Source organism: Microcaecilia unicolor, chromosome 11 (genome assembly GCF_901765095.1).
Source record: "Microcaecilia unicolor chromosome 11, aMicUni1.1, whole genome shotgun sequence".
Lineage (NCBI taxonomy): Eukaryota > Metazoa > Chordata > Amphibia > Gymnophiona > Siphonopidae > Microcaecilia > Microcaecilia unicolor.
This window is the reverse complement of record NC_044041.1, coordinates 122,958,877-123,021,967: the sequence shown is the minus strand read 5'-3', so window position 1 is coordinate 123,021,967 and position 63,091 is coordinate 122,958,877. Positions and strand designations below refer to the sequence as shown.

The 63,091-nt window shown below is 46.9% G+C and overlaps 1 protein-coding gene across 1 annotated transcript; it reads left to right on the top strand.

The window, feature by feature from the left end:
• The first annotated feature begins 2,366 nt into the window (after positions 1-2,366).
• LOC115480671 (atypical kinase COQ8A, mitochondrial-like) lies at positions 2,367-28,318 on the top strand. Its single transcript, XM_030219501.1, has 15 exons — positions 2,367-2,520; positions 4,019-4,149; positions 4,250-4,582; positions 4,870-4,936; positions 11,429-11,506; positions 14,965-15,084; positions 15,441-15,526; positions 15,846-15,986; positions 16,082-16,163; positions 18,709-18,802; positions 22,469-22,610; positions 22,713-22,820; positions 26,205-26,270; positions 26,745-26,831; positions 26,989-28,318. Exons 2-15 carry the CDS (start codon positions 4,021-4,023, stop codon positions 27,292-27,294), a joined length of 1,839 nt encoding a protein of 612 aa, XP_030075361.1. The 5' UTR covers positions 2,367-2,520; positions 4,019-4,020; the 3' UTR covers positions 27,295-28,318.
• Positions 28,319-63,091: the final 34,773 nt, after the last annotated feature.

Sequence of the window (63,091 nt, the reverse complement as noted above, 5' to 3'; positions counted from 1 at the left end):
GGGGGGGGGAAGAGGCTGGACACGGGCGTGATGTGGGGGGGGGGGGGGAAAGGAGCTCCAATTTCAGGTGGCCTCTACCTTTGGGTGCCCATGGGCATTTTGCTGGGCTCATTCAGTGGTAGCTACGACCCTTATGTAGAGTGTGTCCTGCAATGCTAAATGCAACATGTACACAGAATGCGTACATGCTCTTACAGTGCTTGCACATAAGATGCATGCAAAATGTGTGTGTGCTTTTGCCATGCTGGACATAATGAGGCAATTGTATAAGGTGGCGCCACCTACACGCATCAAAAGCACTATCAAATTGACAGGTGACTATCAGGCTCATTTTCAAAAGAGAAAACCTAAGACTTAGAAGTTTTTCAGCCATAATGGAGCAAAAGAAAAACTTTCAGGAGTAAAACTTAGACTTTTGAGCTAGACCTGACTAAAACTTAGACGTTTTCAGCTAGACCTGTTTTTATAACAAATAGCTATGGTGGGATTTGAACCCACTACCCGGATCAAAGCCTGTTGCCCTAACCACTAGGCTACTCCTCCACTCCACGCAGATAAAGGTGCCCTTACTTCCCCAGTGGTCACTAACCCCCTTCCACCTCAAAAAAGTGTGATTAAAAATATTACTTGCCAGCCTCTGATGTTCTACTCATGTCCATCAGAATAGCACGCGGTCCTTGGAGTAGTCTAGTAGTGGATGCAGTGCACTGCAGACAGGAGTACCCAGCCTCCTATCTCTCCCTACCTATTACAATTGTGGAGGAAATGTGAGCCCTTCAAAACTCACCTGAAACCCACTGTACCCACATATAGGTGCCCCTTTCACCAGTAAGGGCTATGGTAGTGGTGTACAGTTGGGTGTAGTGGGTTTTGGGTGGGTTTGGGGGGCTCAGCGCCAGCGGTCAAAGTAAGGGAGCAATGGTCAGATGTGTACCTTAGAGCATTTTTATGAAGTCCACTGCAGTGTCCTCTAGGGTGCCCTATTGCTGTGCTGAGATGTCAGGGGGACCAGTCTACTAAAAATGCTGGCTCCTCCTACATCCCAATGGCTTGATTTTGTACATTTTGCACTTGGACTATTTTTTTCAAAAATGGACCAAAAAACCCCATCCAAATCACAAAACATCCAAAATACAAAATGTCCGGTAAAACGTCCAAATTCAGATTTAGATGTCATATCGAAAAAGCCCCACCATGCAGGGCCGCAGGGGGGGGGGGGGCAGGGGGGACAAAATTCCCCGGACCCTGGCCTCCAAGGGGGCCCAATGCTGCAGTCCCCTCCGTCCACCACCAGGCCGGGCCCCCCTGAATTCAAATCATAGCGTCTCATCTCGACCTCGCTCCGTATGAAAGAAGCGCAGCGGCGGCAGTCTGCAGATCGCCTCCCTTTGGGCCTTCCCTCCCTGTGTCCCACCCTCGCGCAAGTTACGTCAGACGAGGGCGGGACACAGGGAGGGAAGGCCCAAAGGGAGGCGATCTGCAGACTGCCGCTGCTGCGCTTCTTTCACATGGAGCGAGGTTGAGGTGAGGCGCTATGATTTGAATTCAGGGGGGCCCGGCCCGGTGGTGGACAGAGGGGGCTGGTGACGACAACGACCTCAGGGGGGGGCAGCGGTGGCGGGGCCTCGGGGGCGGCCCAGTCTCTCAGCGGCCCTGCCTCCATGTGCACTAGACACTATTCTATAAGGTACATTACTTTATATACTTATATTCTGCGCATGCCTTGTGAATTCAACGTGGATTACAAAATCAAGGTAGTGCCTGATGCCTAACTGCAAGAGGAATGAACGTGTAAGTGAAGTATGGGTGGGCCATAAGAGTATATCCCAGTTAGGTATACAGTTTATAGAATACTATAAACTGCGCATCATTTGGCACAACTAGGTACGGAACTTATGTCTGCCGTTGATATGGCATAACAGGGCATACCTACACATTGGCGCACCAATGCCAATATTCTATAACACAATCTTGTCACCAAGATTCCATTACAGAATTGGCGAAGTACACAGCATTGGGGCATCTAGACTGATGAAGCACCAATTTATAGACTTGCCCTTATGCAGAAACGTCACATCTAACACACAAATAGAAATAGAAATGTGTGTATGCTCTTACAGTGCTGCACGTACCATGATTGCACAGTACTACTGGACATAACAAGCACGTAGAACGTGTGCACGCTTTTACGGTGCATCAGGCAATGCTCGTGCACAATATGCGCGATATCGCGTGCTACGTGCATTCTCCTGCTTTCCCCGTTCCTTCCCCCTTTTGCGCTTGCCTGCTGCATCCTGCATGCTGTACGTGCAAGGAGGTTAGTATACGTATACGTGCACCAAGAGCAAAGCGCTCTTCACCAAGATTGGCCGGTCCTTTGTATGACGTTACTCTATGGGCGAGTCTGGGGAAATGGTAAACAGACTGCGGCTGGGAAGAACAAAAAGGGGCGGATCCCCGACCATAGAAGACGAGACCCGGGGGACTGAGCCCGAGCTAACAGTGTTTTGGTGCAGCAAGGTGAGGGGCAGCGGGAGATGCGGGAGGATGGGTATGTCTCCAGTGCACAGGGATCTGGAGGCTATAGGGAGATTATGTCCCCATTCACAGAGATTGGGGATTATAGGGCGAAGATCTGGGGGCTATAGGGAGACTGAAATTATGTACCAGAATTGAGGATTAATAGGACGGTAATCTGTGGTAGGGAGTTTCTGCATCTCTGTACACAATGCACAGGGATTGGGATTTAGAGCACAAATTGTTACATGGGGGGGGAGAGGGGTTGCTATCCAATGGAGAGGGATGGGGGGGCAGCGGATGAGCCTTCATGAACAGACATCGGGATTATCGGGGAGGCTTACCTTCTTCCCTTTTGCACAACTATTAGGCATATTTTCAAAGCACTTTGGGAGGCTAAGTTCCATAGGTTTCTATGGAACTTTGGGAGGCTAAGTGCTTTGAAAATGAGCCTGCTTGGGGGTTACAGGGAGGCTCTGCCCCTGTACACAGAAATGTGTAGTTACAGGGTGACGATCAGGGGGTTAGGAGAAGGGAGATTATTCCATTCACAGGGATCAAGGATTGGAGGAAAGGGGGGAGGTGAGTGTGGGGGTTTACAGGGCAGTCCCGCTGTATCCGTTTTTTACCTTCTGCCCAGATTATATGAGCATGAGCAAAGGTATATCAAGCTCTGCATTCTGTCTCCAGTCACTAGAAGTTCCTGGAAGATCCCAAAGAATAGATCTATTTCATGGAGCTGCCTTTCAGGGATGAGCAGTGGCATCCCAGGATCTACTTGGCTAGAAATTGTTTATGAACATCTCCCCTAGGAATTTGTGCAAACCTCTTTTAAACCCATCTGCATTAGATACCAGGACTACATCATCTGACCCATGCATAGGGATCAGAGGGAAAAGGAGAGGAGCTGACCTCAGTGCATAAGTACTGGGGACCATAGGGGGAATGTTTCCCCTGGAAAACATCTTTAGAAATCTCCTCCCCCAAAAGCATCTTTAGAAATCTTAATATAAGAATAGGTTTTCGAAAATTTAGGGCCTGATGTTTTTTTCCTAATCTCTTTAGTACATCTATCTGGGTGATAATTGCCTGTTAGGCAATTAACAGAGAGCTGACCTGCATCAGTCAGCAAAATGCAACATAACTTGCTTACTTTTCATAGTGCACAGAGTGGTCCATGTATAAGAGAACATTCCAGGGGGCAGATGTACAAGGTGTGCACATAGACACCTGCCACTAATGCCTAATTTTACAGCCCCATTTTATTTTACCCAAAAGAGCACAGATATTTTAGCTTTCATAAAAATGTATGCGAGTAGCTTGTGTTTGAAAATCAGCATGCTTTGTGCAGGCTTTCAAGGCAGTGTTAAACTTTGTCATTGGTCACTTTACTAAAAACTTATCCTCATAAATCAGAACACCAACACTGCTTCACTGTCATACAGCAGGGTGAAGGTCAGTGATGGCCTTTTCTAACCTTCCTGACTTTGGTTTCCTGTAGACATGGCTTCCGTCTTGAAGAGGGGATTTCCATTGGTGGGCAGGACCCTGGCTGATCCTCCACCCTCTCTGTTGAGGTGTGCTATTCCATGCTCTGGCATGCAAAGGTGGAGGACTAATGGCCAAGCGGAGGTAAGAGGGAAGGGTTTTCCAGTCACCAGTGGTCTTCCTGCATGTTGTATGACTTCTAGGAACTTTTAGGTTTCCTTTTTTTCTCTGTCTTGGACTTCAGGACATCGGCAACACACAAGTTCAGCTTCTAGAAGGCTGTTTCTGGAATGCATCCTCTCCCTTTGCCAGTCTGGACAGCTCCCTGAGTGCTTTCATGTCTGCTGGACTGAAACGAGAGACACCTGCCTTGGTTTCCCCCTCTAGACTGTGGTGTACTGGGACACAAGGAGCTACAGGAGTGCAGTTTATAAAAGGACCCACTCGAGTGCCATGTTCATTGCCCACAGCAAGGTTTTTCCATCAGAACACAGCGGCCACTGAAGGGCTGACTGCAGAGGATTTACGGAAAGCCAGGGAATCCAAACTGGGGCCTATCCGGCCATACCGGCAAATGGTATGATTGTAATTATGATAGAAGTGCAGCTACTCTCTTCTTATACAGGGATGGCACTGGAAGAACCACCCTTCCAGCAATGTAATGCTTCCCCTATCATTGCCCTGCAGTGCCATCCCTAGGACGGAAAGCACCACCAGCTGTGGTAGCTTCTGTAGTGCTTCCTCGCAGCAGAAATTCTGACAAGATAGCACCTGCTCTCCTACTACACTGCAGTGGCAGTGCTGTCCCTCCACCTAGTGCCCTTCTGTCATAATCCTAACAACTTCATTTTGTGTCTTTATCAGCTGAGTGATAAAGCTCGGGAGCAGAAGGTGCCAGCAACACGCCTAGGGAGGCTGGCTAACTTTGGAGGTAAGAGGAAAGGGGATGGCAAGGGGGAACATTTTATGACTGGAGGTATCCACCCGCCCCACCTCACACCTAAATGTGCTTTATCCTGCTTGTCATTTACCTCTTCCACTTTCAACCACAGTGAGAAAAAGTGGCACCTATCATGTAAGGGAGGGGGCTGAAACCTGCTGCTCCCCATCACCTTATTTTTCTTTTGTTCTGTTCCTGGCTTACTGTGCTTCACCTTCTCTCCTGCTTCATCCTTTCCATATATATAACCCAATATTCTCCGAGGACAAGCAGGCTGCTTGTTCTCACTGATGGGTGACGTCCACGGCAGCCCCTCCAATCGGAAACTTCACTAGCAAAGTCCTTTGCTAGCCCTCGCGCGCCCGCGCGCACCGCGCATGCGCGGCCGTCTTCCCGCCCGAAACCGGCTCGAGCCGGCCAGTCTTCTTTTGTCCGCACTCGGTACGGTCGTGTTTTCACCGTGTCGAGCCCCGGAAAGTCGACCTCGCGCGTCCAATTTATTTTGAGCGTGTTTTTTTCCTTCGGGAAAGTTTCTCTTAGTCGGGAAGTGCTCCGGAAACCCCCCGCCGGGTTTCGTGTAAATCCTCCCCGTACTTCCAGCTTTTTGCCCCGGTAAGTTTTCTTTCGTCGTCGGGGTAGGCCTCTTTTTGGCCTCGGTCGAGATTTTTCTCCCTCTAAATTTTGGTGCTTCAAATTTCGCCATTTCGGCTTTTGATTTCGCCGGCGTGATTTTTCCGCCCATGACATCGAAGCCTTCCAGCGGCTTCAAGAAGTGCACCCAGTGCGCCCGGGTTATCTCGCTCACTGATCGACACTCTTCGTGTCTTCAGTGTCTGGGGGCCGAGCACCGCCCTCAGAACTGCAGTCTGTGTTCCCTGCTTCAAAGGCGGACTCAGGTAGCGAGACTAGCCCAGTGGAACGTGTTGTTCTCGGGCTCTTCGTCGGCATCGGCACCGGGATCTTCGAGTGCATCGACGTCGTCAGCGTCCAGACCATCTTCCTCGGCCGCCCCTGCATCGAGTGCATCGAGGCATCGGGCCTCTGCATCGGCGCCGAGACATCGGATAGCTGCATCGACGTCGGTGGTACCAGGACCTCGTCTGCTGATGTCGTCGGATGGTGGTGCATCGGGTGGAGTGCAGGTGAGGGCTGTCCATTCCCCTGCTGGTGGCGGTGAGCCCTCGGGTGGGTCTCCGCCTACCCTGAGGGCTCCTGCGGTACAGCCCCCCCGAGATCGACCTTCTTTAGTCTCGGCCCCGAGGAAGCGACGGATGGATTCGACGTCCTCCTCGTCGGTGCCGGGGAGCTCCGGTGACATGCTTCGGAAGAAATCGAAGAAGCATCGACACCGGTCTCCTCCCCGTGTCGACACCGAGAGCTCTGGGTCGCCGAGGGATTCGGCACCCAGCAGGCATCGGCACCGAGAGGACCGCTCACCCTCTGTTCAAGAGGTGTCGATGCGCTCCGCTCTGGACAGCCCGGAACAGCCTCCACGCCCGGAACAGGTACTGATGTCGACGCCTGCATCGACCTCTCAGCCTTTCTCTGCAGCCACTCTAAACGAGAGCCTCCGGGCCGTTCTCCCAGAGATTCTGGGAGAGCTGTTGCGCCCTACCCCTCCGGTACCGGCGGTGCTTGCGCCTCCGGTACCGTCGAGCGTGGCGCCGGCTGGCCCATCGCCCAGGTTGAGGTCCCCGACGTCGGTACCGCGTGCGGTGCCGACCGCGGCCACCTCCCAGGAAGGCTCCCCGACCACGTCGGCGGAGGGAGCTTCGCCGATGCGGGCAAGGGAGTCTACCTCTCGACGCCCCCATCGTGGACGGGGTTCCACGGAGTCGAGCAGGGCGAGGTTGCAGACACAGGTCCGGGAACTCGTGTCTGACACCGAGGGTGAGGCCTCGTGGGAGGAAGAGGAAGATCCCAGATATTTCTCTGACGAGGAGTCTGAGGGTCTTCCGTCTGATCCCACTCCCTCTCCTGAGAGACAGCTTTCTCCTCCCGAGAGTCTGTCTTTCGCTTCCTTTGTCCGGGAGATGTCTACGGCCATCCCCTTCCCGGTGGTTGTGGAGGACGAGCCCAGGGCTGAAATGTTTGAGCTCCTGGACTATCCTTCTCCACCTAAGGAAGCGTCCACTGTTCCCTTGCACCATGTCCTGAAGAAGACATTGCTTGCGAACTGGACCAAGCCATTAACTAATCCCCACATTCCCAAGAAGATCGAGTCCCAGTACCGGATCCATGGGGACCCAGAGCTGATGCGCACTCAGTTGCCTCATGACTCTGGAGTTGTGGATTTGGCCCTAAAGAAGGCTAAGAGTTCTAGGGAACATGCTTCGGCGCCCCCGGGCAAGGACGCTAGAACCTTAGACTCCTTTGGGAGGAAGGCCTACCATTCCTCTATGCTCGTGTCCAAGATCCAGTCCTACCAGCTCTACACGAGCATACACATGCGGAACAATGTGCGGCAGTTGGCGGGCTTGGTTGATGCTCTTCCCCCTGAGCAAGCCAAGCCTTTTCAGGAGGTGGTCAGGCAGCTGAAGGCGTGCAGAAAATTCCTGGCCAGAGGAGTTTATGACACTTTTGATGTTGCGTCCAGGGCCGCTGCTCAAGGTGTGGTGATGCGCAGGCTCTCATGGCTGCGTGCCGCCGACCTGGAGAATAGAATCCAGCAGCGGATTGCGGACTCGCCTTGCCGTGCGGATAACATTTTTGGCGAAAAAGTCGAACAGGTGGTAGAGTCTCTCCACCAGCGGGACACCGCATTCGACAAGTTCGCCCGCCGGCAGCCTTCAGCTTCTACCTCTACAGGTAGACGATTTTTCGGGGGAAGGAAGACTGTTCCCTATACTTCTGGCAAGCGTAGGTACAATCCTCCTTCCCGACAGCCTGCGGCCCAGGCTAAGCCCCAGCGCGCTCGCTCTCGTCAGCAGCGTGCGACTCAGCAAGGCCCCGCGGCTCCCCAGCAAAAGCAAGGGGCGAGCTTTTGACTGGCTCCAGCAGAGCATAGCCGACATCCAAGTGTCAGTGCCGGGCGACCTGCCTGTCGGAGGGAGGTTGAAAGCTTTTCACCAAAGGTGGCCTCTCATAACCTCCGATCAGTGGGTTCTCCAAATAGTCCGGCAAGGATACACCCTCAATTTGGCCTCAAAACCTCCAAATTGTCCTCCGGGAGCTCAGTCCTACAGCTTCCAGCACAAGCAGGTACTTGCAGAGGAACTCTCCGCCCTTCTCAGCGCCAATGCGGTCGAGCCTGTGCCATCCGGGCAAGAAGGGCTGGGATTCTATTCCAGGTAGTTCCTTGTGGAAAAGAAAACAGGGGGGATGCGTCCCATCCTAGACCTAAGGGCCCTGAACAAATATCTCGTAAAAGAAAAGTTCAGGATGCTTTCCCTGGGCACCCTTCTCCCCATGATTCAGCAAAACGATTGGCTATGCTCTCTGGACTTGAAGGATGCCTACACACACATCCCGATACTGCCAGCTCACAGACAGTATCTGCGATTTCAGCTGGGCACACGCCACTTCCAGTACTGTGTGCTACCCTTTGGGCTCGCCTCCGCGCCCAGGATGTTCACAAAGTGCCTAGCTGTGGTAGCAGCGGCGCTTCGCAGGCTGGGGGTGCACGTGTTCCCATATCTCGACGATTGGCTGGTGAAGAACACATCCGAGGCAGGAGCCCTGCAGTCCATGCAGATGACTATTCGCCTCCTGGAGCTACTGGGGTTTGTGATAAATTACCCAAAGTCCCATCTTCTCCCAGTGCAGAAACTCGAATTCATCGGAGCCCTGCTGGATTCTCGGACGGCTCACGCCTATCTCCCAGAGACGAGAGCCAACAACTTGTTGTCCCTCGTCTCGCGGGTGCGAGCGTCCCAGCAGATCACAGCTCGGCAGATGTTGAGATTGCTGGGCCACATGGCCTCCACAGTTCATGTGACTCCCATGGCCCGCCTTCACATGAGATCTGCTCAATGGACCCTAGCCTCCCAGTGGTATCAGGCCGCTGGGGGTCTAGAGGACGTGATCCACCTGTCCACGAGTTTTCTCGAATCCCTGTTTTGGTGGACGATTTGCTCCAATTTGACTCTGGGACGTCCCTTCCAAATTCCTCAGCCACAAAAAGTGCTGACCACGGATGCGTCTCTCCTGGGATGGGGAGCTCATGTCGATGGGCTTCACACCCAAGGAAGTTGGTCCCTCCAAGAACGCGATCTACAGATCAATCTTCTGGAGTTGCGAGCGATCTGGAACGCTCTGAAGGCTTTCAGAGATCGGCTGTCCCATCAAATTATCCAAATTCAGACAGACAATCAGGTTGCCATGTACTATGTCAACAAGCAGGGGGGCACCGGATCTCGCCCCCTGTGTCAGGAAGCCGTCAGCATGTGGCTCTGGGCTCGCCGTCAGGGCATGGTGCTCCAAGCCACATATCTGGCAGGCGTAAACAACAGTCTGGCCGACAGGTTGAGCAGGATTATGCAACCTCACGAGTGGTCGCTCAATTCCCGTGTGGTGCGACAGATCTTCCAGGCGTGGGGCACCCCCCTGGTGGATCTCTTCGCATCTCAAGTGAACCACAAGGTCCCTCAGTTCTGTTCCAGGCTTCAGGCCCACGGCAGACTGGCGTCGGATGCCTTCCTCCTGGATTGGGGGGAAGGTCTGCTGTATGCTTATCCTCCCATACCTCTGGTGGGGAAGACTTTGTTGAAACTCAAGCAAGACCGAGGCACCATGATTCTGATTGCTCCCTTTTGGCCGCGTCAGATCTGGTTCCCTCTTCTTCTGGAGTTATCCTCCGAAGAACCGTGGAGATTGGAGTGTTTTCTGACCCTCATCACGCAGGACGACGGGGCTCTTCTGCATCCCAACCTCCAGTCCCTGGCTCTCACGGCCTGGATGTTGAGGGCGTAGACTTTGCCTCTTTGGGTCTGCCAGAGGGTGTCTCCCGCATCTTGCTTGCTTCCAGGAAAGACTCCACTAAGAGAAGTTACTTCTTTCATTGGAGGAGGTTTGCCGTCTGGTGTGACAGCAAGGCCCTAGATCCTCGCTCTTGTCCTACACAGACCCTGCTTGAATACCTTCTGCACTTGTCTGAGTCTGGTCTCAAGACCAACTCCGTAAGGGTTCACCTTAGTGCAATCAGTGCATACCATTACCAAGTGGAAGGTAAGCCGATCTCAGGACAGCCTTTAGTTGTTCGCTTCATGAGAGGTTTGCTTTTGTCAAAGCCCCCTGTCAAGCCTCCTACAGTGTCATGGGATCTCAATGTCGTTCTCACCCAGCTGATGAAACCTCCTTTTGAGCCACTGAATTCCTGCCATCCGAAGTACTTGACCTGGAAGGTCATTTTCTTGGTGGCAGTTACTTCGGCTCGTAGAGTCAGCGAGCTTCAGGCCCTGGTAGCCCAGGCCCCTTACACCAAATTTCATCACAACAGAGTAGTCCTCCGCACTCACCCTAAGTTTCTGCCAAAGGTCGTGTCGGAGTTCCATCTGAACCAGTCAATTGTCTTGCCAACATTCTTTCCCCGTCCTCATTCCTGCCCTGCTGAACGTCAGCTGCACACATTGGACTGCAAGAGAGCATTGGCCTTCTACCTGGAGCGGACACAGCCCACCAGACAGTCCGCCCAATTGTTTGTTTCTTTTGACCCCAATAGGAGGGGAGTGGCTGTAGGGAAACGCACCATATCCAATTGGCTAGCAGATTGCATTTCCTTCACTTACGCCCAGGCGGGGCTGGCTCTTGAGGGTCATGTCACGGCTCATAATGTCAGAGCCATGGCTGCGTCGGTAGCCCACTTGAAGTCAGCCTCCATTGAAGAAATTTGCAAAGCTGCGACGTGGTCATCTGTCCACACATTCACATCTCATTACTGCCTGCAGCAGGATACCCGACGCGACAGTCGGTTCGGGCAGTCAGTTCTTCAGAACCTGTTTGGGCTTTAGGATCCAACTCCACCCCCCGAGGGCCCTGTTTGTTCTGTTCCAGGCTGCACTCTCAGTTAGTTGGTAAATTTTTTAGGTCAATCTCAGTATGTCCTCGCCGTTGCGAGGTCCAATTGACCATGGTTGTTGTTTTGAGTGAGCCTGGGGGCTAGGGATACCCCATCAGTGAGAACAAGCAGCCTGCTTGTCCTCGGAGAAAGCGAATGCTACATACCTGTAGAAGGTATTCTCCGAGGACAGCAGGCTGATTGTTCTCACAAACCCGCCCGCCTCCCCTTTGGAGTTGTGTCTTCCCTTGAAGTGTATTGTCTTGCTACATACTGGACTGGCCGGCTCGAGCCGCGCATGCGTGCGGGCGCGCGAGGGCTAGCAAAGGACTTTGCTAGTGAAGTTTCCGATTGGAGGGGCTGCCGTGGACGTCACCCATCAGTGAGAACAATCAGCCTGCTGTCCTCGGAGAATACCTTCTACAGGTATGTAGCATTCGCTTTATGTCATATTTGAGCGATTGACCATGCTGGTTCCTGTTCTGCAGGACTGGCGGTGGGCATTGGGATTGGAGCGCTGGTGGAAGCTGCAAAGAAGTCATTACGACCCGATGGGAATACAGAAGGTAGGTGGCATACCCTGGTGGTGGATGGGTAGAGTTAGGGAGTATAAACACACGCAGGGTGGCAGACAGATGATCAGTTCTGCTGCCAGTTCTCTTTGTTATTTGGGTAATTATAATTGGTTTCTGGAAATGAGCATTAGTGAAGATAAATTAGTAAGTGTACTGTCTGAAAACAGCAGTTGGGAGTTTCTCTTTAAAGATACTTTGGGTTGAACAGCTATCTTGACTTTGGAAGGCTAAACCCTAATTTCTCTTTAAATGAAAAAGGAGGAATTAACAAATATGGCTAGCATTTTCACCATCTTGCAAAAGAGAGACAATAAATTATAACAACTTGATGCATTTCAGTAAGGGACTTTAGAGGCTTGTCTTATCTGTGTCCTCATTGCACTCACATTTCCCAGAAATGCTTCTTTTAAAAAACAAACAAACCTTTTTTGTTTAGAGTTGGCTGTCCTAATTTTGGTTGCGTTGCTTTTCTTTCTATGGTCTAGGGCAGTTTCAGAGTCAGCAGAATCTCTGCCCGTTGTGACTAGGCCCGGTTGCCATGGTTACACTGCCAGGGCAAAGAATGCTCAGCCTGTTAGTGAAATAAGGCTTGTTTTTCTTCCTCCGCCTCCCTCTCAGTAAAAATGTGCTGGAGCGGCTCGCAGGCCAGCCTGTTTACCTGTGTGACCAGCATTCTTAAAAAACTTTGTACTCTGCTTTATGGGCAAGGAAGGTTCCTGTTATTGCATCAGCCAGAGCAACGTTAAGATCCACTGACAGTTTGGTTGCCATATTGTGTCCAGTGGTTCATGCTTCCGTGTCATAAGTTCTTTTTATTTTATTTATTAGGTATACTGGCATTTGTCATAAACACCAAAGTAGTTTACAACAGTAGCACCCAAGGGGGTGAAAATCACAAAATAAAAGAAAAGGCGGGGCGGGCAAACAAACGAGACCCAAGTGGTTTGATAGGACAAGACCATAATGAACAAACAAAAGGAAAGGCCATCATAAAAGGAACAAAGCACATATTGGAGGCAATTCTGAAACGTAGGTGCTAACACTTCACATGTTACATGCATAAATGTTTAGAATGCTCAGTATACGAGTATATGTGTGCACCTACACATATATATGCCAGCATGCCACGATATAGATGGGGCTCCCACGTATACATGTAACTTACACCAGCTTCTACCAGTGCCCTCCAGACACCTAATTCTAGATGCCCTATTATAGACTTCCCTTCAGTGTGGCTAATATGACATGTCCCCCCTCCCCCTCCCTCAAGTAAGCCAGAGCATCCCTGCTCCTTTCACAGTGTTTGGGGTGTCTTTTGAATATAGGATAAGCTTGTGACTCTTCACTTGAGGTGTAACAGGCACAGAGTAGAAAGCCTTACTCTCTTTCCTGCAACTCCACCCCTCTACTGGGTACTGGGCAATGGCTAATCCCACCTGGCCTCTGCGTATTAGGACAAAGAGTCTGGGATGGAAATGAGACAAATTCAACTTTATTTGCAATTTAAAAATGACAGATCAGCACTCACAAATAGGAGTTTACTGTATGCTGCTATCTTGCTAAAGTAGCACAGAAATGTTTTCGCACACAAGTAATAAACTCACAGATACCTTCTGAACCAATGAATCTGTCCAGTAATGCAGAGCTAGCTTTCAACTACAACTTTGAATTTCAGAACACTTTCCAAAGTTCTGATTCGTTTTCCAGAGATTCCTTCTTTCTGTGTCATTTCAGAGCTAATCCCAGATCTCTAGAATTTAAGACCAAAATAGAATAAGTTGTGTATCCCAAAGTGCAGCACATATGATTTGTGGGCCTAACGAATGCATCTATGGCTCCCTTACAGTAGCTCTTCACAAACTGCTTGACTGACGAAGGGTTCCAATCTCCGTGACTGGAGAAACTGAAAAGGAGAAAAATCTTAATTACTCTCAACTTCACAGAATCTCAAACTGGAACCTTAATAAACTAAGTGAAACTCTACGTAAGGAAAGTATGAAATGTAATGAAGAAGTGAAGTTAGAACTTGATCAGTCTTAATCACTCAAACAGAGGCAGTTCAGGGTTCTTACCTTGTTTTTCTGAAGCTGTTAAGTCTCTTCACAGCATTTTACAGGCGCTTTCTTCTGTAGCTGACTTTCTGGTTGTTCTCATAGTTTTGCAATGGCCTCTTCCACTGGTTCTGGTCTCTTGTTTTCTCACCACACCTGGCCTTGTCCTTAGATGCGGTTCTTCACAGTTCCTTGGTGACTGTCTTCAGGTTTCTTTGACTGGTTCAGCTTCTTGCTGCTTCTCAGTCCCTGTGTGACTCCAGCTCTGCTGATGCCTCTTCAGTCTATAGCTTCTCTGTGACTGACTTGGGTTCTGAGGCTACTTTTTATCTTCTCTTTCCCTGCTCCTCCCTCCTGTTCACCCTTTTTAATGCAGGTAGATACTATCCTCTTGCATAAGATGAATCAGCAAGTTTCTCCTCTTCCTTTTCTTTCCCCACATGTCTGGCATCAAAGTTCTTTTTCACCCCTTGTCTAGGAGAGCTAATCTTCAGCCAGCTGTAGAGGATGCTGAACAGGGTGCTTTCTTCTCTGCAGGTGGTTTATGAGGGGGCCTTTCTATCTGCCAGACCTCCCGCATTCTTCCTCCTGCATACTGGGTCTGGTGCAGTCTGGGAGTGATTCTGTCCACTTTCCCAACTAGAACCACTGTTTCTGCCACTTTGGGACCCATGGTTTTTGTCCTCTTGTGCCACAGGCCTCTTACTACCGATTCCCATGGCTCTACTCTTGCCCACCATGGCTCGGCTCCTCCGGTGACACTCCTCCAGTGCAACAGCACTGTCCCCTATGGCTCTTAGAAGTATCATGAAGTCCACAAAAAGCAGAACACACATCTTCAAATAAAGGAAAACTTTATTCCAATCAACAATAGAAATTGGAATGAATTTTGTCTCTATTTGAAGATGTGTGTTCTGCTTTTTGTGGACTCCTTGGCATCCATTTGTAGACTGCAGTTTCCTCTTCTTTGATCTCTCTCTTAGAAGCATAGGAGCCAACTCTGGGTGCTTGAGCACCCCCAATATTGAGAAAATTTCTTGTATGTGTCCAAAGAAGGGTTATTTCCACTGGGCTTAGCACCTCCAATAATTTTGGAAAGTTGGCTCCTATGCTTAGAAGTATCATGCCACAGGGCGAAGAGCAGCACTGCTTTCCACGGCTCCAGTAGCTGCTGCATCAGCACCACCCCTCTTTTGCCATTCCGTTTTTCTTACCATGACTGTGGTTAATCTGGTGCTTCCATAGCTGTCAGCACAACTGCCTTTCCTGTAGCCCCCTTGGTTTCCCTCCCTTATTCTGCTGTTATAATGCTCCATCTGTCTTGAAGGTTGCTTTTTTTTGTTATTAGGGTGAGTCTCCAAAGAAAACCCATCATTAACTCCCAGTGCTTTCCTACAGGGTCACATTTCCTGACCTCTGGTGCTCTCCTATCTGAAGCAAATGCAGAGAGGATCGTGAGGACGCTGTGCAAAGTTCGGGGAGCAGCCTTGAAACTGGGACAGATGCTGAGTATCCAAGGTGAGAACTGAAGGGGGATATGCAGGTAACTGTAAGGTGAGGGAAATAGGGGTCATTCCAAAGTGGAAGGCAGAAGGTTCAAGTAGGAGAATGAGGGAGGCTAATTTTGGGCTTCCAGTATCCTGAGTATCAGTAGAAAGAAATATTTTATGCCTAAAATTTATTGTACCACCATTTCACCAAATAGACCATCAAGGCGATTTACAAGCTAAGAGAACATTTTATAAACCCACACAATTCATCCGTATAGCGAAAGAAAGCTATCTAAATAAAAACCCATCTGACCAGCATTACAGTAAATAATTACAACAATGGGGTGACCAAATAAAGTTGTTGTTTTTTTTGCTGTCTTCCAGATGATGCCTTTGTGAACCCCACCCTGCAGAAAATATTTGAGCGTGTTCGGCAGGGGGCTGACTTCATGCCTACCAAGCAAATGATTGTAAGTACAACAAAAGGGTGCGAGAGGACTAAAATCCATCTCAGCAATCACCCCCTGCCCTCTTCTATATCAGAGCCTCCCGTCACAAGATATCTCTCAGTAGCAGCTTAAGAGCAGGCTCAACTGCTAGCTTTATGTAGTTTGTCAGGAGATAGTCATAACCCAACAGCAGGTGACTCCTCGCCCTTAAAAGTGATAGCCAGGGAGAGGGATCTCACTCTGGTCTGTGCTGTGGCTTACATTATAAGATTCCTCCAAAAACACCTTTCCTTTCTCAACCCCCCCCCCCCCCCCCCCCCCCCCCCCCCACAAAATGCAGAAAGTGCTGAACTCAGAGCTGGGCCCTGGCTGGCAGGAACAGCTGGAATTTTTTGAGGAGCGACCCTTTGCAGCAGCCTCCATTGGACAGGTGCACCTTGCGAGGCTGAAGGATGGTCGAGATGTAGCCATGAAGATCCAGGTAAGTCGTTCTGGGCCTTCATTGCCCTACCTGCTAGTGGAAGTGATTTGGAACTAGCCAACAATGCATGGGCTGTGTTTTATCTCTCTCTCTAGTACCCAGGTATAGCCCAGAGCATCGATAGTGATGTCAGGAATCTGATGGCAGTCTTGAACCTGAGCAATGCTTTACCAGAAGGTAGGTCGTCTGTGTGTTCTGCCTTTTTTCTCTTTTAGTATTTGTCAGGGCTGCATCATTTCCAGGCATCTCTGAGCTGACAAGGCTGAGGCAGAAGACTAAACAATAGAACTTTACAGCAAAAGAAAAAAAAAACCCAAAAAAGAGACCTGCAGAGACATTTCTCTTCCACGTAGAGGTAAGGAATTACAGTACTGGGATCAGGGAATTATAAATTTTCTGTCCTTGCAGTTTCATGTATACTGCTTCTGAGCTCTGATCATAAGCACAGCCCATAAGGCTTTTAGGTTGCATCTGTGTAGTGTAATACTTATTATTATTATTATTATTATTATTATTAGCATTTGTATAGCGCTACCAGACGCACTCAGCGCTGAACACCTGACACAAAGAGACAGTCCCTGTTCAAAAGAGCTTACAATCTAAATAATACAGACAGACAAGACAGTTACGGGTGAGGGATGTACTGGGTGAGAAGGAAGGAAGGAGCAAGGGGGGAGTGCAAATGAGTAGAGGCTAGGAGCCAAAAACAGCAGTGAAAAGGTGGGTTTTCAGCATGGATTTGAAAACAGGTAGAGATGGAGCTAGACGTATAGGTCCAGGAAGACGATTACAGGCATAAGGTGCCGCGACATACTGCAACATAACACATGGTCATTTTTTTCATGGATAAAGAATGCTCATTCATTCATCTTGAGTCGGTACATAAGAGAGAGAGGTGGCATTTCCAGATGCTTGTTTTTATTTTCAGTCGGTCATAGGGTTACAGAGGTTCTCTACAAGCTACTTTAATCACCACATTCTGAATTTTCTCACCTGCTTGATATGATTTACTTCAGTTTCTAGGTTATTTACATAGATACATACCATCTGTTTGGCTAAACATACTCCCCTTGTCCAGTTTTCTGATACATTCACTTTCCTCTGTACACTTAGAAAGTCTTCTATGTTGTGTTATCTCTGTCTCCAGTCTCTTATCAGACCAGATGCTCTATCCAGTCTGCCCATCTATCCAACCACTAAGGGGGGAATTCATGAAGCAGCGTTAGGGCCTTAAGTCACGTTAAGTTGCCCTTAACATGACTTAAACAGCCTAACACCACTTTTCTGAAAATAGCGCAGCGCTATTTAAGACGCCATACGGTAGGGAATAATGAGATGCAAAAATGCAAATGTATGTTTTGTATCTCATTAATATACAAATCCCCTAACATGACTTGCAGTGATATACCATGGTAGGGCCTCAGATCCATGGTAAAAAAGCTGGGGTTATTTTACCATCCAGAGCACCAGGCCACAAAACAGGGCCACTGAGCAGAGGGTTTCCCCTCCACACCCTGCTCAAAGACTCCCACCTGATAGTGGGCTGGTCCAGGGTGAGGCTGTTCGGGCAGGAATGAGGCCCAGTCACCCCTGCCCTGTTCTGCCCAGCACTGATCCAAAATGGTGCCTCAAGCGGTAGTATTGTGCTACTACCGCTAGGGATCAGATTCCATATGTTGGATCTCTGGGGGTGGGAGGGTGGAAGACTATCAGTCTTTTAGGGAAAGGAAGGAGGATGGGATTTGATATACTGCCTTTTCTCTGGTTACAATCAAAGCAGTTTACATATTATATTCAAGCACTTATTTTGTACCTGGGGCAGTGGAGGGTGAAGTGATTTGCCCAGACTCACAAGGAGCAGCAGTGGGAAATAAATAAATAAAGCACCTTTAATTGTGTGATTAAAATTTTTAATCAAAATACAGCCCTAAATATAATCAATGGGGTCACTATTCAACAGAGTTAGAGTGGTCAGGAGAAGCTCCTGCCTGTTTAAACCCCACTGAGCGGTCTGTCCCTGCACAGTGCCTCAGCACTATGGGGTTAGTGTTGGGTTAGTCCATGGTCGGAGTGAGGGAGGAACCACCAGTTATGTGGGCACTGGCCTTATTCAGTGCCAGTTCCCTCATAGCTGAGCGGGCAGTTAGGACAGCCCTTTGTGCAAACCTGTCTTTACCAGCTTATCTATGTAGATGCTGGAACTAAACTGACCCAGATGTTCAGTGCCGGTGCCTGGACATGACCCTGCATTTAATGTCCAGGTTTAATTTTGGCTCGTGAGTCTCAGCAGCTCAAAAGCATGACCTCCACGGGCTGACTGTTGGCCCTAATGTAGCTAACAAAACCCAACATGGTCAGGTTTCAACAATAGCCTGCATCAGGTGTATAGAAATAAGCCTTAGGACGATCCTATATATTTATGGAAAAACATCAACCACAAACCTGTTGAGCTTCTCAATGTATTAAAAATTAAAAATGGAAACACCGTTTTAATTCTCATTGAAAAAGCTGGTGATAATACATGTTAAGTTATTGTTACTATTTTCCACACCTCACTTGCCCCCTTCATGTTTTTGATGTGATTTGTTTTTACCTCTGTTGTTTGTCTACGTTGGAGATACTTTAAAGGCCTCAATTACATCTCCTGTATCCCAAGCCCTTTCCCCTGAGCGCTGTCTGGTGCTGGGCTTTTGGATTCTTATCCCCTCTTGTTTTCTGACAGGGCTTTTCCCAGAGCATGCAATCGACGTTCTGAGCCAAGAACTGACTCTGGAATGTGACTACCGGCGCGAGGCAATCTGTACCAAGAAGTTTCAGTAAGTCTTCAGCTGATGGGGAGGTGGGAGAGGGCAGGGGCTTGCCCAAATATTCCAGCATCTCATGACCTCCTGGTGTTAGGCTTTGAAACAAACTAGTAGGTGATATTTCAATCACTTTTTTTTAAATCAGATATCGAGTAGTCCATTTATATATTAACTACCTTTATGAAGAGATTCACCCAAGGGGGTATACAACAGGTATAGTTTGACATAAACAGCTTGTTTTGTAGTAACAGGATAACGATAGTAACATGACCAAATGTCAGCATAAAACAGTTATAATAGTGAGGTAAATTTAGAGATAGGCAATTAAATTATAGTAATAATAATGTACACATTAAAATAGCACAGTAGAACATTCATGCAACAGAAATATGATATTATGTCAGCCCAGTAAAAATGAAATAAGAGTAACTGGAAAACTGCTATAAATGATTATCAGGTGAATTTTCGAAAGAGAAGGGCGCCCATCTTCCGACACAAATCGGGAGATGGGCGTCCTTCTCGCAAAGTCGCCCAAATCGGCATAATCGAAAGCCGATTTTGGGCGCCCTCAACTGCTTTCCGTTGTGTGGACAACCAAAGTTCACGGGGGCGTGTCGGCAGTGTAGCGAAGGCGGGACTGGGACGTGCTTAGGAGATGGGCGTCCTCGGACGATAATGGAAAAAAGAAGGGCGTCCCTGACAAACACTTGGGCGACTTTACTTGGTCCATTTTTTTTCACGACCAAGCATCAAAAAGGTGCCCGAACTGGCTAGATGAATCAGGGATCACCTCCCCTTACTCCCCCAGTAGTCACTAACCCCCTCCCACCCTCAAAACAAATCTTTAAAAATACTTTTTTGCCAGCCTCTATGCCAGCCTCAAATGCCATACTCAGGTCCATCGCAGCAGTATGCAGGTACCTGGAGCAGTTGTAGTGGGTGCAGTGTACTTCAGGCAGGCGGACCCAGGCCCATCCCCCCGCTAACTGTTACACTTGTGGTGGTAAATGTGAGCCCTCCAAACCCACCACAAACCCACTGTACCCACATGTAGGTGCCCCCCTTCATCCCTAAGGGCTATGGTAGTGGTATACAGTTGTGGGTTTTGGGGGGGGGGGGTTGGGGGGCTCAGCACCCAAGGTAAGGGAGCTATGCACCTGGGACCTTTTTCTGAAGTCCACTGCAGTGCCCCCTAGGGTGCCCGGTTGGTGTCCTGGCATGTTAGGGGCAGGGCGTATCTGAGGTTCGGTGGTAGGGGGGGCAGGGGCTAGAGTGAGGGGGCACATTATAACCCCCCGGCCGCCGTCCCTCCCCCCCACCGCCGTTAACCCTCCCCCGCCTACCGCCAACCCTTTCCCCGCCTGCCGCGGTCACCTACCTCCGAGGTCCGCTCCTGCCGGTTTTTTAAAATATTACTTCAGCTGGCGGGGGACCCCAACCCCCGCCAGCCCAGCCGAGGTCTTTAACTTCTTCATCCTCGTGCTGTTAAACCTGCAATGCATCCTTCCAGTTAGACGGAGTTTGACATCGCAGCACTTTGACGTCCTGCACGTACAACGTGCTGCGACGTCAAACTCCGTCTAACTGGAAGGATGCATTGCAGGTTTAACAGCACGAGGATGAAGAAGTTAAAGACCTCGGCTGGGCTGGCGGGGGTTGGGGTCCCCCGCCAGCTGAAGTAATATTTTAAAAAAACGGCAGGAGCGGACCTCGGGGGTAGGTGACCGCGGTAGGCGGGGAAAGGGTTGGCGGTAGGCGGGGGAGGGTTAACGGCGGTAGGGGGGGTCCAGGGCGAAATCTGCGGGGGCCCAGGCCCCTGTGGCCCCACGCAGATACGCCCCTGGTTAGGGGGACCAGTGCACTACAAAAGCTGGCTCCTCCCACGACCAAATGGCTTGGATTTGGTCGTTTTTGAGATGGGCGTCCTCAGTTTCCATTATTGACCAAAAACCGGGGACGACCATCTCAAAAACGACTAAGGACGACCATCTCTAAGGTCGACCTAAATTTCATGATTTGGGCGTCCCCGACCGTATTATCGAAATGAAAGATGGACGCCCATCTTGTTGTGATAATACGGGTTGCCCCGCCCCTTTACGGGGCCGTCCTGCGAGGACGCCATCATGAAAACTTGGGCGCCCTGTTCGATTATGCCCCTCCACAGGACCCTTTTACTAAACTGTGGTAAAAGAGGCCCTGCGTTAGCGGCAGCACGTTTTTGTCATGCACAGAGTCCCCTTTTACCGCAGCGGGTAAAAAGGTGAAGAAAAGAAATGGCTGTGCGATAAGTGCTGATTACTGATGGGTAACTGTTGCGGTAAAAAATACGGAACAATTTTCCATAGTGTCGGAAATGGTGCACGGTGGGGGCGGAACTATCACCGGCACCTGCATTGGGCTGGTGGTAGTTCCAGTTTGCCATGTGGCAATCCTTTAATAAAAGAGCTCCTGTAAGCAGAAAATTAAGCGAGCTAAACTTAGTTATTATTCTTCATATAGGGAATGGCTATTTAGATATGAAAAAGCTTTCATAAAGGTTGTTAATAATTAAATGGAATACTTGATATCTGATTAAATAAAAATATTTTCTATGACTCACAATTGGACTTTAGATGGAGTTATAGCACAGAAACTGTAGTAACTTCCCTTATATCAGAGCTCAGGAAGGAGGGTAGTTTAGGCAGGAAGGTTTTTGTATTGCAGTTTGATATGTTGAGCGCTTTTGAAGTTGTGGACTATGAAGTATTATGGGAACTTCTTGATTTTGTTGGATATCACTGGGATAGTACTTAAGTGGTGTATTCCTCCCATTCCAGGGTTTTTTGGAAAAAGTTGATCTTAGGTGAAAATGGGGAGGGGGATATTTCTTCAGTCAGGATGGGTGTGGATAGGTGAGGGGTGGGGTGATCAACAGAGACATACAGCTTTATGGTATGTCTGTATGTCTCTGTTGATCACCCCACCCCTCACCTATCCACACCCATCCTGTTAGAATATCAATGATATGCTTTGATGTCCCTATGCATACCTCTGACCCACCCCCATCCTCCCACCCTGTCAGACTGTCATAGTAATGCTTGAATGTTTTCACTTATATACACTGTCAGCTAGCACATTTGCTTATTTCCGATCTGACGAAGAAGGGCAACCTTCGAAAGCTAATCAAGAAATGTATTAAGTTATGTCCAATAAAAAAGGTATCATCTTATTTTCTTTTTCATGTTTTATTTTGTTTGATTTCTATTGATAACCTTAAGAGTGGACTAACACGACTACCAACTCCTCTACTTCAGGGTGCGTTAGCTACCTTTTCAAGTTTTGACATTATCTATAGTTCCACACTGAACTTGTATTAGTTGTAATAATTGTAAACCGTATTAAATTCAAGAGGCTGAATGTGGGATACAAGTGTCATAGTAAAAGGCATCACAGTAGAACATTCATATAACAGAAATGTGATGAAGAAGGGATAAGTGCAGTTGGGACATACAGACAGACAAGATGGCTAAGACAAAAGCAGTGGCATAAATAAAAGTGGGTGGATAGATTGAAAGTAAATATGTGTAAAGTTGAATAAGGCGTGTTATAAATGTTAATGTTTGGGCACGTCATATACTTGATTCTCATGCGCTCTTGTACATTCATTAGTTCCTCCTTATCTTTAATCTCCCCCTCCAGACGACTGATGCAAGGTGACCCCTTTTTCTTTGTCCCATCTGTGATCGACGATCTAAGCAGCCAGCGGGTCCTCACTACTGAACTTGTGCCTGGCTTCCCTCTTGACAAAGCAGAGGGACTAGACCAAGAAACCAGAGATATGGTGAGCCAGGCCCTCGCACAGCTTGTGACAGCCATTCCCTGTCACTCTTATGTGTCAATGGTTATTCATTTCAGAAGTGTCACTATTTAATTTTTATTGTAGATCTGCTACAACATTCTGGACCTTTGCCTGCGGGAGCTCTTTGAATACCGCTACATGCAGACTGACCCTAACTGGTCTAACTTCTTCTATGACCCACAGAGTGGGAAGGTAGGTGAGAGGTGCGGAGCCAGGAGAAACTACCTGGGAGAGGGAAGTGGCAGCTAATTGAGTCTTCAGCTACAAGTAGAAAGACTGCAGCTTGGGCTGATGGTATTGAATGGAGGTGGGGCCATGGACCAAGAGGAGGGCTCCCTGGATTCAGGAAGTGATGTTAGTGCAGAGGAGAAGGAGAGGGATAAGCAACAAAAAAGTAGGGGCAATAAAACAGAGATACAGGAACTGCTCAGGGGAGAGAGAAGGGCAAGTGAGGGTAATAAATGTGAAGGCACTTTGTTGGGCACGTGGACTGGCCTCAGGCCTTTGAAGAGTTGCATCAAGGCAAAGTGGTTAGAAGACTGTCCCTTTGATTCTCAAATATCAAGCACATTCACACCAGTCCCCAACTCTCCACAGCATAGTTTGTACTTTCCTCTACTCTCAATCATATATTTCTACCCTCTCTAGCGACCACAAAAGCCAAACTCTGTGAGCAGCATGGCAGAGGTGTCAAGGGGAGAAGTAGAGAGTGACAGGGCACACAGGGGCCAAAGACAAAACCAGGACAAGATGACAGTTATAACTGTCCCTGACACCTTCAAGCATGCTGTAGTCACACCTCTCCTCAAAAAACCATCACTTGACCCTACCTGTCCCTCCAACTACCGCCCAATTTCCCTCCTACCCTTCCTCTCCAAGATACTTGAACCTCCTCGACCTATCCGCCATTTTTGACACTGTCAATCACAATTTACTTCTTGCCACACTGTCCTCATGTGGGTTCCAGGGCTCTGTCCTCTCCTGGATCTCCTCATATCTCTCCCACCGTACCTTCAGAGTGCATTCTCATGGTTCTTCCTGCACCCCCATCCCGCTCTCTGTTGGAGTTCCTCAGGGATCTGTCCTTGGTCCCCTTCTTTTTTTCAATCTACACCTCTTCCCTGGGCTCCCCGATCTCATCTCACGGTTTCCAATATCATCTTTATGCCGACGACACCCAGCTTTATCTCTCCACACCAGACATCACCACGGATACCCAGGCCAAGGTATCGGCCTGCTTATCTGACATTGCTGCCTGGATGTCCAACCGCCACCTGAAAGTGAACATGGCCAAGACCGAGCTTATTGTCTTCCCACCCAAACCCACTTCTCCGCTCCCTCCACTCTCTATCTCAGTTGATAACACCCTCATCCTCCCCGTCTCATCTGCCCGCAACCTCGGAGTCATCTTCGACTCCTCCCTCTCCTTCTCTGCGCATATCCAGCAGATAGCCAAGACCTGTCACTTCTTCCTCTATAGCATTAGCAAAATTCGCCCTTTCCTATCTGATCACACCACCCGAACTCTCATCCACTCTCTCATTACCTCTCGCCTTGACTACTGCAACCTACTCTTCACTGGCCTCCCGCTTAGCCATCTATCCCCCCTTCAGTCCGTTCAGAACTCTGCTGCACGTCTTATCTTCCGCCTGGACCGATATACTCATATCACCCCTCTCCTCAAGTCGCTGCACTGGCTTCCGATTAGGTACCGCATACAGTTCAAGCTTCTCCGACTAACCTACAAATGCACTCGATCTGCAACCCCTCCCTACCTCTCTACCCTCATCTCCCCCTATGTTCCTACCCATAACCGCCGCTCTCAAGACAAATCCCTCCTTTCAGTACCCTTCTCCACCACCGCCAACTCAAGGCTCCGCCTTTTCTGCCTCGCCTCACCCCATGCTTGGAATAAACTCCCTGAGCCCATTCGCCAGGCCCCCTCCATGCCCATCTTCAAATCCTTGCTCAAAGCCCACCTCTTCAATGTCGCCTTCAGCACCTAACCACCATACCAATATTCAGGAAATCTAGACTGTCCTTCTCTGTTAAACTGTACAGCGCTAGGTAACCCTAGTAGCGCTCTAGAAATGTTAAGTAGTAGTAGTAGGGTACAAAAATGGATGGAGAGAGGGGAAGCTAGAAGAAGCCACATGGGAAGGGGTAGAGAGGAGAGGCTGCATAGTCTGCATAGGGAGGATTGGTGTGAAGAGGAGGCTGCTTGGAACAGGTGTTTTGGGGGAGAGAAGGCTGCGTATTTGAGGTAAAGGGATTTTGAATTTAGCTCACATCTCTTCAGTGATAGCTCAAGGCAAGTTATGTTCAGGTACAGAAGGTATTTTCCTGTCCCTGGAGGACACAGTGAGAGAGAGGAAGTTGTACAGGGCAGAGCCCTAGGGGAAGGGGGGGAGAAGGCTTTTCAGAGAGGGGTACTGGGGGAGCCCTAGGCCCAGTGCTGAAAAGAATGAGGCATGGGATAAGCATTCATTACACTGTGTATCACTTTTTTTTCTCTAGAGAGGTGTCACGAAACATCTAGTCACCTGCCTAGGGTTACCCCGCAACCACTTAGATGGTCTGTCCACAGCACAGCTCAGGTCCGCCTACACCTGCCGCTTGTGCTCTACACTAGCACCCTCCTCCCACCGACGGGGTCCCGACTGCCTCTGGGCGAGTCTCCCACTCGCAAATTATCCCCAGTGATTTCTAGGTTACTGGAGGCCACATCCCAATGGATCCACAGTTCCCAGAAAGAACTCACAGACCCAACACACAAACCACCAGGATTCTTAGTCAGTCCAGACAAGCAGAAGCAATAAATTAAAAATGTTTATTGTCATGAAAAAAATATTGAACAGTGAACCATAAAAACAGATGGAACAAAACAACACATAATAACAGGTAACTGAGTATGGGTCAGGAAATCTAGCTGCTCACAGATTACAGAATATAACTGCTTACAGGGTCTCAGTAAAGAGGTCTTTCTCTCTCTACTTCCAAGCTGAGACTGGAGAAAAAGCCAGCACGCTCTAAGTGAATAGAGCTCGTGGGCCAATCAGAGCCCAGAACAACAAATCCTAAAAATAGCTGGCCACATCACTGCAGGTTACCTCTTATCTGTGTTAACTAAAGAGGAACAGTCAGTTCTCTGTAACAGCTTTAAACAAACATACACAACCTGTAGCCAAACTAGAGAAATACACGTCAAGAAATAATACAGTTTTACAGGCTTAAAAACCCATTGTAATTAGATTGTAAGCTCTGTCAAGCAAGGACTGTCTCTTCATGTTCAAGTGTACAGCGCTGTGTACGTCTAGTAGCGCTATAGAAATGCTATGTAGTAGTAGTAGTGTTTTGTGACAAGAAGTATATTGTTGTGTTCAGTAAAGCTTGTCAGAACTCAACGCCAGCCAAGTCTCCAGTACCCCACCCCATACCCTCCTAGTACTTTCAGCAATTTGTAGGTAGATTTCTTCATTTTCAAGCGTCCCCCCAAATTTGTTGGCAACACGTAATATAATGTAATGTAAGATACCAGAGTAATTGAAACATGCTCATTCTCTCTTTATCCACCAGGTGGGATTGTTGGATTTTGGTGCTACCCGGAGTTTTGAGAAGGAATTTACGGATGAGTACATTGAGGTAAGAACATATAGGATGGCTGGATGTGGATGAAACTTAAGGCTCCTACAGTTCTAGCTTCTCCCAACGGATAGCACTGTAGAGGATCATGCAGGGGCACTGGATGTGGTGGAGCTCACAGTTGTGTAGTCCTGATCTCTCCTAGAGGGCTGTAGGGAATGTTGGAGGGGCTCTGACTTATTGGGAAGGAGAGTACAGCTTCTGCAGCCCTAGTCTCTACCAGTAGGAGGCACTGTAGAGGTTGATACAGGGGTGGTGGATGTGGGAGGAGCACACAGTTCTGCAGTTCCAGGCTTTCCCTGTGAGCAGTAGGGAATGGTGCAGGGACCCTGACTTGGGAAGAAGGGGTTTACAGCTTCTTAAGTCTCAGTCTCTGTGGTGGATCCCCCTCCCCTCCCCACCTCAAAATTCTGTAATTCCAGCATGAGGCACTAGAGGGAATGGTGAAAAAGGTCTCCATTTTCTACCCTTTAGGTTATTAAAGCAGCTGCAGACAAGGACCATGATGCTGTACTGGAGCGCTCCATCAAGCTCCATTTTCTCACAGGCTATGAAACTCAGGTGAGCTTTCCTTGACTCTGCTTGTCCACCCACCAGCCCAGCCGCAGGGAAGGTGGAATTTAAGCTGTCATCTACGTCACTGTAGGAAGAAAACACATTCTGAGCTTAGTATGTCCAGTTGTTTCTGCAGTAACTTCCCCCTTTTTTTCCCTCCCAGATGATGAAAAATGCCCACGTGGAAGCTGTGATGATTCTGGGTGAGGCCTTTGCTTCTGAGGCTCCCTTTGACTTTGGCTGCCAAACCACCACCCAACGTATTCACAGCATCCTACCTATCATGCTGAAGCACCGTCTGACCCCACCGCCTGAGGAGACCTACGCTCTGCACCGCAAAATGGCAGGCTCTTTCCTTGTGTGCTCTCGTCTGCAGGCTCGCATCTCTTGTCGTGCCATGTTCCAGCGTGTGTACAGCCGTTATTGGGGGGTGGAGGAGAGGCAGGCAGGGGCTGCCAGTGGCCCATGAGAGTCCCAGGAGTGGATCCATTTGCTGAATCCTGTGTCCATAAGCAGAAGGACACAATCCATATAAGATACAGACTACAGCAGGACAGAAAGTTTCCATCCTCCAGTGGTGTGTACTAATTGCTTTTTACCATATTTTTTTGTGTGCTCTCTCTTCTTCCACCACAGATAAAACCCAACAACCCCTGCAAAAGAAGAGGGAGCAGATACAGCTGGTCAGTCCTTGGAGTGTCGAATAATCGCTTCAGCATGAAGCGTGAAAGAATTTGGACTTAGCTGGAGGATTGGTTGTTTCTGGTCATGGATTAATTCTCAGTGTCCGGGATTCAGTGGTTCAAAGAGGTTGTCTAAAAGCTGGAATATGTGAGCTCTGGATCATTGGGGACAGGCCGAGCTGTTCCTCGGTTTGCCCCTGTGACATGCTGCAGTGTGTCACTCAGAGATGCAAGCTGTGCACGTGGCTGTGTGCAGTAGGATTTCCAACTTAGGAGTAGCTCAGCCTACCCCCGGAAGGTCTTGCACTTTTATGAACCACTTGGCATTGTGAGGATGAGTGCTGAGAGACACGGATAGTCGCTGTTGCTATTGAAGGAAGCCAACAGGCGAGATGAACAAACACCCAGGAGCCATAGACCAATTTAAAATGATCTTATCCAGTGCTGCCTCTGGATATCCCATCCTATTTCCAGTTTTCAGGCATAAATTGAGAAACAGACAATGAAGTGAAACGCGAAGGTTCTGCGGGCCATTCTTTTCTCTCCCTCCTTCTTTTCCCAATCTTCAGTTGGAAGCCTGGGCAGCACATGCTAGAATGCTTTATTTCGTAGCCAGTAGTTCAGTGAAGCAGATTAATAAATTTAGGAGCAGAAAAAGTGGGTGGCAATAGGGACAAATTTAGAGCACTAGGCTCATAAATCTAAGCAAACGAATGCCAAGTCTACATTTATCATTTTTAAGCTCCTAAATTAAGATTGGAAAAGGACATGGATTTTGATATACCACCTTTCTGTGGTAAAACTAAAACAGTCTACATATATGCAGGTATTTTTCTGTCCCTAGTGGGCTCACAGTGTAAATTTTGAATCGGCAGTGGAAGGTTAAGTGATTTACCAAGGGTCACAAGCACAGAACCTAGTTCCTCAGCTTCTTGGCCCACTGCACTAGCCGTTAAGCTATTCCTGATGAATGTTCAGCTAAACACTTTGGGGGTAAATAGTCAGCCAGTGGGGGTCATCAGTTTTTTGGCTGCTAGCTGCATTTTTTCCAGATATTTAATGTCGGGCCAATTGCAGGCACTGGCATTGAATATCCGGGTATATTCAACGCTTAACCATATGAATGAAGTTGGATAAAGATAGGATTTGTCCAGTTAACTTAGGGGTCCTTTTACTAAACCATGGTAAAAAGTGGCCTGCGGTAATGTGAGTACATCTTTTGGGTGCTGGGCCATCTTTTACCGCATCTAGGAAAAGGGCCCTTTTTTTTTTAAGGGGACGGAAAATGGATATGCTCTAAAATTGAAACCAGCACGTCCATTTTTTGCCTGAAACCTTACCACCACTCATTGGCCTAGCGGTAAGATCTCATGCTCTACCCATGCAGTAAGCACGCAGCGCACTGCAATTGCTGTTTACCACTGGGTAAGCAGCCCAGGGTAGAAAACAGAAAATTGTTTTCTACTGTGGGCTTCGGCACATGCCAAAATCAGAATTACCGCCCGGCTCACGAGCTAGCCAAACAGTAGTGCCGATTTGGCATGCGCTGTACGTGCGTAGGCTCTCCTATGCCTTTGTAAAAGGGCCCCGTAGGCAGTTAAAAGCTGAATATCAGTGCTTAACAGCACGTGGTGACTCCGCCCCCTGAACTGCTCACAAAATAGCCATCTCCAGCTTTAGTGGTTACTGCTGATATTCAGTTGCATTAACTAGGTAAGCGCTACTGCATATCAGTGAAAAAAACCTCTGTATGTACACCCTAGAACAGTGGTTCACAAACCTAGTCCTGGAGGCGCTCCAGCCTGTCAGATTTTCAGGATATCCACAATGAATATTCATTGTGGATGTCCTGAAAAACGGGACTGGCTGGGGTGCCTCCAGGACCAGGTTTGGAAACCACTGCCCTAGAAGAAAGGAGGGAAGGGGTAAAATGATACAGACCTTTAAATACTTAAAATGTAGTAATATACAAGCTACTCTTTTTCAGAGACAAGGAAGTGGTAGAATTAGTGGTCAGGAGTTGAGGTTGCAGGGTGGTAAACTTAATGCGCAACAGCAGGAAATACCTTTTCACCAAAAGGAATTTGGATGCCTGGAATGCACTCCTGGGGGAAGGTTGTGAAGATAGAAATGATGGCGGAATTCAAGAACATGCAAGATAAACACGGAGCATTTCTATGTAGAAAAAGAATGGAATCCAATTAAAGCAAAACTTAAATGACCTCATAGTTGACATGAGCTTTGACAGCAGCTCCAGAAGTTGTGGAGTAAGACTAACACCTGCAGACGTCTGTGGGCTGGCTCCTGTAAATTGCAAAGACAGATCTGGATTAAGGCTGGAATGAGCTTCAGCGGCAACTCCAGTAGTTGGGAAGCAGGGCCAGTTCCAGGCAGACTTCTACAGTCTGTGCCCAAAAATTGGCAGGGAAAAGTGAAGATTAAGTATACCAGTGTTTAAGCATGAAGAAGCAAAGCCTGTGCAGAGTGCCAGATAAGCCCCTGGCCACCTTGTTGGACAGACTGGATGAACTGTGCAGTTCTTTATGTGCCAACATTTATTTTGTTACTATTTTAGGAGTCCCTAAATCAGCCTAAAACATGAAGTACTGTATAATCCACAGGCAGGAACACTGTCATGCCAAAGATACATGAGATACTGTACATGGCCTGCTGGAATATAGACAGACCCAGAAAAGAGAAGTACAGGCCCAGGAAATGGGGATTGCAGCCAGCTGAAAGCGCAGAAGACAAAGACTAAGGAAAATAGGGAGTATCGCAGATAAAGACCCAGATTTGGTCTGGCCTATAAACCCCTGCTCTGGGACACAGAGAGAAAGGACCATAAACAGGAGGGCACACCCAACCCCTAAATAAACATAAGGGATGGGAACACAGCTCCTCCAACGGACAGGAAGGCTCATACATGGCACAGGTGAACCATGAACCAGAGGCACCCAGTATAAGAGGCTTGGGGAAGCTAAGCCTCTCCAACCTCAAATATAACTTTCCTTGTCTCCTTCCCACTGCTGCCACCGCTGCCAATACTGCTTCTTCCGGACAGTGGTGGCAAAATTAGAAATGGGCCTTGGGTCACAGTCTTCACGCATGGACTGTCGACTGTGTGAGTCCTCTGCCCCAGAACAGGAAGTTGACGTCAGAGGGGACAGAGGATTGGTATAGCAGACAGTGTGCACCTGAATACTGTGGCTTCTTGTTTTGCCACTGTTGCTGGTCGGAAGAAGCAGCAGCCGCAGGGAACAGAAGATACCAAAAGTAGATCCAGGAAGGAAGAAAAAAAGACACCAGATGGCGAGAGATGCTGAATGGAATGGGGAGGAGAAAATGAAGCCTAGAAGGGGGGGGGGGGGAGGAGATAGAAAAAGGGGAGATGGATGGAAGAGGGGTAGAGGGAAAGAAGATGAGTGGAAAGATGGATAGAGAAAAGGGAGATGCCCGATGGAAGGAGGAGAGAAAGAGGGGATATGCTGGATAGAAAAGGAGTAGAAAGAGAGGCTGCTGGGTACAAGGATGGGGAAAGAGAGGAGGCCCTGGCTGGAAGGGTGGGGAGCTTAAGAGGGGAGACACTGGCTGGAAGGGTGGGGAGAGAAGGGAGATGGATGAAAGGATGGGGAGTGAAAGAGGGGAGACTGGAAGGGTGGAGAGAAAGGGGGAGATGCTGATTGGAACGGTGGGAAGAGAAAGAGGGCTGGAAGGATGGGGAGAGAAAGAGGGGAGACTGGCTGGAAGGGTGGAGAGAGAAAGTGAGGACATGCCGTATGGAAAATTGAGAGAAAAATTTTGGATGGAAGGATATGGAAAGAGGGGGAAATGTATATAAGGATAACAAGCGAGGAGTGCTCTTACAGAGTTTTAATTAAATTTCATTACTTTCTAAGAAGAAAACACTAAATAAATCATACAATATACCATTTAAGCTAAAGACATTTTTATATTAGACTAATGTCCTTAATACCTTAGCAAGTTTTAAATTATTGAAAAACTCAAAAATACTAAGATGGAGACAGCAATCCAGCATCGAGAGGGGTGCTATCCAGTCTTTTGCATTGTCACATGTATGATTACCTCCCAGTTGGTGAGCGGGTATATGTGTGTGCCCGATGCAAAGAGCTCTTAGCTGTCAGAGAACGGGCTCATTCTCTTGAGGGTAGAGTAGCAGACTTGGTGGAGCTGAAGGAGACAGAGAGGTAAATAGAGGAGACCTACAGGGACGTTGTAGAGAAGTCCCACCTCCAGTCTGGCAGTCCCTGTGCTGCCTTGGAGGAGGGAGGTCTCCTAGAAGGAGAGCATCACCCTGGTGAAGTAGGAAGTACTCCTGTAGCCAGGACCAGCCCACCAGGGATGCACTATCCTCTCGCACTGATATGTCTCTGACAACTGCCCAGGTAGGAAGAGTTAGGACAGCTGTTCTAGTTGGTGATTCGATCATTAGGCATGTAGATAGCTGGGTGGCTGGTGGCCGTGAGGATCACCTGGTCACTTTCCTGCCTGGTGCGAAGGTGGCGGGCCTCACACGTCACCTAGACAGGATCTTAGTGCTGGAGAGGAGCTAGCTGTCTTGGTACATGTGGGTGCCAATGACATAGGAAAATGTGGGAGGGAGGTTATAGAAGCCAAATTTAGGACATGTGGGTACCAAATATGGGAGGGAGGTTCTGGAAGCTAAATTTAGGTTCTTAGGTAGAAAGCTGAAGTCCAGATCCTCCAGGGTATCTTTTTAGAGATGTCCCTGTTCCTTGCGCAGATCCAAAAGGCAGGCAGAGCTCCGAAGTCTCAATGCGTGGTTCAGATGATGATGCAGGGATGAGAGATTTAGATTTGTTAGGAACCAGGCAACATTCTGGAAAAGGGGGGAAGACTGTTCCGAAAGCATGGGCTCCACCTTAACCAGGATGGAACCAGGCTTCTAGCGCTAAAGGAGATGGAGCAGCTTTTAAACTAGAACAGGGCCGCCGAGAGGGGGGGCAAAATTCCCCGGGCCTCCAAGGGGGGCCCAGCGCTGGGGTCAGGCCGCTGGCGCTGCAGTCCCCGGTCTCACCTGCCTGCCTCCACAGCTCCGGGCCCCCTTCATTCAAAGTGGCAGTCGCAGATCACATCTCTTCTGGCCTTCTCTCCCTGTGTCCCACTCTCGTGAAAACCGGAAGTTACATCAGACGAGGGTGGGACACAGGGAGGGAAGGCCAGAAGAGACGCGATCTGCGACTGCTGCTTTGAATAAAGGGGGCCCGGAGCCATGGAGGCAGGCAGGTGAGACCGCAGACTGCAGCGGCGGGGGGAGCGATGGGGGCAGCAGCCTTGCCCCGGGCCCGGAACTAGAATGGGGGGGGAGCCAACAGTCACCCAGAAGCACATGGTTCACTGTGGAGTATCCTTTCAAGATACTATTGAAATGTCACGACTGTGGTCGTGACTCCACTTTTCAATCTCACCTTGTCTTCTGGTGGTCAGCTTCAGAGGTGGTTCCAGTCTGTTCTTTGCATTGTTTCCTCTGCCACTTTCTGTGTTTTCCAATCCACTCTGGTGTTCAGGGTGTTGCAAGCCTCTTTTCTGCCGTGCTTCCACTTCCTGTGTGTTCCAAGCCTCACTGTTTGTGTTTCAAGTCTCTTTCCTGTTGTTGTGACATCGTCAGTAAAGGCCCTCATAAGGAAGCTGAGGACATTCATTTAGGGCCTTTGCAAATCCAAAGGTCTCCAGGTTTGTCGGTGTACTTATCTAGCACTTCTGCCCTGTTTCCTAGTTGGTGTGCCTGTATAGCACTTCTGTCTTGTTTCCTAGATAGTGTCCCTATGTGGCACTTCTGCTTTAGTTCTTCGGTTTGTTTGTTTGTGTGCTTGATTGAGTTAGTATGCAAGGGTTAGCACTTCTGCCTTAGTTCTTCAGCGTGTCTGTGTGCTAGTGTTAGCACTTTTGTTTAGGTTTTTGTCTGTTTGTTCTGTTGTTTATGTGGCTCAGCCTTGAGCTTTGCCTAGTCTGCCATGCTGAGAGCTTTGCCCAGTCTGCCTTGCTTAGAGCGCTGCCCAGTCTGCCTTGCCTAGAGCTCTGCCTAGAGTTCTTCCTAGTCTCTTCTGCATTCTGCTGTTGGTGCTTGGGTTCCTGTACGGCCTTGTGGCCCATATGAGAGGGCTCTGTGTACATGGGATCCCGTTTGGCCTTGCAGCTCATCCGAGTATTTTCTCTTTTGGCTTTACTTGGTTCTGTCCCTGTGTTCCCTGCCTCACCAAGAGCTGCTCCTGTCTGTGTGCTCATTGCACTTCTAATCTGTTCCAGTCCTGCCTGTTCAGTCCAGTCCTGGTTTGTGTCTTAGCACAGCCTGTGTGCTCTGTGCACTTTTGGTCTGTTTCTGCCTGTGTTCGTTTCACTTCTAATCTGTTCCAGTCCTGCTTGTTTAGTTTAGTCCTGGTTGGAGGGTTTTGCCTGCTGCTGCCATTCGTCGACAGCAGCCCAAGAGCTCACATTGTTCCTGAGTCCGTGACAGTTTGCTAAGACCCTGGGACCATGATGAAACAGGACATTTAGGGAATCCCAGTAGAGAGGTTTCAACAATGCTGAAAGTAAGCCAGGTGTGCTTAATGAAAGAGCAGGATAAAGGATGCACATTATCCCCTTCAACTTCTAAGCAGCTTGATGATCAAAGGAAAAAACACAATTTGATGTGCCTGTATACAAATGCTAGAAGCCTAAAAAAATAAGATGAGAGAGTTAGAATATATAGCACTGAATGATGAGGTAGATATAATAGGCATATCAGAGATTTTGTGGAAAGAGGACAGTCAATGGGGCACTGTTAACAGGATAGAAATTGTATCGCAATGATAGGATCAACTTGGAGGGAGAGATTGCACTATATGTTAAAGAGGGAATTGAGTCAAATTAAGTAAGCATTCCACATGACACAGATAGCAGCATGGAATCATTGTGAATAGAAATTCCATGTGTGAAGGGATGGAGTATTCTTGTAGGCTGTACTACTGTCCGCCAAGACAGAACAAACAGACAGATGAAGAAATGTTTACAGGGATTAGGAAAGTTGGCAAATTGGGCAACACTATAATAATGGGTGATTTCAATTACCCTGATATTGATTGGATAAATGTTACATCAGGGAGATAAAATTTCTAGATGTGATAAATGACCGCTTCTTGGAGCAACTGTTCCAGGAACCGACAGAGGGGGAGCCATTTTGGATCTGGTCCTTGGTGGCGTGCAGGGCATAGTGCAAGAGATGGTGGTGTTGGGTCCCCTTGGAAACAGTGATCATAACATGATCACGTTTGAGCTACTATCTGGGATGAACCTGCAAAGGAAATCTACTGTAGCTGCATTTAATTTTTGAAAGGGCAACTATAATAAAATGAGGAAAATGGTTAAAAAGAAGCTAAAAGGATCGGCAGCTAAGGTTAGGACACTAAATCAAGCATGGACGTTATTCAAAAATACCATCATGGAAGCCCAGTCAGATGCAGTCCATGTATTTGCAAAGGTGGAAAGAAGAGAAAACGACAGCCAGCATGATTAAAAGATGATGTAAAAGAGGCCATTACAGCCAAAAGATTGTCCTTCAAAGAATGGAAAAAGGGCCCAAATGAAGAAAATAATAAGCAACATAAGCACTGGCAACTCAGATGCAAAGCATTAATAAATAAGGCTAAAAGAGAATATGAAGATAAACTTGCCGCAGAGGCTAAAACTCAAAGTAGCAACTTTTTCAGGTACATCAGAAGCAGAAAGGGAATGTGTGAGACCGTTATATCATGAAGGAGCAAAGGGGGTGTTCAGGGAGGACAAGGCCATAGCGGAGAAACTGAATGAATTCTTTGCTTCAGTCTTTACGGAGGAAGATGTAAGAGATCTGCCTGTACCATAAATGGTTTTCAAGGGTGATGATGCGGAGGAACTGAAAGAAATCTCAGTGAACCTGAAAGATGTACTGAACCAAATTGACAAAGAGTAGTATATCACCTGGACCAGATGGCATACATCCAAGGGTACTCAAAGAACTCAACTATGAAATTGCTGATCTGCTGTTAGTAATATGTAACCTGTCATTAAAATTGTGCGTAGTACCTAAAGATTGGAGGGTGGCCAAGGTGACACTGATTTTTAAAAAGGGTTCTAGGGGTGATCTGGGAAATTATAGACCGGTAAGCCCGACGTCAGTGCTGGGCAAAATAGTGGAAACTATTATAAAGAATAAAATTATAGAACACGTAGACACATATGATTTAATGGGACAGAGTCAGCATGGGTTCAGCCAAGGGAAGTCTTGCCTCACCAGTTTGCTTAATTTCTTTGAACAAGCCAAACAGAGAGGGTAACCAGCATACATAGAAAGTACACAAACAAAAAAAGCAACACTGAGCCTTCAAGACTGAGACAACAGGAGTATTCTATTGATAAATGACCCGACACGGGCCGTGTTTCAGCGTTAAATAACTCTTGCTTCAGGGGTCAGCCTCTTTGACAGCCTCAGATGTTATAACTAGGTCTATTAGAGAAGCATGCAGGTCCCTGGAGTAGTCTAGTGGTCAGTGCAGTGCACTGTAAACATCAGAAAATCCTGTTTGTGACTTTCTCAGAGATGTATATATAACCAAATAGGCAGGATACAATATCTCTGATGTGGGTAGTGTTTCTTAGCTCAAAAAATGCTGTCAGTACACAGTGCTGTCTGTGCAGAAAAGACATGAATAAACATTCAGATAAAGGTGAGCCTGTTGATGTAATGCATCTAGATTTTCAGAAAGCTTTTGATAAAGTTTCTCAGAGACTCCTAAGAAAATTAAAGAGTCATGGGACAGGATGGAAGGTTCTGGTGTGGGTTAGGAATTGGTTATTGGACAGATAACAGATAGGGTTAAATGATCATTTCTCTCAATGGAGGAGAGTGAACAGTGGAGTGCCACAGGGATCTGTACTGGGACCAGTGCTATTTAACAGAATGACAAGTGAGGTGATTAAATTTGCAGATGATACAAAACTATTCAAGGCTGTTAAAACACGTGAGGCCTGTGAAATAATTACAGGAAGACCTTAGGAAATTGGAAGACTGGGCATCCAAATGGCAGATTAAATTTAATGTGAACAAATGCAAGGTGCTGCACATTGGAAAGAATAATGCAAATCATAGTTACCTGATGCTAGGGCCCACCTTGGGGGTCAGCAACCTAGAAAAAGATCTAGGTGTCGTTGTAGATAATATTCTGAAATCTTCTCCATGTGCGTTAACAGCCAAAACAGCAAACAGGATGCTAGGAATTATTAGGAAAGGGATGGTGAATAAGACTGAAAATAATATAATGCCTTTGTATCGCTCCATGGTGCATCCGCGCCTTGAGTACTGCGTTCAGTTCTGGTCGCCGTATCTCAAAAAAGATATATTCGAATTAGAAAAGGTTCAAAGAACAGCAACCAAAATGATAAAGGGGATGGATTTTCTCTTGTATGAGGAAAGGCTAAAAAGGTTAGGGCTCTTCAGCTTGGAAAAGACACGGATGAGGGGAGATGTGATTGAGGTCTACAAAATCCTGAGTAGTGTAGAACGAGTAGAAATAATTGATTTTACTCGTTCCAAATATATAAAGACTAGGGGGCACTCGAAGTTACATGGAAATATTTTTAAAACAAATAGGTGGAGATATTTTTTCACTCAATGAATAGTTAAGCTCTGGAACTCTTTGCTGGAGGATGTGGTAACAATTAGTGTATCTGGGTTTAAAAAAGGTTTGGACGAATTCCTGGAGGAAAAGTCCATAGTCTGCTATTGAGACAGACATGGGAAGCAACTGCTGGCCCTGGGATTTGTAATATGGAATGTTGCCACGATTTGGGTTTCTGCCAGGTACTTGTCTGACCCAGTATGGCTACTCTTATGTTCTTATGTAAAGGTGGGGAGAAAATAGGGGAAATGCTGGATGGAAAGAGGGGAGAGAATAGTTATGAAAGACTGGAGAATAAGAGGAAGGAGAACAGTGGAGAACCAGAGTGAGGGAAAGAGATGGAAAGCTGTTTCAAGGGTTATCTTTTCATCTTATTTGCCATTGTTATAAAAATAGCAGGTATAAATTTCAAAAACTGACATATTCCAGTCAGTACACTACACATTAACCCAGTGTACCTGAATGTAACTCGAGCTACTACTGAAAAGTTGTGAGCAAAATCCAAATAAAAGAAATAAAATTAACAGATACATATAGGGCCCTGTTTACTAAACCACGCTGTAGGCTAGCAAACCTTTTAGCGCATGCTAAAATTAACACACGCTAAAGTTAGAGAGTCCCATAGGAATATAGTGGGTGTCAGTGTGTGCTAATTTTTAGTGCGCCTACAGCATGGCTTAGTAAACAGGGCCCATAATATTTTGCACAGTTTAGGGGAACATGCATCACCATAAGCTAAAGGCTAGCAGCGCTGAAACCTAGTGGCCATTTGGTAACTTACCAAAAACACTGATAGATAAATTAATGGTTGCCAATACAGGGTTTCTGTTGCAGTGCTGTTCACATCCTATATAATAAAACGCACCTCCAACGTTCTGAAGCTGGCAGCGTGGACAAAAAGCTTGAAGCATTCGTGCTCAGTCCTGCATCCATCTCTTGACATGATGACGTCATCTACGACTGTGCCCAATCACAGCACACCAGCGCGAGTCAGTCAACGTTACCGCAAGGCTACAGGACAGATGGAAGGAGCGAAGACGTCGAAGCCGGACCACAAGGCCTAGGAATCGGTGACGGTGATCCGGTACTGGTCCGCTCCCATCTGCAGCCACCACCACGCCCCCCATGCAATCGCGAAAGATCTCGAGGTCAAACAAAGCTCCCAATGATGGCACAACCGAGGCCTGGGGTCGGGTGAAGTTACCGAATCTGCTGGCAGGAGGAGGAGGGTGGGGGCGATGGCTCAAGCGAAAGTACAGAGACCGTCGGAGGCCGGCTTTGGGCACGCTGCCTTCCTCTGACCATGCTGAGGCCTACAGCCCATCAACGACGTGAGGCGACATAGAAGGTGAACCGAGGGCCATGGCTGCAGCGGCGGCCGCTTCGGCCCAGGACGAGCTCAATAAGTGGGGGTGGGTGGTGGGGGGCCCTGGCCAAGTTCAGAGGTATCGGTGTCGCTTAAAGTGCCGGAAGTGGCGATAACCGCTGTTGGTTCAGTTACAGAGCCGGTAGTTCAAGGTTGGGTATTCCGAGACACAAACACACCACTGTCAGAAAGTCACCGGTGGGATGGGGTGACAGGGACCAGCATGGTGTGAGACTGAGTAGATTCTGTCCCCCCCCCCCCCCCCCCAGCTGCCAATAATTCCAACATGAGGGACAAACAGACGCAGGCCTGGATTTATCCCATTTGCACTACACCCACAACTTAAAAATCGATGTCCAGCCCAGTGTGCAATGGGATAAAAGTAAAACTGCATTAGTTCCTTCCTTCCTTCCTGATGTGGAATTGTTCTGCAAGCCTTGCTCTCTTTCTCTCCCCCACACCCCCCTACCCCCCTTTCTCACACACTCCCCCCTTACCCCCCTTTCTCACATACTCCCCCCTTACCCCCCTTTCTCACACATTCCCCCCACCCCCGGCCTTTCTCATACACTCCCCAACAGAACAATAACTAAGCGACGCTGCACACCCACAGAGGGAGAGGGAGGTATCTCTGTCACACACACACACACTCTCACAGTCAGTGTCTTTCTGTCTCTCACTCTCATACAGTCACACTATGTCTCACACTGTATCACATTCACTCTCTATGTGTCACACACACTCTGCACCCAGAATCACTCTCTGTCACACACACACACACACACTCGCATAATCACTCCCTCTCTCTCTCTCACACACACACTCTCTCAAACATACACACTCCGAGGAAAACCTTGCTAGCGCCCGTTTCATTTCTGCCAGAAATGGGCCTTATTTACTAGTAGTAAATAAGATGTTTGACAGGGGAGCTAGGGCTAACTTAGAACCAAGTGTTAAAGTACCTGCTTATATTGCCAGAATACTACAAACACTATTCTGTTTAATATGTTGCATTATTTTGGTGTGCATTATTTTGATTTTTTGGTACAGAATTCCTAGAATGTATTCAGTATGTATAATACCATTGATAACAGAGGTACTAGGAGGAGGCAACTGGTACATAGTGAAGAGGTCCTTCCCTGCTGTGTGCAAAAGTGTCTCAACTGTTCCTTTACTACTGAAGGTATTTCCCCTCTAAGGATTTTAACTAGCCCCAATTTAGCCCATCCCATCCCACCCTAGTCCCACACCAGCTTAGCCCATCCCACCCTACCCTAAACCCACCCCCAAGCAGTTGAGTCACCGACTGCTTATGAGGTCAACCTAGAACTCCAGCTGGCCCTGACACTAGCTGTTAGTAGCTGTGCTCCCTTAATCATCACCACCATAGGAGTCAACTTTTCAAAATTATGGCTGAACCCAATGGAAATTACCTCTCCCTGGACACAGTCAAGGAGTTTATTTAATATTGGGGGTGCTTGAGCACCCACAGCGCTGGCTCCTATGTCCACCAACAGGGTTACATCCCCCCCCCCCCCCCCCCATACCTTGTCTTGTCTTCTAAGTATTTAATTTACCCAACTCTCCCCCTCCCCGGTTACAGTTTAAAGTTGATTGTTACCTTTCTGTTTTCTATCACATGGGCATTCATCCCCATTTTTGTCTGCTCTGCAGTGTCATAGGTGGTCGGTGGCCCAACTGTTTGGGGAGGCTAAAGAGGGTCGGGTTAGGGTTGGGGCCAGGGGTGGAGCTTAAATCCATAATTGTCTGATAACGCACAGAAAATAAAAATAAAAGTCACAATACCTTTTATTAAATTTAGATATTAGATATGTATCATATGTCAAAGAATAAAGTGGTTGCTCAAAGCATATACTAACCACAATCGCTCAACTGCAAAACACTATGCACAACTTTGTGCAAAAACACACTCAGAACCTTACTGTGCCATAAATATTACACTGGGCAGAACCTAATACACCATTAGGGGCTTATAGCCCATTTAGTTATGTTTAAACAAAAGAGATCTGCATTAAAAAATATTTATTTTTATTTTGACCTATAAAAGCACTTATCCCTTAAACATGCCTAGAAACAGAATAATCCAGTTGTGTATCTAAAATGTAAATTCCTACAAATGAGATGACGTTAAATTGTGATTCCATGTGCCCCAATGAAAGGTGAGTTTAATTCTACTTCCATTTAATTTCAATATATTCTATCATCTTTATAACACCAGCTTCCCAAGGCAGAGTACAACAACAGTTAAGATAAACTCATCAGGAAACAGGATATCCTCACTTAAATCTTGGTCATATGTATTGTATAGAAGAACAGTGAAGAAAAATGAGTACAAACTACAGAGTTTATAATTGCTTTTTCTACCAGCTGCAATAATTTTTTTAAGCCGTTTTATTTCCTTTCTCCTCCAGCTTTTAAGGCATTGCCTATTAACAGAAACAGCTTTAGCCTTGTTACGGATGAACAATAAGGAACGACAACGTGGATGCAGTAGCTCATAAGTTTGCTTGTTTTGTTTGGGGAGAAGGCAATGATGATGACGGCTATGCAGGGGAAACACATTAACCAAATTGGCTTCCTTACTTACTGGGCTAGAAAGGCTCACTTCCACTTGTCTATTAAACCTCCTTGGGCAGCTCTTCCCCTGGAGTCTTGCATCTTTCTCCCTGTTTCTTCTGCTGCCTGCTGTCTCCCGTCGTCATTTTTACTGCCCTGAAGAGTTCTCCCTTAGCACCGGCGATTCAGAGTCAGCCTTCTGCCAGCATCGGGGCTTCTCAGGCGCGTCCTGGACTCCCGCCTACTCTAACGCAACTTCCTCTTTTCCGCAGAGGTAGAACTTGGAGTGAGACGTGCCTGAAGAGAAAGCCCAGACACTGGCAGAAGGCTGACAGTGATTGAATCACCGGTGCCGAGGCAGAACTCTTCAGGGCAGTAAAAATGACGACGGAGACGGTGGGCAGCAGAAGAAACACAAGGAGATGGTCACGATTGGGCTGGGGAGGCTTAGCCTCCCCAAGCCTCTTATACAGGGCGCCTATGAGTGTGGCTTGTACACAATGGTTCTCTCACCATATCTTGTTAAGGATGTAAAAAGACTTGAAGTGGTTCAGAGAAAAGCGACAAAAATGGTATGAGGTTTGTGCCACAAGACGTATGGAGGAGAGACTGGATGACCTGAAGATGTATACCCTGGAGGAAAGGAGAGATGGGTGATATGATACAAACATTCAAATATTTAAAAAGTATTGATATATAAACAAACCTTTTTCAGAGATGGGAAGGTGGTAGAACTAAAAGACATGAATTTAGGTTGCAGTGGAGCCGACTCAAAAATAGCGTCAGGAAGTACTTTTTCATAGAGAGGGTGGTAGACAGTGGTGTGCTGGTAAATTTTTAACAACAGGCTCTCTCCCCGGTCCACCTCGGCGCCCCCCCCCCATCCACCTCTGTGCCCCCCCAAAATTGCAGAGCTGGCTATAGCCGGTGGGGGGGGGGGGGGGGGGCAATGCATTACTCCAGGAAAAAAAAATTAAATGATCCCAGGTTCCAATCTAATTCATGTTAATATGGGATAAAATGCCATAAATAAGTAAATATAAACTTTTAATGTTCAGCACCTGATTCTCAAAGTGGACATATTCAAAACACTATAATGAAAATAAAATTATTTTTTTCTACCTTTGTTGTCTGGTGACTTTGTTTCTCTGATCATGCTGGCTCAGTATCTGATTCTGCTGCTCGCTGTTCCCTTGACTCCGTTTCCAGGGCTTCTTTTCCATTTATTTCTTTTCTTTCCTCCTTTCTTCTTCATTTCTGGTCATCCGCAGACTTGACTGTACAGTGGATCCAGCTTCTGCCTATTTTCTCCATCCATGTGCAGTTTCTCTCCTCACTTCCTTTCCCCTCATCTAATCTCCTTCCTCTATCTTCCCTCCATGTCTAGCATTTCTTCTCTCTCCCTTCTCTCCCCTCCATCCATGTCCTGAAACTCTCTTCTCTCCCCTGCCCTCCTCTACCCATCCATGCCCAGCAATTCTCTCCCCTGCCTCCCTCTGCCCATCCATGCCCTGCAATTCTCTCCCCTGCCCCCCTCTGCCCATCCATGCCCAGCAATTCTCCTCCCTCCCCGGCCCTCCCGCTCCCATCCTTGTCTAGCGATGTCCTTTGCCCCCACCCTCCCCTCTCGCTCCCATCCGTCAGTTTCAATTACCTCCCTCGAAGCACCGCATTATTTAAGGCCCTGCAGCCCATCTCCAGCTGCCTTCCCTGCTTGCTTCTGAGGAGTTCACGCCCTTAGTCCCACCTTTGCGGAAAAAGGAAATGATGTCAGAAGGCGGGACTAAGGGCGCGAACTCAGAAGCAAGCAGGGAAGGCAGCTGGAGACGGGCAGCAGTGCTTTAAATAGGTTGGGGCATCGAGGGAGGTAATTGAAACTGATGGCTGGGAGCGGCAGGGGAGGGTGGGGGCGAAGGACATTGCTAGATATGGATGGGAACGAAAGGGGAGGTAAGCATGGCGCCCTCCTGCCATGCTTACCTCGTGCAATGGAGCCGGCTCGCCCCGAACAACAACCGGCTCGCAAGAGCTGTCAAAATTTAACATGCAGCTCTTGCGAGCCAGTGCGAGCCGGCTCCAGCACCACCACTGCCTGCCTGCCTGCCCATCCATGCCCAGCAATTCTCTCCCCTGCCCCCCTCTACCCATCCATGCCCAGCAATTCTCTCCCCTGCCTCCCTCTGCCCATCCATGTCCAGCAATTCTCCTCCCTCCCCTGCCCTCCCGCTCCCATCCATATCTAGCGATGTCCTTCGCCCCCACCCTCCTTCGCGGAAAAAGGAAATGATGTCAGAATGACATCAGAAGGCGGGACTAAGGGTGCAAACTCCTCAGAAGCAAGCAGGGAAGGCAGCTGGAGATGGGCAGCAGGGCTTTAAATAAGGCGGCGCTTTGAGGGAGGTAATTGAAACTGACGGATGGGAGCAGCTGGGGAGGGTGGGGGCAAAGGACATCACTAGACATGGATGGGAGTGGGAGGGGAGGTAAGCATGGCGCCCTCCTGCCATGCTTACCTCGTGCAATGGAGCCGGCTCGCCCCGACCAACAACCGGCTCGCAAGAGCTGTCAAAATTTAACAAGCGGCTCTTGCGAGCCGGTGCAAGCCGGCTCCAGCACACCACTGGTGGTAGATTCCTGGAATGCCCTCCAGTGGGAGGTGGTGGAGATGAAAACAGTAATGGAATTCCAAAATGCATGGGATAAGCACAAAGGAATCCTGTATGGAAGGAATGGTACCAAACAAACGGTGACTAGATGGCAAATCGAATAATTGAGAACAGTAGCGTAGCAAGGGCGGGGCGGTCCGCCCAGGGTGCACACCGCTGGAGGGTGTCTGCTCTGCTGGTTTCCTGCTCCCTCTGCCCCGGAACAGGTTACTTCCTGTATTGCTCCATGGTGCGACCTCATCAATTCTGGTTGCCTTATCTATAAAAGATATAGCAGAATTAGAAACGGTTCAAAGAAGGGCAACCAAAATGATTCAGGGGATGGAACTGCTCCCATATGAGGAAAGGCTAAAGAGGTTAGGGCTCTTCAACTTGGAAAAGAAATGGCTGAGGTGGAATATGATTGAGGTCTATAAAATCCTGAGTGGTGTAGAACAGGTAGAAGTGAATCAATTTTTCACTCTTTCAAAAAGTACAAAGACCAGGGTACACTCAAATTACGTAGAAATACTTTTAAGACAAATAGGAAGAAATATTTTTTCACTCAAAGAATAATTAAGCTCTGGAACTTGCTGCTGGAAGATATGGCAGTGCATCTGGATTTAAAAAAAGGTTTGGACAAGTTCCTGGAGGAAAAGTCCATAGTCTGTTTTTGAGATGGACATGGGGGAAGCTGCTGCTTGCCCCACGATTGGTAGCATGGAATGCTTCTACTAATTGATTTTCTGCCAGGTACTTGTGACCTGGATTGGCCACTGATATTGAGCTAGATATAAATGATAAGTAGTAGTAGTAGATGGACCATTGGTCTGACCCTGTATAGCTATTATGTTCTTATGCTCTGTGAATTGTGGTTGCATCCTTGTGGCCTCCAGTAGGTGGCATCATATACCTGTTCAAAGATTACTTCATGCCACAATTTACTCTATCCTTCCTATATAATAATTCTCACCTCCAACAGGATGTGCTTGGGACCGTGCCTGCCGGAAGTGGTCTGCTAGGCAGGCACGCACTGACCTCAGTGACATCAGTGACAGACAATTTGGCAAAGCAAAACAATCTGAGTGCTGGCCATTAGGACACAGGGTTGATAGGAGACTTTTAAAAGACTGAAGGAACGGAAAATGTTAAATGAGGGGAGGGGGGAGTTCTGAATGACTGAAAGACATGAACATTTGGGAAAGGAAAACAATCTGAATGCTGGCCATTAGGACACAGGGTAGATAGGAGAGTTTTAAAAGACTGAAGGAAACAAAAGTGTTAAACTGGAGAAGGAGGGGAGTTGTGAATGACTGAAAGACATGTAAATTTGGGACAGGAAAACAATCTCAATGCTGGCCATTAGCACACAGGGTACATAGGAGAGTTTTAAAAGACTGAAGGAACCAAAAGTGTTCAGGGGGGGCAAGTTCTGAATGAATGAAAGAAATGAAAATTTACGACAGGAACACAATCTGAATGCCGGGCATTTGTACACAGGGTAGATAGGACACTTTTTAAAAAAAATGAAGGACGTGAAAGTATTACATCTTGGGGGAGGGGTGAGGAGGAAAGTGGTGGGGTATCCGGATACTGGGCGTTAGGGCCACGGGGGTACATAGACTTTTGAAAGCCTTAAGGAACCCAAAGTGTGGGAAGGAGGAGGAAAAGGAGGGGAGGGAACGGGGTGAGGGGCATTAGGAACAGGGGAGGGGGCCCTGTCACACACTCTCATTCTCACACACACACTGTCACACAGACAGTCTCACTCTGTCACACACCCGCACATTCACTCTGGCTCTCTTTCTCAAACATACACACTCCCAGGAAAACCTTGCTAGCGCCCGTTTCATTTGTTCCAGAAACAGGCCTTTTTTACTAGTTGTGCATAAAGATATAGATATTCCCAGCAGTTTCATGCACAGGTAAGCATGAGAAAGTTGAATACATCTGGTCCTGTGCTCTTTTCCTCATCTGCTCCTCTCTGTACAGGAGCACCTCATGCAGTATGAAGCTGAAGTACTGTCCCTCCCAGTCAACTGACATGTAATTGGTTTCTTTTCAAACTCAGAGGTAAATTGGAGCTTCGGTTTCATTTTGAGTGCTAATCTTATACAGCTTTATCCACATGGAGAGCCTATTTCACATGCAGAAAAGGGCTTTTTTTTTCTTTATTGTAACTTTTAGAATCATACAAGAAATAACACTTGCATAGAAATACTGAAAATTATAAAAGTAAGTAACATTACTCTTAATCAAAGATACAAGATCTATTGAATAGGAAATCAAACAATCTATAGTCCACAACATCATAGGGAGAGAAAACAAGTAGAAAATCAAAAAGAAAACAAAGTAATCAAAATTACCCATATCATATCACAAAAGCAGAGAAGCAAACATAGTTGTCTTTGAAATCATAATGCTGCATTACTCAAATCTCAGCCCTGACCGTGGAACTAGAAACCGGGCTCTTCCCACTGACAAAGGCTCATAGAATATATATTTTACTGACTCCCATTTTATTACACATTTGCAAGGATATTTTAGAAAAAATAATGCACCTAACTGAAGAACAGCAGAATAGAGTAATAAAAAATTCTTCCTTCTTTTTTGGGTCTCTCTATTCAGTTCAGGAAACACCCTGAACTGACATCCCAAAAAAGATGCATCTTTTAAAAAAAAGACTAAATGACCAGTCCCGATTAGAAGAAAGAGCCAAAGGTATCAGGAAAGTGGCCTGCACCACTGATTCAGTCTCGGGAGACGCCAATATGTCTGAAACATTTAAGACATCGGTCACAGTTCGTTCTGTGGAAATTCCTTTCTTCCCAGTTGGTAAATAATAAATGCAAGAAATAAGCGGTATAGACTTTTCTGACACCAAAAGCACCTTCTTAAGATAATATAGAAACATTTCTCTTGGAGAAATAAGTGGTAACTTAGGAAAACTGATTATACGAATATTTGAACATCTAACAGCATTCTCCAGATTCTCCACTTTATGCTTCAACATGGCATTTTCCTTAATTATCATTTAATTAGTCAATTGAGAACTTTTTATCATGTGGTCATGTTTCTCCAAATTTCTTGACTTATTATCAACTTGCTTCTGACAATTTTTTATATTCGATAAATTATTTTGGATGCCAACGTTTATAGAGGCAAACTGTACTGAAAGAGCTATACCAAGATCAGAGACTGCAGTTCAAGTAGTCTCTAAGGGTAAACACAGGAGGCTTCTTGAGAACTGTTTCAGATGGTATAACCTGTGAAGCAGTAACTTAGACATTTCTTTCGAAAATGCCCCTCTATGTTACCTTTATAAAATAGATGCATTTTCAGATTTTTTTTCTTTTCAGCATCCTGTTATAAAATTAAACCCTATACAAATAAGTTATCCATTTAAAGTTTGTGCAGATTTTCAGTGGCATTATCCATCCAAGTGGCAGCATTGAAAATGCACTTGTAACTTTAAAGTTCTACCTTCTATTTGTGTGACACCGGGTTATCTGCCTCGTGGCTATCACTGCTAAGATGGATAACATTTTGGCCCCCCTAGCCACACCTATTTTTAAAATGATAATTTTGTAGCCTAGATTAAAAAAAAGAAGAAGAAGCATGTATATAGGTTGCCACTGTCTGCATAAGAGCTTCTGAATATTGACCAGTAGGATATGGGGATGGTACTGCATCCTAAGAGGCATGAAGGAACACTACACCAGGGAGAGAGCTGCTCTTTGGCTGAGATCATTGCACTGTGAAATGAGTTCAAATCTCCTCCTCTGACCTGCTCTCCATTACCCAGTGCTTCAGTTTAATCCCTGGTTCTGCCACTAGCACTGTGTGACCTTGAGATAAGTCGACTTCCAAGCCACCCAGCAGTGGAGCTGCCAGAGCAGCTCTTCTCCCAGGCAGAAACAAGAGGCCGTTGGAAAATGGATGTCTGTCTGCCCTTGATAGGAGAGAGAGCTCTATACTGTGTCTTTCTGCTCCTCTGTTAATCAGGGGGCAGCAGGCACCCTCAGATAAGAGCCAGGGGATACCAGTCTCGACCCCTCAGAAGCCCAAAATGTTCCAAGCAGGCCTGATAGGACAAGGCCTACCGAGGCGTGGCATTTTGTATTCTGACACAGGTCTGGTGAATCTGCCCAAAATTATTAATATTGGATCCTTAATTAGGTGCAAATAGAAGAGAAAATGCAGCTTCAAGAAGTGGCAAGAGACACAACTGAGAGATCAAAGAGTAAGTTTTGAATTTCATCTTTACTGTTTACTTTTTTCTTATTCTGTTTTTTTAAACCACTTCTTTGCTGATGGTCTCCTTCAAGCACTGGTAACCTTCCACACCAACCACTAAAGCAAGCATAATATGACACCTCAAACAGCGTGCACATCTAAAGGGAGATGCACGCCTGCACATATATAGACTTCAGCAGGGACGGCTGCAAAGATTGATGTTTAAATGCAGTCACGGAGACATGCAGGAGCACATTCTGTCGAACATGGGCACATTGCCTTCAGGGCGTTACGACAAAATGTTTATGTCTTGCATTTCCTACCTGGCATAATTTTCAGAACTCTGCAAGGAGTTTACACCAGTTCTGAAAGGGAAAGTCCACATAAACTTTGCCTTTGAAAACAGACCAGAGAATAAGTTCCTGCAGAGGTTTGCACCGTTTTTGCTGTGGGTGTTTTAATCTGACTAAAACTATGCATCTTGGGGATGATTCTATAAGAGCTGCCAAATTTTATGTGGCAAGAATGTGTAAAGCGGTATTCTGGTCATTTATACATGTAAAATATGTATATGTTACCTCTTATACCAACTAGCAGAAAAGCATGCACTGTGCTTTGATGGCATGTATTTTGCCAGTGGATGTGTGTAGGTGAAGAGCACATATGTGCATATGTGAATCATAGGTGCCAGCTGAGTGGGTGCTGAGCACCCCCATCATTGTGTCCAGAGGGATCATTTGGGTTGTGCTTAGGCACTCCAATCAGTTTGAAAAGTCGGTGCCTATGGCATATCACTAGACCAGCCTCAATACCGATAGACACCAACACCGATCTGCCAGTTGAACCAGAATCTAAAGTACTGGGAATCCTCGTTGACTCCTCCCTAGATATGTGCTCCCACATCCAGCTCCTCTGGAGAAAAACCCTATTCGAAATGAGGCAACTACATCTCATTCGTCCTGTGTTTGAACAAACAACCTTCTCTCTTCTGGTCCAATCCCTGATTCTCCCTCGTCTGGACTACTGCAATATACTATTCCTTGGCACTAAAGCCAGTAATCTTAAAAAAAAACTGCAGATAATCCAGAACACGTGCAGCAAGACTAAATCTTCAAACTGAAAAGACATGACAGTGTCACACCCTTCCTGATCAAACTACACTGGCTACCTGTATCAGAAAGGATTAACTTCAAAGCCGCATGCTTTATCTATCAAATCCTGTATGGCATCACATCTGAACTGCTAACTACCACATCCTCCTTTTGCTTAGCCAGATCAGAAAGGCTAAAAGATCGTCTCTTCCTCTCATCGCAGCCCTCCAAAGATACACAATATCTGAGATACCGCAAATCCCTCTTCCCAGTGGTGGGCACTTCCATCTGGAACTCGCATCCCATCGACATCAGAACAGAATCACTTACCTCAAATTCAGAAAAAAATTAAATCTTTTACTTTCCTCAAATCCATACATTAACCACTCCCACCGTCTGCCAGAATGGTCACCCTCACCCCCATCCAACGGCCTATAATCCCCCACCTGTTATCCACAATGATGAGTGATCTGTAACAATTTTATCTAATTATTGTACTTCACCTACGTCGATCCGGTGTGAACTGTAATATCTTAATAACCTAACTACTGTAAACTGCAATGAAACCTGTGTGGGTCTGGTCGCCGCATCTCAAAAAAGATATAAGGGAATTGGAGAAGGTGCAGAGAAGGGCGATGAAAATGATAAAAGGGCTGGAACGACTTCCCTATGAGGAAAGGCTGAGAAGGTTAGGACTCTTCAGCTTGGAGAAAAGGCGGCTGAGGGGTGATATGATAGAAGTCTACAAAATAATGAGCGGAGTAGAGCGGACAGATGTGAAGCGTTTGTTTACACTTTCAAACAATAATAGAACCAGGGGACACAAGATGAAGCTAGAATATGGTACATTTAAAACAAATAGGAGAAAGTTTTTCTTTACTCAGCGTGTAGTTGGACTCTGGAACTCGTTGCTGGAGAATGTGGTGGCAGCGGCAGGCCTTACGGAGTTTAAGGGGGGTTTGGACAGATTCCTGAAGGAAAAGTCCATTGAACATTATTAATTTGGGTGGGGGAGGGGGGTTTGCCAGGTTCTTGAAGCCTGGATTGGCCGCTGTCAGAGACAGGATGCTGGGCTTGATGGACCCTTGGTCTTTTCCCAGTATGGCGGTGCTTATGTGCTTATATGATTTTAGCGGGATACAAGCCCTAATTTGATTTGATAAGTTACAGAATCCTTATGCATACATCTTGGCATGGGCATTTACACCTATAGTAGGGCTGGTGGAAGTGGTGATGCCTAGACGTCTGCAGGTTCTCTGCCGCATGTGCTAGTAATCTTTAAAGAACAGTAGGCACTATAGCCAGTGCCTATAGGAAGTGCCCTGTATAGAATTGCCCTTCTCGTGGCCTCCCCCAGCTTGTCCCGTCTCAGGGAATGGCTCCACCATGGTGCCGATAAGACGATGTAGTAAGTGGGCCATATTCAGATGGCCGGGGTGTGTATAGAGAGAGAGAGAGGTCAGTTTCCATAGACCCACATAGTGGCAGTCTGAAAAGGCGCTTTTGTGCCTTCCTTCATTTTGGAACCAGTGCTGGGGTTCTGGTGCGCTAAGCCTTTATTCTCAACTCACCAGGGATGTTTACCTCAGTCTTATATACCGTAAATCATTACCCCTCCCTCTCCCCAACATGCCTGTTTTGGTCATGCAGCAACAGTCATGGGCTGGGATCCTTCTACGACACTGCACCCAGGGGCTCTAAATTCAGTTTCTAAAGCAGAATTCTTCAGTTCAAGTCCTAAGGTAAAATGGTGTCCCTCTCCGTCATGCTGTTTTTTTTTTTGTTTGTTTGTTTGTTTGTTTTTCTGGAAGCAGGCTGCTGGACTTGCACTGAAGAACATTGCCTGGGTCCAGCATCCCCTCTCCTCCCTAGTCGGTCTCTCACTACCCCATCCCACATACCTCCATATGGGTCTAGCAGCTGCTCATCCTTCCTCCCTCCCTCTCCACCCCTTGACTTCCGGGCCTACAAACTTGCCATCTTCACTGACAGCTATAAAACTGGCTTCCTCCAGGCCAGCCATGGGGGTGGGATGTGGCAGAAGGAAACTTCCAGGGTCAGCAAGAGGTAGCCTGGTTTAGTTGCTGCTGACAAAGACAAGTTTGTTGGACTACGTGGGCAGGGAGAAGGGTGGAGAGAGATGGAGAGATGCTGGACCCATGGAGAAAGGGAGATATGCCAAACCATGGGGGGCGGGGAGAGGGCAGTGTCAAATGGAAATATTTGCAGTGGCAACAGGGGAGCAAGCTAAGTATGGAAGCGGGCAAGTCAAATTGACATTTCCGCACATCATACCCCTCTTTCCTCCCACTTTTTCATTAGCAATATAATTGATGGCATAATTCAACAAATTCTGTGTGGGAGTGAAGTCATATGAGAGGAACACCTCTCATATGAGGAAAGGCTAAAGAGGTTTGGGCCCTTCAACTTGGAAAAGAGACGGATGAGGGGAGCTATAACTGAGGTCTACAAATCCTGAGTGGTGTAGAACGAGTAGAAGTAAATTGATTTTTTTACTCCTTCCAAAAATACAAAGACTAGGGGACACTTGAGGAAGTTACATGGAAATACTTTTAAAACATATAGGAGGGAATATTTTTTCACTCAACGAATAGTTAAGCTCCGGAACTCTTTGCTGGAGGATGTAGCAACAGCAATTAGCGTATCTGGGTTTAAAAAAGGTTTGAACAAGTTCCTGGAGGAAAATCCATAGTCTGCTATTGAGACAGACATGGGGAAGCAACTTCTTTTCCTGGGATTGGTTGCATTGAGTGTAGCCATGATTTGGGTTTCTGCCAGGTACTTGTGACCTGGCTTGGCCACTATTGGAAACAGGATACTGGGCTAGATGGACCAGTGGTCTGACCCAGTATGGCTACTCTTACGTTCTTATGTATGATTCTCTACAGGATTGGATAAACCCTTCACCTCTAGTTCTGTATCACAAACTCCGCATTCCCCAACAATGGAGCTATCTCCTTAAAATATTCAAATTGTGATTATCATCTCAATTCCACTGCCCGACACTTTGATTAAATCAGAAGGGTTCTTATTTGTGTGGTGACTGAACAACAATGGTTCCCAAACCTGTCCTGCATTGCATACAGATCTAACTCATGGATATTCATTGTGGATATCCTGAAACCTGACTGACTGGGGTTCCCCCAGGACAGGTTTGGGAACCACTGCTCTACACTAATCCTGAATATTTTTATTTTAGCAGGCAATATCCCAGAGCCTGCTTTCAACAGGGCAGGACAGTATGTGAAATAACACAAAACACTGCAAAAAGATACTCAAGACCTATATAGGAAAAACTTACCAAACCATACAGCCTTGCCCACTTATGAAAAGGCAGTGCTATAAATATTACACTGAGCTCTAAAACACCAATATACCTGCTATTGGGAAACTAGAACAAGCTGGACATGTGGTGAACGGATTCCTACACAGACACCACATGCTAGCAGAATCCTTCACCTCAGTCGCACATGCAGAATATGGACAAACCCTCACCTGCTACAGAAAAGGGAACCACAAAACCACACAGACAAACTGAAACGGAGACACCCCCCCCCCCCCCCCCCCCCCGAAAGTCAGACTCTATATGCAGTGAAAATACTGGTAAAAGAAACAGAAATGAATTTTCTCCTGTACTGTGCTAAATACAAAAATAGAAAAGATATACATTTCTCCGAAAGTGGACACATTCTAATCCTTAAAAACTATTAAAAATATTTCTTTTCTTTTCTACCTTTGTAGTCTAGGTACTTTTCTAATTGGGTTAGTCCCAATCCGACCCACTTGTGTCAGTCTTCTAAATTCTTTTCCAGGTTGCCTTTCAATTTTTGCTTTCTTTTCTTCCCTCTACATGGCACTGATCTTTTTATATATGTTTCTTTTTCACTTTTCTCTTCCCAGCCTCTATATCCACCCATATATGATTTTTACCCCTCCCTTTCTCCAGTGGTGCTCCTAGCTTGTTTGCCACCTGGGGCGGGTCGCCGTTGCCCCCCCCCCCCCCCCGGTGCATCACTCCCCCCCCCCCTCCCCGGTGCCTCATCTCTCCCAAGGCGCGCCACTCCCCCCCCCCCAAAGTGCATCACCCCACCACCTTTTCTCCTACCAGGGGGGTATCCTTAATCTCTTCCTTTTTACCTCTCATCCACCTATCGACTTTTCTCTGCTCCCTCTCACCCTCTCTCCAGCAATCCCATTGCCCCCTGTGTCTTTCTTCTTCTATCTTTCACTCACTCCCTAGTCCCCTCACCTATACTCCGCTGTATCTCATCCCCTGACCAGCCCCAGGGCACTCTCTGATCACCCATCCTTGAGCACCCCCAATATTGAGCCAACTCCTTTACTGTGACCAGGACGCCTTCACTTGTGATGATTTTAGAACCCCCAACCATTTTGAAAAGTTGGCTCCTTTGCCATGCACACACTTTAAGCCACTGAGTGGAGGGAAACCTTCATCCCAGGGAATTTACCCAAATAATTGCCTAGTTACCTGCACAAATTCCTTTGAAAACTGTTCTCATATTATCTCCAGACTGTCTGCAGCCTTTTAGAGTAGCAAAAGGAGGAAAATCTTTTATGCTGCTGCTTTCATTGCAAAGCAATCCAGCATTTACATTTTTCAAGATGTATAGCACACAAACTGTCTGAAAAATCTGACTCTTTGGGGTGGTAAAATCTGGTCCACATAGGGGGATAATTCTACAAAAGTGTGCCTATGTGGGTGGCATCTCTTTTATAAAGAAAAGCAGGTGCCTACTTTTCTTTATAGCAGTGTTTTTCAACCCAGTGTGCCGTGTCTGCTCCCCGGATGTGCTGCAGGGAGTCTGGAAATCCCCTCCAGATAATGAGGCAAATCGCTGTACAGGAGGACATGCACTTCTTTCTATTTCTCTGGTGTTGAACAACATGCAGAGTCTGGTATCTGTGCTTTCAGTTTTTGTCTGCATGTTTTTTGCAGTTGTTTATTTATTATTACATTTGGACCCCGCGCTTTCCCACTCAGAGCAGGTTCAATGCGGCTTACATAGTAACAGGGAATACAGAGTATTGATGAAGAAAAAATAAGTTAAGTATATCGGAATAAAAAGAAATAAGTAGGTAGAGATGGGCAAGAGTGAAGGGCGTAGGAGAGGTATGAGCAAGGGTAGGTGAGCATTGAAGGAGGGGTAGAGGAGGCGGAAGGGGTGAAGAGACATGGGATAAGCATAGAGAAATTAGGTGGGAGAAGTGGTCTCGGTCATTAGCCTTGTCTCCTGGATATGTGATGGGTAGTAGGGTACATAGAATTAGTTTGGGTCATTAGGATAGGCTTGCTTGAACAGATGGGTTTTTAGTGATTTCCGGAAGGATAGATAGTCACTAATTGATCAGATAGGTCTGGGGAGGGCATTCCAGAGTTGGTTGCCTAAGAAGGCGAAGTTGGATCCATAATAGGTTTTGTACTTAAGTCCCTTTCAATTGGGGTATTGTGTATCAGATGAGAGTCATGTTTTACATCTGCAACTGAAGTGAAGGATTCTGCTGGCATGTGGTGTCTTTGTAGGAATCTGTAACAGTCCATTTTGTTCCAGTTTCCCAGTAAGAGAGCTGCCAAGGAGGCCGATCCACTCGGCGGAAGATTTAGGGTCCACCCCAACACACCACCAGCTCCTCCCACTCTGCCCATTGTCCCACTCAACTCCACCCACAACTCCGCCCATTTCCCCATCCCAGAACAGCCGATAATTGACCAGCGGCTACAAGAGTGGTCTCCCCATCCAGCAGCAGCAGGAAACGACTTCATAAACTGTCATCTGCTTCTGCCGTGGGGTGTGGGATCAGTGGTAGCAGGAGATGGTGCTTTATGAAGGCGCTTCCTGCTGTCACTGGACGGGAGGCCACTCAGCAGGAGATGCTGATTTCTCAGCGGGAAATAACCTGTGACTTGGCAGGTCTGTAGTAGCAGGTATATTGGTGCTCCTTTTGTTTGGAACGGACCTCCGTAGCAACCTGCCAGGCTTATGGAGATGATTCCTTAAGACCTCAATAGTGCAGCTCTCCTTTTACTTCTTTTTCTGCTGGTTTTTTTCCCCTCTATTCTCTGTGTGATTGATGTGCTGTCCTATCAATATTGTAGTTCCTTTTCATTTTTCTCTTTACTGCTTGTTGTTTTAAATTAGTCTGTACACTGCTTTGTTCTGCTCATCAGTTAAACTGGTATAGTAAGTTCATTGAACCATAATGCATTGCAGTAGCATAATTAACTACTACTAGTAATCATTTCTATAGCGCTACTAGACATTCGTAGCGCTGTACACATTGTATGCAGGTACTTTCTCTGTCCCAAGAGGTCTCACCATCTAAATTTTTGCAGTGGTGTTCCTGGGGGGGGGGGGTTCGGTGGGTGCGGTCCGCCCCGGGTGCATGCCGCTGGGGGGGTGCTGCGTGCCTGTCTGCTCCACACGTTCTGTGCTCCCTCTGCCCCGGAACAAGTTACTTCCTGTTCCAGGGCAGAGGGAGCATGGAACGAGCGAAGCAGACAGGCGCGCGGCACCCCCCCTCCCCCAGCAGGTAAAAATGCACCTGGGGGGGTGGCCTTTTGCCAGGGGAGGAGGTGTGTCCTTTCACGGGGGGGAGGTGGCCTTTCGCTGGGGGTGAGGGGGCACTGCACCCTGGGGGGGGGGGGGGGGTGCATCGGCGATCCGCCCCGGGTGTCAGCCACCCTAGGAATGCCACTGAATTTTTGTGACTTACCTAAAGTCACAAGGAGCTACAGTAGGAATAGAACCCAGGTTGCCTGGATCAAACCCACTGGACTAACCATTAGGCTGGTAGAGAAATAACTACTTCTGAAGGTTACAGGTACGGTTGGGGTTGGAGGAGATTACTTGCGGGGATGGGTGGGGATGGAATGGATTTTAGCAGGGATGGGCGGGGATGGGTTAGGTTGCAGCGGTGTGCTTTGACAATTTTTGCAACTTGTAAGTGTGCCACGAGATAAAAAAAGTTGAAAATCACTGCTTTTTATCATAGAAGCATAACTGGGTAAATGTATATATTTGTGTTTATCTGACTATTTTAGCAGGCCACCCTCTGGACTTATAGCTTTTTGAAGGTATAGGTATACACCCACACACACACACACATATATATATACACATATACACCTATACCTTCAAAAAACTATAAGCAGGATGGGGTCAGTTCAGAGGGTAGCCTGCTAAAATAGTCAGATAAACACAGACACTTATGCCAGCCATAGAGCTGTGCAAATGTGCATATCTTTGTTCTGGTGATATGCAGATATTGCACGTGAAAGTCCCCCCCCCCCCCCCCCCCCCCCCCCACCCGGCCAAATGGTGCCTCCATGTACACCCACCTATCAAATACATGCTATGGAAGATAAACAATTTACAGAATAGCACTTAGGGGGAAAGGTATCCACGTGGGCTACCATTAAGAAATGTTGGGGGTCGATATTCAACACAAATTAACTGGCCAGAAACAACACTTGACTGGTTAAATCGCCTGTCCGAGGCTAATAGGCCATTTTCAACAACACTTAACTGGTTAGCTGTGCTGAAAATAACCAGTTAGTACTGAACTCAAACTTGGCTATTTGGGGTTCATTCCAGGGGTGGAGTCAGTACTTGGCCAATAAAGTGTTATTATTCAGAACTTATGCCCACTGCACTACCCATTGTAGTGCAGGAGTAGCCTAGTGGTTAGTGCAGTGGAGTTTGATCCTGAGGAAGTGGGTTTAATTCCCACTGCAGCTCCTTGTGACTCTGGGCAAGTCCCTTAACCCTCCATTGCCCCAGGTACAAATAAATACCTATATATACTATGTAAACCACCTTGAACATAGTTACAAAATACACAGAAAGGCAATATTCAAGTCCCCTTCCCTTTCCCTAAGTGGCCAGGTTAACCACATAAAAGTCAAGCCTATCTATATGGTAATCCATAGCCAGTCAAATGCTGAATATTACACTAAGGATTTCATTTACAAAGTCACACTAGCGATTCCCACACTGCAAATGAGAGGAAACCCATAGGAATTCAATGGGCTTTCTCTCATTTTCCGCACTGAGAATTGGTAGTGCACCTTTGCAAAAGAAACCCTTAACCGGCTATATGTTAGGCAGCTCCGCAAACCCAGAAATTCAATGCTGGTGCCCAGACATGGCCCGGCATTGAATTTCCGGGTTTAGCGCCGGTAGCAGATCAGCATAACACTGATCTCCACCAGCTGAATATCAGGCTCATTATTTTACTGTTAGCCCATGTTATTAAGTAAGTAGGTCTCATTGCATAAAATGGGACCTGTGTTAAAATAGCAGAAGTTACTGGTAAAATAACACAGTAAACCATTCAAATTGAAAAAAAACAAATAATACTTAGCGCCAAGATAAATAATAGCTCTTGGTCTGTGTTAAGAGTATCAGTGTTTCCACCAATCAAGAGCTGTTATTTATGTTGAAGTTTTTTTGTTTGTTTGCTTGTTTAATTATTTAGGGGGTCTTTTACTAAGCCACTGTAGCATTTTTAGCTCACGGTAGAAATCAGCTGACTGTAAACGCCAAGACACCCATTATATTCCATTTACCGCCAGCTGATTTTTACCGCAAGTTTAAAATGCTACAGTGGCTTAGTAAAAGACCCCCTTAAAGAATTCTTTTCTATTATGTGTTTTGACAGTAAGATTTTTTTCTTTTTCTGATCAAGGATGAAAACTGAGCTCTAACCCTGTTTCGGCTAAGTAGCATTTACATCTATGCAGACTGTGATAAATTGCACAAAGCCCTTAGCAAATTGGAAGACTGAGCATCCAAACGGCAGATGAATTTTAGAACTAATTGTGGTTCCTCCAAGTTTTTAACTTTGTAACCATTGGTTTTCTCCCACTAGGGTCACTTGTTAACTCTTATACTGTGTAACTTTGAATCTGTTTGTTTTATCTTTTATGCTTATTATGGAAAATTCCTTGTTTTATTGCTCTAAAGGCAGTATATCAACTGCAATAAACTAAATTATACCAAACTAAGTGGATGTAGGAAAGTAGAAAAGGGATGGGCCACTCATGCCCTGGCCCAACCAACTTTCCTGATGCTTTCTCTGTCCCAGGCAGAGTGCAGGAGACATGGGACACATCAAGGTACCTGGTTGAGATTCCCATGTTCTGCGGCTAAAGAGCCAATTCCTCTCCCTTGCAGTGGTCTGCCCATGTCAGTCTGCCTCTTTCACTGTAGTGGCATACATTTGAAATGCATGTGCAAACTCTACAATGGAAGAGGTAGAGGCAAGAGTATTGTCAAAGTGACAGGCTCCAGGGTAGTGTAACCAGTAGGGGGCACTTGGAATGATTTTAGGACAGGGGTAAGCAACCTTGTTCCTCAAGGGCCGCAAACCAGTTGGGTTTTCAGGATTTCACAAATAAATATGCATGAGATATATTTGCATGCACTGACTCACTCCCTTTGAATGCAGATAGATACCATGCATATTCATTAGAAAAATCCTGAAAACCTGAGTGGATTGCAGCCCTCGAGGACCATGGCTGCCCACCCTTGTTTTAGGACAATGCAGGCTGTACCAAACAAAGGGAGACTCAGGATCATTTCAGGATATTGTGTACCCAGCAAAGGGATACTTGGGATCATCTAGGGCTAAGGTTGCTAACTGAATCCAGATTTGCTCGACAGGGTTGATCCAGAGACTTGTAGGCTTGCTTTTCTTACAGAATTCAATGGCGAAATCAGAAATACAATTCCATGCCTGCAATGGGGTAAACCCATTGCTAGATCAAACCTGTCAGGAGAATCTGGATCCAGTTGGCAACCTTATCCAGGGCTGGCTCAAGGGTATTGGATGCCCTTGGTGAACTTTCAGCCGTACCATCCCCTCCCCCTCCCCAGGAATGGCTCAAGGACTCATCACCCTTCTCCATCCCTGTAGTTCAGCATCTCTCCTTCCCCTCTCTACACCCTCCCCAGTCAGCCAGCATCTCCCCTTCCTCTCCAACCCTATTCTTCGACCCCCCCCCCCCCCCCCTGTTGACCATCATCTAATTTCCTCTTCCTTATCTCCACTCCATATCAAGCATCTCCCCCTTTTCCCCTCCCTGCTTCTGGAACACTGTTGATACCACTTTACCTTCTCCAGAGTTGGTTGCAAGTTTAAAGTAATAGATAGAAATAAAACAAAATATAAAGAAAATAAGATGATACCTTTTTTATCGGACTAGCTTAATACATTTGTTGATTGCCTTTTGAAGGTAATCCTTCCTTCTTCAGATCAGAAATGAGCAAAGTTTGACAAATAGACTATATAAATGAAGCATAAAAGCATTCCAATGACAGTCTCGCAGGAAGATGGTAGGGGTGGGTAAGAAGGTGAGAAACAGACAGGGAAAGCTACTTTAAAGTAGATTGAGCGCTGTATGGGCCCTGTAAGTGTAGGCCTATTCTGAAGTGTTGCTGTGTCTCGACCCCTCCGGCAGGAAGTCTGCCTCAGAGAGGGGCAAGACAAGGCAGCACTTGACCTTGGGCCTATGTGCAGTGCTCACTCTTCTTTAAGCTTGGAGCCAGTGCAGGAAAAGGAGGGGGGGGGGGGGGGGGGGGAGGAAGACAGCAGCACAGGCCCAGCAGGGGGAAGGTTCTTACACACACCAAAGCCCTGCCACCACCACCCCCCAAATTCTGCCACCATAAGCAAATGCCTAGTTTGCCTAGTGGCAGAGCCAGCCCTGGGGTCATCTCAGGGCAGTAAATTTCAGGACAATGAGCTATACTGACACGGGAATGATCGGGATCTTTTCAAGACAGTACCAGCTGTACCAGGGAGCACTTGAGATGATCTCAAGGTAACTGGCAGGGGAAGCTCAGACTGATTTCAAAGCAGCATATTCTGAGCCCAGCAGGTAGTGTTGTAGGCCCTAAGGGTGGTGCAGAGGATTAGGGAGAATGTTTAAAATTGGAGGAGAGGAGTGGGTAAGAGGATCGGAGGAATTACATAGGAAAGGGGTGAGAAGGAATGAAATTCTGATACTAGGACAAAGAACCAGAGGGTAGAAGAAAGAGAGAAGTTGGGAAAGTATGTTAATTAGTGCTCCTGGTGTTCCTTCTGCTGCTATGGAAATATCAGGCCTGATATTCAAAATGATTTAAGTGGGCAGGGGAGGCTCCTGCCCAGTTAAATCACACTAAGTAGGTTAGGAGGAGATATTCAGCAGCCCTTACACCTGAGTAGTGTCAGGGAATACACCCTTTGACTGCTGTGGCGTTATTCAGGCAGTACTGGGGCGGTTTAGGGGTAGTGTCTGCGTGGAGCAGGGAGTATGTGAGTACAGCCAGTAGTCAATCTAACCAGGCAAGTAGGCCAACTTAAATAGCAGTCCTACCTTTGCCTAATTAATTATGTGAATGCGGCACTGAATATTGGCTATACCTGCAAAAATTCTGGATTCAACCAAAAACCCAGATATTCAGTGCCGGCGCCCAGATAGGGCCTGGTACGAAATATCTGAGTCTATTTTAGATGGCACTGGTCAGTGTTAAAAGAAACACTGACTGATGCCACCTGAATGCTGACCTGATCATCTTCTATAGCAGTGATAGCCTAGGGCTGGGGAGAGGGGGTTGGGGCTGCCACACAGAGCACATCTATAAGGTTTGTTAATGATGCTTTCCTTGTAAATGGCAAATAAGGGAGGCACAATCGATACACACAGAGGGGAAAGGAGAGGAGTCCTTAGCAGCTGGTGTATTGTGGGTAACTATGTCAACACACTGTCCCGTTATTAATAAAACGTTTTATTGCATTATAATCTCTGCTGTTTATATCCCTTCTGGGAAGAGCTGATAACAGATATGATATGTCATTAAAAAAAACCCTGTATAGTGAAAATAACGGGGGGGGGGGGGGGGGGGGGGGGGGAGCAGGAGAGAAATTCCTTTAGCTGTTGCTTTCGTGGCCTTGTGGACTCTGCCCAGCTCAAATCTCTCCCTGTTTACCAGTTCAAACTAACTATGCAGAATAAGAATGAAGGGGAATAGATTAATCTAAGGAAATATTTCTTTACAGAAAGGGTGGAGGATGCATGAAACCAGGGGCAGACTGACAGTGACCTGGGCCCCCATAGACCTCTAACCACCTATTGAAAATGATTAAACTAGATGGAACCTAGGGGAGAGTGAGCCCCCTACTTGCTGTGGGCCCTCAGGCACTGCCCTATTGTTCCAATGGTCAGTCTGCCCCTGCACAGAACAACTTCCCAGCAGAAATGATGGAAACAAGGACTCTATCTGAATCAAGAAAGTGTGGGGTAGGCACAGAGGATATCTAAGAGAGAGGAAGAGGTTGTAGGGATTAGTTGACAGTATGGATGGGCAAACTGGATAGACCATATGGTCTTTGCTATCATTTTCTGTGGGGTCAATATTCAAAGCATTTGAACTGGGCAGGAGAGGCTCCTGCCTGGTTAAATGGCTTCTGCAGGGCTATCTACTGATATTCAGAGTACTCCCAAGCGCGGTTTAGTAAAAGAGGCCCATAGTTCTCAAATTTTCCAATCTTCTATGAACGAGTTCTTTATCTTTAGTCAGAGTAGGCTGGACTCTCTTTAAACTATTTGCTTCTTCCTCTACTTTATAAACTTTAATTTGAAGAGACGTGGAAGGGTATTTTCTGTCACGATCTGTCTCGGTCGGTCACTTGGATATCGGGCACAGACCTGGCTGGAAGTGAGTCTTTATGCTAATCCCAGGGCAAAGAACCAGGCCTGGAGGTGAGGGGTTAGTCTACTACTCAGTGGCGTAGCCAGAAGGCAATTTTTGGGTGGGCCAACAAGTTGGATCGGTGGGCACTAGTGTTGCCAACTTTTTGAAAGAGAAAAAAAACCCAGCCACCTAATACACCCATGCTTTACCCCTACCCCACCCCATGCTGCACCTCTACCTCACTCCCCATTACTTCAATGAGGGTAGCAGTGCAGGCTTCAGTGGCCAATTAATTGAGAGCTAAAGGAAGTACAAGGAACTGCACTCTTCTTCAGCCCCCATTGAGCCGAGGTCCTCCAACACACATATGGTATTGAAAGCCAAACACATTCTGCATCCAGAGCACCTCCTGGCCTTCCTTTTTTTTTAAATTATTTCTTTATTCATATATTTCAATATATCATCACAATACGTGAATATGCAATCGGCATTTATACAAGAGGCAAAAATAAAAGGAAATATCATTAACAGCCTTTCTGTCCACAAGTTTAGGAAATTTGGAATCCAAGAATTTAGAATTTAAAGTAAAACATATAGCAATAATTATGGACTAGTGGTTGCAACCTCTGGTTCAGACCCCAGCCTGCATTTAGGGAGGGCACACAACATTCAATTCCACTCTAGCATCTAGAAATTGTTTTAACTGTTTTGGGTCTACAAATTGAAACTGTTTACCCTCAAGCATTACATTACAATAACAAGGAAAACGTAATATAAAAGTTGCTCCCAGTGCCACCACCCTAGGACGGAGTTCCAAAAAGGCCCTCCATCTCATCTGTGTAGGCCTTGAGAGATCAGGAAAAATACTAATTTTTGAGCCCAAAAACAGATTTTCTCTCAAGGAAAGCCTTAATACGGCATTCCTATCAGGCTCCAGCACAAAAGTAACAAGCAGAGTCAACCTCTGAGTAATTATGTCCAATGAACTTTCAAGGAAAGAAGTAAGATCCATTCCTTCCCCTGCTATCGGGGGATTTTCTTCCACCACTCCACCACTCCTGATGTAATAAGCCCGAGTAAGGGGAGGCAGTGAGTCCTTATCCATTCCAAGAATATCAATCATATATTTTTTAACCATGTCCAAAGGGGAAAGTAAAGGCGATTTGGGAAAATTAAGAAACCTGAGGTTAAGTCTTCTAGCCTGGTTTTCCAGGTACTCCAATCTTTTATGTAGGAAATTATTATCCTTAACCAACCTCCTGGCCTTCCATCAAT

What these genes read in the sequence shown, in the direction of transcription:
- LOC115480671 (XM_030219501.1), top strand. Translation starts at nt 4,021, where the DNA reads ATGGCTTCCGTCTTGAAGAGGGGATTTCCATTGGTGGGCAGGACCCTG. An exon ending in GAGGCTGGCTAACTTTGGAG is followed by an intron (nt 4,937 to 11,428) that starts GTAAGAGGAAAG and finishes CCTGTTCTGCAG; the next exon opens with GACTGGCGGTGGGCATTGGG. An exon ending in TCACAGGCTATGAAACTCAG is followed by an intron (nt 26,832 to 26,988) that starts GTGAGCTTTCCT and finishes TTTCCCTCCCAG; the next exon opens with ATGATGAAAAATGCCCACGT.